Raw genomic sequence first — 72,089 nt, 5'->3', positions numbered from 1 at the left:
GAGCTTCAAAATAAATCTGTGCTTTTATGTTCAATTGATCTTCAACAAAGACTCCAAGAACACACAAGAGGAAAGGACAATCTCTTCAATAAATGGTGTTGGAGAAACTATACATCCACATACAGAACAGTGAAATTGGATCCTTATCTCACTCCATATATGAAACTCAACTCAAAATGGACTAAATACTTAAAACTTAAGACTTAAAAATGTAAAATTTCTAGAAGAAAACATCAGGAAAAACTTCTTGACATTGGTCTAGGCAATGATTTTTTAGATATGACCCCAAAAATACAGGCAACAAAATCAAAAATGAAGGACAAATGGGGTTGCATCAAACTAAAAATCTTCAGCACAGCAAAGGAAAAAAGTCAATAGAGTGAAGAGACAATCTACAGAATGGGAGAAAATATTTTCAATCCATACATTTGATAAAGGGTTAATATCCAAAAGGTATAAGGAAGTCAGCTCAATAGAAAGAAAACAAATAACCCGATTTTAAAATGGACAATGGCCCTGAATAGACATTTCTCAGAAGAAAATATACCAATACTCAACACATACATATAAAAAAATGCTCAATAACCCTAATAATCAAGGAAATGCAAATTAAAACTATAGTTAGATATCACCTCATGCCTATTAGAATGGCTATGCTCAAAAAGACAAAAGATTACAAGTGTTAGTGAGGATGTGGAGAAAAGGGAATCCTTGTGCTCCGTTGGTGAGAATTTGTACAGACATTGTGGAAAAGAGTGTGGAGTTGCTTAATTAAATTAAAAACAGAACTTCCATATGATTTAGAAATCCCATTTCTGGGTAATTGTTCAAAGGAAACAAAATCAGTAACATGAAGGTATGTCTGCTCTGCACGTCCATTGCAGCACTGTTCACAATAACTATGACATGGGATCAACCTTAATGTTCATCAGCAGTTACATGTTGAAGAAGATGTGAGATACACACACACAAATATTATTTGGCCTTAATAAAGAAGGCAACTCTAATTTGTATCAACTTAGATGAATCTGGAGGACATTATGCTAAGTGAAATAAGCCAGGCACAGAAAGAAAAATTCTGCATACTCTCATTTATATGTGGACTCTAAGAAAGTTGAACTCATAGAAGCAGAGAGTACAATTGTTGTTAAAGGACAGGGACGGGGGTAAGGATAGGGAGATGTTGGTCAAAAGGTACAAAGTTTCAGTGAGACAGAAGAATAAGTTGTGTGTGTGTACATGTTAACTTGCGTGAGTGTGTGTATAAACATCACATCATACACTGTAAATATATACACATTTTATTTGTTCATTAGACCTTAATAAAGCTGAAAAAATAGATGCATGTAAAAAAAGTATAAAACATTCTTGAAAATGTTTCTGACATTTAAATACTATGTAAAATGTAGAAGCTCATTTTATGCTACTCCACTAAATGCTAGCATTTAAATATGATCCCAAGGGCAAGTCAAAGCTTTTCTCATGTGTTTGGAAAAATTTGTTTGGTTTGGGAGTAAATGATTCAGTTCATTGCTATCTTGGTTTTTCTGTTGCAGCTAGCAAAGCATGTATCATGCTTCATAGCAATTATTTCCCTCTCTCCCTCTTCATCTAAACTGTCTCAGATTTATCTCTACAAGTACTGCATTCCTAGGAAATCTCTCAGCTTCCAGTTAACTGGAAAGGCTGGTCACCCTGTGTCAGGCTGGATCACAGACCCTTCTACTTCATCCTGTGCAGGTCCCGAGGCAGGTAGTAGAAAGAAAAACTGAACAGCCTAGGCAAAGTGGACATGCTTTATTTTTAGATGCGAGCTGTGCCCACCAGTGGTTCAGAGCTGCTGCCTTCCATACTCGAGTACACAAAAGCAGTAACAAGACAAAGGGTGAACTGGTGCACATGTTCACTACCTCTACTCCCACCCAATTTGTTTACAAAGGATGTACCAAATCATACCTAGCCAGACCTGAGGCAAGGGGGCCTGACTAAACTACTCCATTTTGTTCACACCCCTGGCTTATTTTAAGAGCTTCTTTCATGGCTATATGCCTATTCCTTACCCAGGCATATAGTATTTGTTTGTTAAGCAAATAAATGAATTTTTCTTTAAAGATAAGGATATTTTGATGCCTTTTTCATTGAGGAAAAGTTTAATACTCCTTATTTGCTTTTGTTTGAGGCCTAGTAACTTTCTAGCACCTATTCCAATAAGTTTTAACTGTAGAAACGTCCTGCTTTCCACACATTAGGCTATGTTTTAATTATATTCTCCAAGGGTTTCTTCCTTCCCAAAGGTAACAATTTCCTAGAAATCCCCCACACATACAAAGAACTACCAGCAAAATATATACTCTTTATTTACAAATAGTCAAATAATAAAGATTATATGTTTAAACATTTTGTGATGAATTACAATAAACAAAAGTTAGGCAAAATCTAGCTAGTTTCTGAGATTTTCTTCTCTATTTGTAAAATTTATATCCTAAAATTTGCTACAATTTTTGATAAAATGCTATTTTTGAAAGGATTGAGTTGGATAATGCTTTACCAAAACAGAACCCAAAAGTTACCAATTATGAAATTTGGAAATTGAGTGGTCTAGTGATAATTTCCATATGATTTATTTATTATCATAGAAAATAGCATTCTAATTAAGAATAAATGTTTTGTGCTCTTCAATAAGAAGAAATCTAATAATGATTAAAGTAGTCTAATATTTTCACTGTGTTAGAACTATAAATCTAAAGCACTGAATGATTTTACCATTTAGGATTTTGCGGTAGTCTGATAACTTGCTTCTCTTTGCCTCAACTTTTCTCAAAGGTGTTGCATCTTAACTTCCTCTGTTTCTAATTCACTCTCTCTTTTTTAAAAATCAGCTTTATTGAGTTATATTTTACCACTATTAAAATTTATAAATTTTATGTGCACAGTTAAATGAGTTTGGACAAATACATACAGTCCTATAATCAACGTCACAAATAATATTATCTCCTCTCTGTCGTAGCTCCTGGTAAACACTGAACGATTCTCTGTCATTATAGTCTTGCATCTTCAAGAATTTTACATAAGTAAAAACTTGTGGTATATATTCTTTTGTGTCCAGCATTTTTCACCTAGCAAAATGCTTTTGAGATTTATCCAGGATGTTGCATGGATCAGTGCTTTGTTTCTTTTTATTGTTATAGTGCTATTGTATAAATACAAACAATTGGCTTATACATTTATCAGGTTTGTAACTATTATGCACAAAGCTTTTGTGAACATTTTCCTACAAACTCTTTGTGAAGACATATTTTCTCATTTTGAAGTTATTAATACTATTATACCGCTATTCAGTAGTATCATTTGCTTAAATAAATAAATAAATAAATTTTAAAAATGTTCCTCTCCCACCAAATTACCTTGGCAAGTTTGTCAAAAATCAATTGACCTTATATGTGTGCCATCTATTTCTGGACTCTTTTTAGTCTATTGGTCCATATAGATGCCCTTATGCCAACGCTACAGTGTCCTTATTAATGTAACTTTATGGTAAATAGTTAATCAGTGAGAATTAGTTCTCTGACTTACCTCATTAAAATTCCTTATGCCATTCTGTAGAGCTAGGGCTAGGATCTGGAGCTCACAGACCCCTCGAGCCCATTCACAAACCATTCACATGCAGGTCTACGAACTAGGTAACTGGCAAAAGGTCCTTGGAGCCTTGGTTGAAGAAGGAATAGTCTTTATTCAGCACACACATGTTTAAGAGTTAGGCAGTACAAAGAGAAACTCAGAAACTCAACTGCTACCAGCAAAGTCCAAAGAAAAACTGAGCAGCTACCAGCAGAGGAAACATGCTCTATTTTTAGACTAGAGCTCTGCCAGCCAGCCTGCTTCACAAACTGAAGAACACACAATGGCAACAAAACTAAAAAGATACATTGGTGCCCATACACACTAACTCCACCCACACACAACTTGTTTACAAGAAATGTGCTGCTTGACCCCCAACCAGACCTGAGGCAAGGGTGCCTGACTAAATTATCCTATTTTCCCCACAATCCACCCCTTCAGGGTGACTCGCCATACAATCTATGCATTAAAAATCTTCTGCAATGTTCCCTTAGTGAGGATAAATGACCCTTTTATTCATACAACCTATTGTCTGTTTGGTATGGCTTAAGGCTTGTCCTGTAGTTCTGTCCTTCAGTTGCACATGGCTGGTTAGTAGTCATCATTGGAGTGATTTTCCATAGGAATCTTGTAGTTATACTGGTATGAAGTTCAGTGCATATTCAGTAGATGATCATGCCAATGTATGGATGTACCCAGTCGACTCTGGTGCAGTGTCTGCAGCCAGAACACTATGGGCAAAAAGACATAAGGGTTATTGGTACCAATAGGGGAAGTTCTCACCCCTCTGGTAAGATAGATGCCAGTTTGCCATCCTGAGAAAGGATGTTGCAGGAATAGGTATCTTACTCGGTTTGGGGACCCACAAGGCCATACAAACATAAGGCCAGTAACTCTCCGACTTTGGCAGTGGTCTCACAAGATACACCTGCCACTATGTCAGGGGCACTCTCACATGAGTTATCTGCCCATTGGGTGCACCCATCTGCTCATCGGAAGCAGATCTGCCCATCAGGGGCATTTTTTCTCAGGTTTATGGAGCACCTGTTAAGCCATCAACCTCCTGGCCTTGCAGCCATCATGCTGCATTCTCCAGTATAGCCACCTAGCTACTTCAGCTGCTGGAGCTCTCTCTAGCCACCTTACCTTAGCCTGCACATCAGCTTCATCGTTGCCAATTCAACATGAAGCCTCTGGTCCTCACCTGCCCCCAAAAGATGAGCACCTTGGCCTGCTCCCTAACCGAAATGGAACATTTCATCCACCTCTTTGGGAGCAACCAAAAAAATCCTTTAAATCCACTAAGCATACCTTGCTACCTGTTTCTGGACATTTAGTGAAACGCTGTTCAGGGCACAGTTGCTGCCACAAGGCAAACAGAACTGCATTTGGCTGCTGGTCAATTTTCTTCCTATCAACCCTTGCCACAAGCAAGTCAAGCCACATCTGCTTATGGCTAGTCTTGCTTGGTCCCTTTGGGATAAAATCCCGAGCATTTCTTGGGGGTTTGGTCTTAGCCACTTTTTGGACCCCTTTTACATGTCTCCTATCCTCTACTTCACCCAAGCTGGCCATCATAGTCATTACCTCATGTATAGGATGACCAATGTATGGGGCCAGTATGGCCATCAGTGACCCAAATGATGTTGACGGGGCATTTTGCAGCACTATGTCTCTCATGCTGCCTGTAAACTTTTCATTGTCTGGGCCATGAGTGTTCACATTAAACATGGACTGCCGCATCCCCTGCTCCCAAATTATTTGAACAAACTCAGCATACGTTTGCCATTTGCTAATAATCTTGGGCAGTTCTCTGGCATTTGCCCACATGGTTTGGGCAGCTGCACTCACCCATTCCATTAAGGAGTGATTACCTCGCCCTTATGCACATCTGCACCTATTCTGCAGCCGCTGCCTCAGGGATGGGTGCATGGTGATGGAAGCTAAATTTTCCATCTCCTCACCAGAGCACATCACACTATCCATCCCTAGGTCCCATAACCACAACAGCCAAGCAGCCAGGGGCTCCCCATTTCTGCTGAAAATGTCTCCCCAAGTCAACTAATTCAACCTGGGTATACAGGACATAGGTGGTAAATTGGGTCACCTGTGGATTGTCCACTGGTTGTCCACCCAGTCCCATAGGCTGCTCATACTTCATTTTCTGATGCACAACAGGTCATACCTGGGGATGCACTGTCTCCCCCAATTCACCACTGTGTTCATTGTCTTGCCTGGTGTGAGAAGCTGGAGTGGCCAGTTGCTGCGTGTCATCCTCCAGGATAATTGTCTGTGCTTCCAACTCTGCTTTCTTCTTCAGCTCTCGATCAATCTACAGCAGAGTAAGCATCAGCCAGGGTCCGGTCAGCAGAAAAGTGGCCGCTGGGCACCACAAGCTCAAGGACAGTCACATTTCCTCCCCCTCCCAAGGGGTTTTCTGCTGTAGTGCCTGGTCTATGCTGACTTGCAGTGCAATGAGCAGCAACCAGATCCCGGTCAACAGGAAAGTGGCCAGGGGGCACAACAAGTTCAAAAGTAGCCACATTTCCTCCTTCCAATGGCTTTTGGCTCCTGTACCTGCTCAGAATCCTGCTGACTACACCTGTTGTAGAGCTCACAGACCCCTCAAGCCCATTCACAAACCCTTAACATGCAGGTCTATGAGCTAGGTAACAGGCAAAAGGTCCTTGGAGCCTTGGTTGAAGAAGGAATAGTCTTTATTCAGCACACACATGTTTAAGAGTTAGGCAGTACAAAGAGAAACTCAGAAACTCAACTGCTACCAGCAAAGTCCAAAGAAAAACTGAGCAGCTGCCAGCAGAGGAAATATGCTCTATTTTTAGACTTGAGCTCCACCAGCCAGCTTCTGCTTCACAAACTGAAGAACACACAATAGCAACAAAACAAAAAAGATACATTGGTGCACATATGCACTAACTCCATCCCCACACAACTTGTTTACAAGAAATGTGCAGCTCGACCCCAAACCAGACCTGAGCGAAGGTAGCCTGACTAAATTATCCTATTTTCTCTACACATTCTATATTCTTTTCAATTCTATATTAGTTTAGAATCAGCTTTTTGATTTTTTTTTAAAAAGTCTGCTGGCATTTTGATTGGGATTGCATTGAATCTCTAATATAATTTAGAGAGAATTGATGTCATAATATCAAGTTTTCTGATTTGGCATATCAATTTATTTGAATCTTTAATACTCTCAGAAATGTTTTGAAGTTTTTAATGTGCAATTCATGGACACATTTGTTAAACTTTTCCTTAAATATTTTATGTGGAATTTTTTAAATGCTAGATTCAGGAGATGCTGATGCTTCCAGTCTTTTAAAATAATATTTAATTGAAAAAAATTATATCTATTCAAGGTGCATACTTTGATGATTTGATATATGTACAAGTATATATTGTGAACTTCTTACCACTGTCCAATTAACATATCCATCGCCACCCATAGTTACCATTTATGGGGGGGGTGAGGCCTCTTAAAATCTACTCTATCAAATTTTAAGTAAACAATACAGAATTATTAACTATAGTCACCATGCTGTACATTAGTTCCCCAGAACTTATTCATCTTACAACTAAAAGTTTGTGCCCTCTGAGCAACGTCTCTCCATCCCCCATCACCCCTTACCCCAGCCCCTAGCAACCATTGCTCTATTCCCTGCTTCTATGAGTTTGACATTTTTTACATTCCACATACAAGACCAAATAGTATTTTTCTTTCTCTGTCTAGTTTATTTAGCTCAGCATAATGTTCTCCAAGTTAATCCATGTTGTTACAAATGGTAGGATTTCCTTATTATTTTAATGGCTAAGTCATATTTCATTGGTGTGTGTGCTACATTTTCTTATATATTTTTTTTAGGCTCTTCCTGGTATATAGAAAAACAATTTATATTTGTATATAGCCTGGAATCTTGTTCATTTTCAATAGTACCTTTGGACTTCTTTTAAATAAATGACCATGTCTTATTTGAAAAAGACAATTTACCTTTTTCTTCCTAATTTCAAAGGCTTTTACATTTTTCTCATCTTCTTGTATTGACTATGATCCTTAGTCTAATGTTTAATGGAAGTGATGAAGGTAGACAACTCTGTTGTTTTCCCAATCTTAGGGGAAAACATTCAATTTTTCCATATTATACAAGTTAGTTCAATATTTTTATAGACTTTTTAAATAAAATTTTAAAAAGTCTGGGAATGTTTTAATATGAATTTTTGAAGTTGGTCAAAGTTTTCTGCATTAGAGGAGATGATACATGGTTTCCTACTTCAGTCTTTTAATATAAATGTACTGAGTAAAATTTTTCAATTTAAAACAAATCTTGCATTCCTATGTCAAATGCCATTTGATCGAGATGCATTACCAGTTTTCTATATTATTGATTTAATCAGATAAAATTTTGTTTTAAATACTTTTGTGTCCATATTCATAAAAATATTAATATGTTGTTTTCTTTCTTCCAATGCCTTTGGCTTGGCTTTATTGGTACTGTAAAAGGGGTCATGAATATATGTAGGATAGAGTTATTTTATAGCTTAACTGTGACAGGTGTGTGTTTGTCTCAGAAGATTCTGGGAATTCTGGCACTGACTTATCTTGACCAAGATAAAGAAAGAGGACTAATTATATAATGAACTAATGCTTTATGATGTGCTGTTCAAAGTCTGAAACTGCCCTGGCCAACCAGGTACTTTGTTCTGAAACTTCTAGCTGCTTTGGTCTCTTCACAATCTTTCAAATCAGGGAGACCACTAGCATCAGCCTGGGTTTCCCTTACACCAAGTCAAGAAGCTTTTCCAATGGAATAAGCTGGAACAAGTACAGAGCTCACGTCCTCTGTTTACTGTTGCTCTTGATTTTATGATGTCCACTATCTTGAAAACCATTATTTCATATATTGGATCAAGTTTTTTGCTTATTTCAGGTACTTATATAAATTTAGTCCCTCTTGCTACCATCTCAATAATTTATAAAATTTATGTTATAGCCAAAAGTATATCCTATACTGGTAAATTACCTACATATGCCAGAAAGGATTGTGTATTTTGGTGCTTTTGGCTGAAATCTTTTCTAAGAGCCAGTTAGGTCAAAGTGGTTGATACTGTTCTTCAAGTCTTATGTATCATTTTTTCTGTTTAATTGCTGAATTACTTAGAAAAATGCATGGAATTCTCCAACTATAATTTTGAATTTGTCTATTTCGGCTCTTAGTTTTATTGGGTTTGAATTCTTCAATCTGAAGCTCTGCGGTTAAGTAAACAAATATTTATTATTTTTATGTCCTTCTAAGAAATTAACCCTTTTATTATGTCTTTTTGTGTTGCTAGTAACTTTTTAAAAAGTGAAATCTACATTGCCCGATATTGATACAATCTAGTTCTCTTTTAATAAGTATTTGGTTAGAGTTTCTACACTTTTACTTACATAACTATTTGTGTCTTTATATTTAAAGTATTCCTCCTGTAAGCAGTCTATAATTGTCTTGTTTTTCTTTTTAAATCCAATTTGATAACATCTGCTTTTTAATTGGAACATTTACACCACTTACATTTAATATAATTAGTGATATGTTTGAGTTTAAATCTATCATCTTGCTATTGTCATCTTTTTTTTTTTTGATTACCTAAGTTTTTTTTTTCTTCAATGATTCTATTTTATCTCTATTATTGGCTTATTAGCCATATTACCTTTTTTTTTTAATTTAGTGGGTGCTCTAGGGTTTACAATAAGCATTTTATTTTTATCACAATCTTCCTTCAAATAATATTATACTACCTCAAATACTTTGTAAGAACCATATCACAGTTTCCATTTTTCCCATCATACTTTATGTTAAAATTGCTATATATCTTATTTATACATCATCTATTAGCCTCATTTTGCTTTACACAGTCAATTTCTTTTCATAAGCTTATTAATGAAAAAGTTTTTTATTCATATTTATCCACATATTTCTCACTTCCAGGAGTCATTACTCCTTCATATGGATTCAAATTCTATCTGCTATTATTTCTTCTACCTTAAGAACTGACTTTAATCATTTTTGTAGTGCAGATTTTTTGAAAACATATTCTCTCAACTTTTTATTTGGAAAATGTCTTTATTTTGCTATTGTTCCCTTCACTTTTAAAGTAATTGTTTTCCTATGCAAAAAAAACCTCTATTAACAATTTTTAAATATTCCATTCAGTCCTTTCCTAATGTCATTGCATCATTCTTTCCCTGAATATTTGCAGATGATTGTCCGCTATCACTCTTATCATCATTCTCTATGTGCCTTTTCTCTGTGTGTTTTCAAGACTTACTGTTTATCATTGGCTTTCTGAAATTGATTTTGACATAGCTTGGAGTGATTTTCTTTATATTACCTCAACTTTGGGTTCTGCAAGCTTCTTGGATCTGTTAGGGGGCAAATGGCTGTTGTTACTTCTTTGAATATTTTTCTGACCTCTCTCTTCTCTTCTATTTATGAGAATCCAATTGCTCATATATTAAGCAGTTTGATGTTATTCTTGAAATTGCTAATACTTTATTCATTTTTCTAAAATTTTATTTCTTTGCTTCATTTTGGATATTTCCTGTGTTCATACTTTCAAGGTTATGGATCTTTTCTTCTGTTGTATCTAATCTGTTGTTAATACCATCCATGCATTCTTAATTTTAGATATTGTATTTTCCAACTTGAAAACTTCCACTTGGGCTTTTAAATAAACACACACACACACACACACACATATACACACATATAGATAGATATTTGTGTATGTGTGCATATATGCACACATAGATATTTTTTCCATTTCTCTTTCATCATACTCATATTTTCCTTTAACTTCTTGAACAGCGAAAGTGTATTTATAGTAGATGTTTTAAATGTTTTTCTGCTAATCATACCATCTGTGTTATTGGGCCTATTGACTAATTTTTCTTCTGGTTTATATTTACTTTTCTGCTTCTTTAGATGCCTTTTACTTTTTTATTAGGTGACAGACATTGTAAATGTTATACTGTTGGTTGTAAAAAATGGTTTATTCCATTAAAGTGTTGGAATCTTTTGACACACATTAAGTTACTTGGAATCAACTAGATATTTTCAAGGTTTTCTTTTGAGCTCTGTTGGGTGAGGTCTAGCATAGTCTTTAAAGCTAATTTAGCTCATTTATTTATGTGATCCCCTACTGAGGACTCTACCTAATGCCCCATGTATTATAAGATCTCTTCACTGTGTCTAGTGGGAACACAAACTATTCCCAGCCCTGTATGTGCTCAGGAATTGTTTTCTCTTTTACTTTCCAGTGGTTCTTTCTTCCCTGTAATTTCCTTCAGGCATACCTCAGTAAGCAAAGATTCAAGACCCTCTCTTGAATCTTTGATATTCAGGAGATCTCTAGAGCTCCTCTCTAGTATTCCAAAATGCAAATTATAACCATTTTGGTCTCTCTGAACTCTGATATCTGTTTCCTCAATTCAGGGTGCTAAAGAGTTTTCCTTAGGATTTCTCTTTCCCATAGTGAAGGCTGAGAACTGCTTCTAGTTAGTAAGTTGAGATGATTTGAAGTCTTGCTGCTTCTGGTTTCCCTTCTCTTTTGCACCAGAGTTCTGTGCTTCCCCATGTAATTTTTTCTTGGCTGAAGACTGATGATCTCTCTGTCTTTCTGGTGAAGCTTGTAGTATTGCTGTTACATTGTATTGTGCTAAAATTATTTTCTGTACACAAAACTGAAAGCTGTTAACATGTTCTTGTAATGATCAAATAATTCATATACCTCATAACTGGGTGCTAAGAAGGAAAGAAAGAAAAAAAGACAGAGAGAGAGAGAGTAGGAAGGAAGGAAGAAAGGAAGGAAGAAAAGAAAGGATGGAAGAAAAGAAAGATAGAAAGAAAAGACCACAACACTACATTGAACTTTCAAAAAGAGAGAACAAACCTAAGGATACTAGAGATGGGTGGAGGGAGGGAGGGGGGTTTGGGGAGTGATATGTTGGGCAAAGGGCGTACAGAAAAATCATAATTTGTCATAATGAATAATAAAAAGTAAAAATTTAATTTTTTTTAAATTCTAGAAAAACAAACCCAAATTATTCATATACTTCATTATGTTTGTTCTATTTATTCAGATTTTCATTCTATAAATATAGCTTCTGATAGATTTTCTGCATACTTAATTACGTGAGATCTAGAAATCACTTGGCAAGAAAATAAACATTATTATAAAATAATCCTTCATTAATCTATATTGCTGTCAAATTTTAAAATTTTAAAAGTTGTTCACACATTTTTGCATATCTAAATATCTGATATACAATATTTTTTAAAGTGTACATTTGATAATATCACTCAGGATGAAAATCCATGATCTAGTTATACATCTCAAGAAATTACAAACAGCAAATAAAGCTTAAAGTGTGTTGAAAGAAATAATAAAGGTAAAAGCAGTAACGTGTGAAATAAAAATAAACACAAAATAAAGAGAATCAACAAAAGACCTAACACCTTTCAAAAGACTAGTAAATTGATAAATTTTTGAGTAATTCAACAGGAAAAATAACAAATATGAAAGAAGGCATCACTACAGATTCTACTGACATTAAAAACATAAAATATTGGGCCGAGCCCATGGCGTACTCAGGAGAGTGCGGCGCTGGGAGCGCAGCGACGCTCCCACCACGGGTTTGGATCCTATATAGGAATGGCCGGTGCACTCACTGGCTGAGTGCCGGTCACAAAAAAGACAAAAAAAAAAAAAAAACCATAAAATATTATAAACAACACCATGTCGATAAATTTGAAATTTTGGGTAAAATGGATAAATTCCTTGAAAAAATAGCTTAATAAAGCCGTCCAAGAATATGTTTTAAACAATCAGGGTGTTAATATAACTATTAAAGATATTTTATTCTATTATTTTTAAAACTTCCTGCAATGAAAACTACAGGCAGAGTGGATTCACTGTTAAATTCTTGAAAACCTTGAAAGAAAAAAGAATACCAATCTTATACAAACTTTCCAGAGAAAGAGAAAAAACTATATGCAGTACTTCACAAATCATTTTATGAGACCAGCAGAACATAGAAACCAAAATCTGAAAAGGCCGGTAAAAGAAAATAAATTAACAAATGAAAATCTCTCATGAAAATGAACACTGTAATTCTAAACACAAGGTTAATCCCATGCATATTCTTCCCCACACCTGCACCTATGTATAGCATTTCTATGTTATCAAAGAGCTCTGCTATGCTGTCCCATATTTATAAAAATGTCTCTCTGACATTACACATGACACGGAAGTTATCACAGCTCTTAAGATAATCTGGTGGACATCTGTGATGGGCATTGTTTGCATCAGGGCACAGTAATAGACTAGCAATGATTGTTCAAAAAAGTGTTACTTTTCTGTTGCATAAAGAAGATTTTGCATCTCAAATTCTAAAAGACACCATTGGTGACAATACTTGACTTCTACCAGACACCATCTGCAAGTGTCTGAATAATGGATACATCCAAAGTCATCATCTGTGCATGCCTGTTTTTGTTTAGAACCAGGTCAAATTCAGAATTATTTCTAGTAACTCAAGTAGAGGAGCTTGCAAGGTGCCTATGTTGGTATATACATCTACCAATATCCAAATAGCTGCAGACATTGTGCTTCTTTCTTAGCATTCATCCAGCAGAGATAGTGTCTTGTTCCATCCATCTGTGGAATGTATACAGAGGTCTTGGATCAAGTTATTGTTGGAAATTTTATTGATGAGTTTGATTCCTATATTTTAGATGGTTTAAGTAATCATCCTCAGCTAGTCATGCGCATCAACTTAGTCTTTGGTTTTCTCCTTAGAGAGAAACTATCCTGTTATTAGTATAATGAATTACTTTCCTCTTAATACTAATAAGGTCAACATTTTCCCTTACATAGTAGTGACAGTATGCTAGAGGTCTTAGATATCCCTGGGGAAGGACCATAACCATATACTGGAGTCCAGCCCAAGTGCAGATTGTGCCTACATTTCTTCTGAAGTTGGGATAAAAAAGAAATCGTTGGCTAAATTTATAAAAACATGAGTCATCATTAGCTTGCTGCTCTCTGATCATGTGTGACAGAGCAGAAGCTATTGGTAGGACTACTTTACTTATTCCTCCATAGCACACATTTAACCTTCACTTTTCGTACAGCCCAATTAAGGAATTGGTGGTACTACCACTCCTGCTTTTATCACTTCTTTTTATCTCCTCTTGTCCTATTCGTATGTGGAATGAATTCATGGTTATTATAGAGGAGAGTTTGAACAATTCTAGATTTTCTCAGTCTAAGTAATTCTCCTGAGTTCTGTTTGTTATGAATAAGTGCTGGAAATTCCATCTGAATGGACCACAGCTACTCCAGACACCACACAACATGAGCAAACAGCCTGTTTACCTCCCATCCCTTTAAAAAAGTCTTTTCCTCCTATATACTTCCACTTGATGGCTTAGTGTCCATTAGACCACACATCAATCAATTGCCAAACCCTGTTGGCTCACTTTGGGCTGCTATAACAAGAATACTATAGACCTGGTGACTTAAACAACAAGCATTTATTTCTCACAGTTCTAGAGGCTGGGATACCCCAGATCAGGGTGCCAGTATCATCAGGTTCCAATGATGATTCTCTTCCTGATTTTCTGACATGGAAGAGAAAGAAAGAGAAAGAGAGAGAGTGAGAGAGAAAGAAAGCTCTCTCCTGTCTCTTCTTATAAGGGCACTAATCCCAGTCATGAGGGCTTTACCCTCATGGTCCAATTCCCTCCCAAAGACTTCACCTCCTAATAACATCACATTGGAAGATTAGGATTTCAAAAGAGGAATTTGGTGGAGGGTCAGGGGGGGACACAAACTTTCAGTCCATAACACCTGTCCATACTATTTCATAAGTTTCTCTTTCTGCTAGCCACACTAACAAAATTTAGCCCTTCACTAGCTCTTACCTGTATTTATTTCTCTTGTCCTTGACTTTGGTTTCCCTCCCCTCATACCCATTCTGAACATTGCCACTGGATCATTTTTCTAAAACAAATTCAATCATGATTTCTCTGAGTCATAATTCGTCCATAACTTTTCATCACCTGAGGAATTAAATCCAAATGCCTACACTTAGTATGCAAACACTTAATTTTCTGTCTAGTCTTATCATCTTCTATGCTTTTGAATTTTCTGTTCCAGTTTTACTAGACTACCTGACATTCTCTGAATGCTCCATGTGCTCACATGCCACTCTTACGTGGAATATGCTGTTGCCTCTTTCTGAAATGACCATCACTATTTTGACTTCCTGCAAATTCCTAAAGTGTCACTTCCTATTTCTCAGGCTTGCCCACTCTGGCAGACTTCGGCAGTACCATCTTCCTGGTGCCTCTATACATACATGCCATATAACAATCATGGTTTCTCTGTGTGGCAGGGGCAAGATGGATTGGTATGCATGTCTCCAGATTCAAGGGTCTGATAGCATTGGCCATATCCTTTCTCTCTTTTCAGGGTATAAATCCTTCCCTGTGGTTCTTTCCCCATAATCATGGGGAAGGAGGTGTGAGGAGAGGCAATAAAAGAAGAAGAGGGGTGCTATCATGGAACTTAAAGAAATACAAAACATGCAGTGCCATGCAGTGCATAGAAATCAAGGGAAGAATGGTTTTTAAGAAGGTGTTTGTCACACATTTAATTGCTACAAAAAGTGAGAGTAATTTCATACACTTGTATAATTCTGAATACATTACAATACAATTTCACATCCAACACTTTAATTCATTTGCTATTTACTTATTCCTGTGATAGAGGCATTATTATCTCCATTTTACTTGTTGAAGGAAGAGATGCATGCATAAATTCACACAACCAGTGAATAGCAAAATCAGTAGAGTAGAATAAGTTTAACAAAATATCATCAAATGACAGAATGTATCACATCTAAAAATATTTTCATCTAATTCGTTAGAGAAGATGAGAAAAATGTATATTCCATACTTGGATGAAATGTTCTGTAGATGTCTGCCCAGTCCAATTTGTCCAAAGTGTTGTTTAGAGCTTGTGTTTCTCTGTTGATTTTTTGCCTAGATGATCTGCCCAATGTTGAGAGAGGGGTGTTCAGGTCCCCTACTGTTATGGTATTTGAGTGTATCTCTCTCTTTAGGTCTAACAGTGCTTGCTTTATATATCTGGGTGGTCCAATATTGGGTGCATATATACTTATGATTGCTATGTCTTCTTGCTGAATAGATCCTTTATCATTATATAGTGGCCTTCTTTGTCTCTTTTTATGTTTTTTTGGCTTAAAGTCTGATATAACATAGCTACTCCTGCTCATTTAGGGTTTGTATTTGCATGGTTTATCTTTTTCCATCCTTTCACTCTTAGTCTGTGTGTGTCTTTAAAGGTGAGGTAAGTCTCTTGAAGACAGCATATTGTTGGGTCTATCTTTTTAATCCAATCAGTCAGTCTGTGTCTTTTGAGTGTGGAATTAAGTTAACAAAGGATGTGAAAGATTTCTACAATGAGGACTACAAATCACTGTTGAGGGAAACTAAAGAGGACATGAGAAAATGGAAAGATATTCCATGTTCTTGGATTGAAATAATTAACATTGTGAAAATGTCCATACTAACCAAAGTCATCTTTAGATTTAACACAACCCCCATAAAAATATCAGTGACATTCTTCACAGAAATGGACAAAAAAATCCTGGCATTCATATCAAACAATGAAAGACCCTGAATAGCCAAAGCAATCCTGAGCAAAATAAATAAATAAATAAAGCCAGAGGCATACCACTACCTGACTTTAAATTATGCTACAAAGCTATAGTAATCAAAACAGCATGTCACTGGCATAAAACAGGCACATGGACCAATGGTACAGAATAGAGATCCCAGAAATCAGCTCAGATACCTACAACCACCTGATCTTTGACAAAGACACTGAGAACATACACTGGAGAAAAGAGTGCTTCTTTGATAAATCGTGCTGAGAAAATTGGACATACATATACAGAAAAATGAAACTAGACCAGTACCTCTCACCATATACCAAAATCAACTCAAAACGAACTAAAGAATTAAATATACATGCTGAAACTATAAAACTCCTTAAAGAAAACATAGGGGAAACACTTCAGGAAGTAGGACTGGGCATAGACTTTATGAATACAACCTCAAAAGCACAGGTAACAAAGGCAAAAATAAACAAATGGGATTATGTCAAACTACAAAGCTTCCACACAGCAAAAGAAACAATTAGCAGAGTGAAAAGACAACCAACAGAGTGGGAGGAAATATTTGCAAAATATGCATCCAACAAAGGATTAATATCCATAATGTACAAGGAACTCAAACAACAGTAAAAAAAAAAGTAACCCAGTTAGAAAATGGGCAAAGGAGCTGAAGAGGCATTTCTCAATGGAAGATATAAGAATGGCCAATAGCTACATGAAAAAATGCTCAGCATTGTTCAGAATCCTGGAAATGCAAATCAAAACCACATTGAGATATCATCTCACTTCAGGTAAGCTGGCTATTATCAAAAAGACAGAGAATAACAAATGCTGGCAAAGATATCGAGAAAGGGGAACCCTCCTAAACTGTGGGTGGTACCATAAAATGGTGCAGCCATTATGGAAAATGGTAGGGTGTTTCCTCAAACAATTACAGATAGAACTGCCATATGACCCAGTTATCCCACTGCTAGGTATATCACCAGAGGAAAGGAAATAATCAAGTTGAAGGGATACCTGAACTTCCAAGTTTATTTCAGCACTATTTACAATAGCCAAGAGTTGGAACCAGCCAAAATGCCCATCATTGGATGAGTAGATAAGGAAAATTTGGTATATTTACACAATGGAATACTATTGTGCCATAAAAAAGACTGAAATACTGCCACTCAGAGCAACATGGATGAACTTAGAGAAAATGATGTTAAGTGAAATAAGACAGGCACAGAAGAGAAATAGAGAAATGCTCTCACTTATATGTGGGAGCTAATAAAAATAAATAAATAGGCAAAAAACAAAAAAAGAGAACAATCACAATAATTCGTTGAATTTTTTAAGAGAAGAGAACAGAACTGAGGTTACTGGTGGTGTAAAGGAGGAGAGGGAGAGAGAAAAGGGCCACAGAAGTCTATTACATTGTAAAATGACAAAAACAATTTAAGTAAATAAATAAGTAAATAAATTAGCTGGAGCAGAAGCAAGAGGGTTCAGAAGTGACTATAACATTAATTGCTATCATTTGTTGGTTATATTTGCCAATTACCCAGTGGAGTGCTATCATATAAGCAATGTCTACTTCACATAGAAAGATGATACAAGCAAAGCACAATTTGAACAAATATGCTTTAAACACATTAACTTTGAAATAATAAAGGGAAATCCTTTACAGTATTAATAAATCGGTGAAAATTATACTAATATTAAAATTATTGAAAGCAATAAAGTAATTAGGCAATACATTACTTCTGAAACTATGTAAATTGTGCTGCATTTGTGTCATCTTTTAAAAAATAACTGGAAGTATTATAGACACAAAGACAATCTGACCAAAATTTAACTTTAACAAAGAAGTAAGCTTTTCTGAAGGAAAAGCCATTGGTATTGGCCTCTAACATACCTGCATGTCAGTTCTGGCTGTCAGTTTCTAAATCAGACACATGATATTGCTTAACATCTTTAAGGCTCACTTTTCTTAACTGTGAAATAATAATGAATAATAATATTGCCTCATAGGATTATTGTAATATTGTCTATTAAATGCTTGAACCCAAAACATGTACTCATCAAGTGCTTGATGAACTTGGCAGAGAAAGGACTAAGACTCGGAGGAACTGACTCCTTCTCCAGTGGATAGTCTTCCTGCCATTCTTTGCTGCCCCTATTTTGTGGGGGTGGATCTCTTTCTATCATGCTAGTAGTGTTTTGGCAGAATGGAAGGCATAGTCACCAGCCTTGTGAAAGCATAAAAAGAAATTATGTGAGGAAATTCTCTGAAGTAAGGGGAGAAAAGAGAGAGTCTAAGAATCCATGAGAAGGAAGAAACTCTATGGGTCATAAGATTAATTGGTAACTGTGTGACTACATCCCATGAGGAAGCAAATTATTGTAAGAAATGGTTCTGTGTTTGTGAAGGTTAATTCTAGGTGTCAACTTGGTTAGATGAAGGAATGCTGAGAAACCTGGTAAAGCTATCTTTTTAGGTGTGTCCATGAGGGTGTTTCCAGCAGAGATTAGTATGAGAGTCTGAGTGGCCTGGGTGTGAAAAACCCACCCTCAGTGTGGGTGGGAACCTCCAATCTGCTGGGGGTCCAGAGAGAACAAAAGACAGAGGAAAGAAGTGAAGCGCTCTCTCGATCTGCTGGAGCTGGGATACACTCTTCTCTCCCATCCGTGGACATCAGAGCTCAAGATTCTTCAGATATTGGGTTCCAGAACTTACACCAAGGACACCATCAGCTTCCCTGGTAATGAGGTCTTTGGACTTGGACTGAGACACGCTACCTGCATCCAGTTTATAGAAAGCCTATCATGGGACTTTTTTTCATAGTCACATGAGCCAATTCCTTTAATAAATCTCTCTCATATAATCATAATATATCTTATTGATTCTGTCTCTCTGGAGAACCCTGACTAATACAGTGTTGAAGTAAGGAGTTTGGATTCTCAGCTTCCAATTTCTCATCTTTCCAAGATTTTCTTGACTGTAGCATGGCACAAAAGGAGCATAGCCACTGACTTGAAAAAAAATCATAAAAATTAATTATGATTGGTATTCTGTGAGAACCAGCATTCACTGACAACCAATGATGACAGAGTCCTAATCCCTTATTAGGATGAGAGATAATAGTCAAATAAATATTTTTTAACTTTTTACTCTGAAGTGATTTTTAGACTTACAAAAGTTTTCAAAAATAGTAAGAGTTCCCATACACACTTCTCCAAGCTTCCCCAAATGTTACCATCTGACATAACCACAGTACAAAGAGTAAAAATCGGAAATTATTCATACAACACTATAAACACTAAAATATAACACTATCCCCTTTTTAATTAATAGTATCTTGTGGAGGGATACTCTGAGATTATGCAAATTCAAATAAAAACTAAAGATTAAAATACATGCTAGATAAAACATGAGTTAAGATAGGAATCATGATGAAAATATAAAGATTGTTAAAATTAAACAATAATGATTTATTTATATTATTATCCAAATATTGGGTTATTGTAAAAGTGGTACTTGGAGGAACATTTATAGCTTAAATACTTTTATTTAAACTATAGAAGAATGGATAAAAATTATAAATCAAACATTTAACTTATTTTGTTAGGAAAACAATAATAAAATAAGCCCAAGCAAATAGTAGAAGAAAATAATAAAGATAAAAGCAGAAGCTAATTATATGGAAAAGAAAGATAGAGAAGATTAACAAAATGACAACTCATTACTTTGATAAACTTTGTAAATTTGATTAACTTCTAACGAGAATGACCAAGGTTGCAATAAAGGGTGAGAGTTACCAATAAACAAAAGGAATAAGATAAGCTAAAACACCAGAGAGATAAGCTTAAAAAATTAAGATCATAAGAGAGTACCATGATCAAACTTGTGCAAATAAATATAAAAACTGAGAGAAGATGGACACATTCATAGAAAAATATAGCTAATCAAAACTGCCTCAAGAAAAAGCTCAAAACTTGAATAGTTCAAGAAATATTAAAGAAATTGAAACAATAGTTAAAAAAACAAAATTAACATCATTAACTGGTGACTGTGCAGATGAGTTTAACAAAATTCTCGGGGAATAGATGGTTACTATCTTACATACACTTTTCCAGAAAACTGTAAAATAGAGGATACCTGCTAACTTACCTTTTGTTGCAGTATTATCTTAATAATGAGGACAATCCAGCCTTTGTGCATAATGAACCAGAGGGAAGCAATGGAACATTTGAAAGAATAAGAATTAACTAACTTGTATTCACCTGACATCATAGTTACAAATTTGAGAAAGCAGTTGAAACTGGATGAGATTTGCACATCCTAATGGGTGAGTACAAACCATCTGCAGTTAGATCTGAAGAGCCGGAACAGTCTAGCCTGACTACCCCTCAATACTAACCAATCAAAGTTTCTTCAAGGGCAGAGCTCCCCAATGAGAAGAAACTACTGAGAAGAGAATCTAAATTGAGCAGGATAGGGAGAAAGAAGAGGATTAAATTGTGGGAACAAAATGGAATATTTCACAAGAAAAAGAGAAGAGGGAGCTCAAGGGCCATAGAGTTAGAAAATATCCAAAATCAACCTCTTATTTGGGACCAGTTTATTCATGTGTGTTTGGTTTTCTTTTTTCTTTTTTTAGTTTCTTTTTTTATTATTGAAATGTAATTGATTATACTTATTTGTGAGGTACAGAATTGACTATCAGTATTTGTGTACAATATGTGGTGATCAAATCAGGATAGTTGGCATAATTGTCATTACAAAATGTACTCATTCTCTGTGTCCATTAGCCAATCACTCCTTGTATTGCTAGGGCAATTGTCTGAATCCTGACAGCTATGCCAATTGTATGGCTAGGCAATTCATAACAAAAGCCAAAATGTTTCATTATTTCAGTTACACTAAGTTTTCCATTTGTATTGTCAGGGCTAGGGTTCAGACCCTTCAAACCCATTGTACAGACTGGGTCACAAACCCCTCAGATTCCAGGCTGGGTCACCAGAACCCTCATATGCCTGACTGGGTCACCAGACGCCTCACATGTCTGGCTGGGTCACCAGACCCCTCAAACACAGGTCCACAAGCTAGGCAATTGGGAAAGATCCTGGGAGCCATTAGCAGATGACATGAGCTCAGTCCTCAGCTTACTCAGCAATGGCAGCAGCAGCAGCAGTGGCACTGGCAATGGTGGCAGCTTACAGCAGATCCAGCAGCAGCAGCAGCAGTGGTGGCAGCTTCCCTATGGCTCCCCAGGGGCATCCCAGGGGTGGGGGGGACCCATGGATCAGAGCCACTTGTCCTTTATAATTAAGTCCGATAATCCAGGGCACCTGGATGCAAGTCAGATAGCCCAGGAACACCTGAGTGACCAAGCACATCCACAGACAATACCCAAGGAACACCTGGGCACACAGGCACAGTTACATATATACATCAAGTGCTCAGCAAGACTGTGAACATCTGAGAGAGCCCTGACCATTCTCCTATATTTTCTCTACACTCTTTAATCCCCGCCCCCCGCCCTTCTTTTTCCCCCTATCTAAAAACCACAGTTATGTTCTCTCCTTCTGGAAGTTCAACGTATTATTATGGTGGTTGTTTCTTTTCTTTTTCCTCTTTCTGTCTTTTCTTTGTTTCTTTGCTTCTTTTTTTCTATGTTTCTTTCTTTGTTTATATATTTTTTAGCTCCCACTTATGAGTGAGGATAGGCAGTATTTCTCTTTCTGTGCCTGGTTTATTTCATTTAACATAATTTTCTCCAAGCTCATTCATGTTGCTGCAAATGGCAGAATTTCTTTTTTTTAATGGCAGAGTGCTATTCCATTGTGTATATATATCACATTTTCTTTGTCCAGTCATCCCTTGATGGATATTTAGGTTGGTTCCAAATCTTGGCAATTGTAAATAGAGCTATGACAAACATGGGAGTGCAGGTATCCCTTCAACATAACTATTTCCATTCCTTTGGAAATACTCAGCAGTGGGATTGCTGAACCCTATGGTAATTCAATCTACAGTTGTTTGAGGAACCTCCATACTGTTTTCCACAATGGCTGCACTAATTTACAGACCCACCAACAGGGTAGGAGGCTTCCCCTTTCTTCACATCTTCGCCAACATTTGTTATTCTCTGTCTTTTTGATAATAGCCAGTCTAGATGGGGGGAGATGAAATCTCAGTGTGGTTTTGGTTGGCATTTCACTGATGACTAGTGGTGTTCAGCACTTTTTTCATGCACCTATTGGCCATTTGTATGTCTTCCTTTAAGAAATGTCTATTCAGCTGTTTTGTCCATTTTTAATTAGATTTTTTTTTTTTTTTTTTTTACTGCTAAATTGTTGAGTTCCTTGTTTATTCTGGCTGTTGCAGCATATTGCAGCCAACTTGCAAGGAGAGGTTGGACACTAAGGCTCAAAGCAGGAAGCAGTTTATTGATGCCAGCAGTGGCTCAGCAGACTTATGTCTCAAAGGCTGAGCTCCAGATGCAATGGGGTGATTTCTTTTATAGCACATTTCTTCTGGGTTTTGCAATAAGGTAAAGGGTAACCTTACATGGTAATGACTCTCTCCCAGGATGGAAAATTCCATTACAGCAGTGTCTGGCAGGGTGTGGGTGCAGCTGGGTAAGTATGACAACAGGGCTGGGCATGGCCGGGCACGCATGGATGTCTCATTCCCCCCTTTGATACATTGACTGTGGCCAGACAGGGCCTAGTCATATAGCATCATTATATATGGGATTATTATAGTTTTGGGGGTCCTATCAGGCTACTGGTTGGTATTGCCATAATGAGAACATTTTGGCTGATTTTTTTTTTTTTTTTCCTACTATGGCCTCCAGGGAGGATGTGATTATGTGTATTACCCGAAGCAGCAAGCAAAGGAGGATGAGACAGGTGCCCATTAGGAAAAGAACCATAATAACAATGGTTTTGAACCCTCCAAATATGTTAAACCAGCCTCTGAAGGGCCTTCCAGGGTTCCAGCCTGACCGTTTTTGTACAGGGACATGAGCTAATTTCCTTATTTTTGTGGCTATGTTGGTGACTGCCCTTCTGTTGTCATTTATTTGTAAACAGCATTCTGAGGAGTTCAATTTTTCACAGACTACTCCCTCCTCCTCTACTAGGAGGTAGTCTAATGCCAACTGATTTCGATAAATGGCCTTTCTCATTTGAGATTGTTTGTTGGCTAGGAGTTCCAGTGCTGTGGCAGTTTCATTGGTAATTATTTCTAAAATTGCCTGGAGTCTAATGATGCCTGGAGCTTAGCATATAGGCGGGGGTTTGGTAACCCTGCTGCCATCCTGAGCCCAGGTTGCTGGGCCATAATATTGAATTATGTGCTGAGGTGGCCATTCATCTTTTCCCCAGGTTTGTTTTCCCCCCAGTTCAAGGGACCGTTTGAACCTCAGGTCGTCACATAGGGGGATTCCCAGTTGTGGACTCTGTTCCTGGGGCAATAGGAAGAAACCTGGCTGAATAATTCCTAGGGCACAACATCCACTCCATTTGGGGGGTAGATGTGTATAAGCCCTGTTTCCACAGATCCAGAAGAGCCCTTCGGGTACTTCCCAAGTTTTGGGGTCAGTAGACTTTAAATGTTTCCAGTACTGGTTGATTTTTGGAATTCCCTGGAAGGCCCAAGGCCCTGTACAATTTTGTAACTGTGGGTAATTAGAACTTGGGGTGCAGGACCAGTTGTAAGACTTTCCTTTGGTTGGAAGGCAGGTCCAGTACTGAGTGGTGGTGTCAGGACACCAGGTGTAGGAGGCTTCATTTAATGCGTACACCTGTCAGCAGAAGGTTTTTCCAACCCATTGGGTAAAATTTTGACCCTTTCTACTTAAGCAATTTTGTCCAGTGACCTCTGAGGACAGGTCCCAGCTGCAGGGAGAGCCAGATGCCCATGGGACTATGGTCTTGTTCCAAAGGAGGATTTCGGAGACCTCTAAGCTAGATCCCTTCAATGGCCAGTTTTCACTCATTAGGGCCTGCCCCTACACATCCAACCGTTTGACATGTTTAGGGTTTGGGCTATGCTTTCTGCCAGGTGCATAAATGGGTTCTGGCTGACTGTGAGAGTGTCCTGGAGTGTGGCTTTGAGTTTTTTGTAGAGACCAAGGGATGGGTCTGTAGGGAGAGGAGCCCTGGGCGAAGGCTGGGTAGTGGGCTTCCAGATTAGGATTTCCTTGGGTAGGAGCTCTTGCTGCCTGGGTCGGGTCCCCTTGGGTTGTGAATGGGTACCAACAGCATGGGGAGAGGAGGATGTTACATTCTGGTCTTTCTTCTTTCATCTTAACCTACAAAAAATACCAGTTGTTTTTTTCACTGCTTTTTATGCTTGGGGCTAGTAGCATGAACCTGATGGTTTGCCATCTTATATGTTGGGTATCTGGACTATTCCTGTTTTGCCTGAGGGACTGACATTTGTAAGGCAACCACATTGAGGCAATTTTACCCCTGGTGTCTTTGGCATTTCATCAGGAAATACATCAGCCTGGGGTCCATGTCCAGGTGGGAAATTTAGTTGTGGAGAGGGAGATGTATAGCCTGTCTGGGGCCCCTGAGTATGCTAACAAGGATATGAGATAATGTGACACACACAACAGAAAAGTAAAACAAAGAAATGTATCACTAGTCTCAAAAAGCAAAGTCCAGAAATTTCTGCAGGGGCACAGTCTTTCATTGGACGTACACAGGCTTCCACCGTGTATAGACTAGTCAGCCCTTGGAGTGACTAGAGCAGGGTAGATGTCATCTGGAGTCTCCAAAGGAGGTCTGGGTCCTTGTTTCTGGAAAATCAGCTTGTAGGGTGAAGTGGGGTGAGGAATGCAGTCCCAAGCAGTTGTGGCTGGTTTGCGTCTGCTGGGGTGTATCCACAGAGTGACCTCGGCTACTTTGACTGAGGTAGTGGTAGACAATAAGACAGTAAAAGTTCACCTTCACAGGGGTTTGAGGGGCTGTACATTCCATTCTTTCACCCAAACAGAAGTACCTGTCTTGTAGGGGTGTACAGGGGTTAAGACTAACTGGGAGTCATTCTCCTACCCACCGGTGAATGGCCCACATGGTTTTTCCTAAGGCTAGTAGTTGTTGTTGTAAGATCACATGTCCGACTTCTGTCAGTTCACCTTGAATAGCCTTGATAAGAGGGGGAGGCCTTCTGTACAGGATTTCAAAGGGAGAGAAGCCCATGCACTGGGAGGGGATAGATCAGATCCAGAACAAAACTATGGGGAGGACTCTGTTCCAGTGCAGATTGCTTTCTTGGCAAAGCTTTCTGAGGTGAGTTTTTATAGTACTGTTCATGCATTTGACCATTCCTGAACTTTGGGGTCGATAGGTGGTATGCAGCTTCCAGGTAATTTTAAAATTCTGGGCTAGTAGTTGAAGAATTTTAGCTACAAATGCTCATCCATTGTCGGATCCAATGACCAAAGGCAGTCTAAATCTTGGGATGATTTCTTGCAAGAGTATTCGGGCTACCTCATGAGCCTTCTCAATTTGGGTAGGAAAGGCCTCAACTTATCAGACTGGGGCATTTCAGTGAAGTCCACTTCAAGGTTTTTGAAAGGTGTTGCACCCATGCCCTGGATTCCTGGATGGACACTCAATTATGATTTGGAGTTGTTGTGTGAACACAGAGTACATCACAAGCAGATGGTCTGGATCAGACTGTCAAGCTGTGGAATATGGAAGTAGTGGCCCAAAGTGGCTTTGGATGCTATCTGTCCAAAATGGGAATCTTCATGGAGTGGTTTAACTACCTTTGGGGCCAGGATATTAAGGATAACAACCCATCAATCAGGGAGTTTCCACCATCCTTCCAGGACAAGTGTTCCATTTTCTGTCTTGAGCCAGGTGACCTCCTGGGGAGTGTAAGTTGAGGTACAGTTAATTAGAGATGTTGGTAGCAGAGGAGCTATTAATCTTTGTTGGTTCTCTGATGTGGGAGGCAGGCCTATGGTGGCTAGCTTGGCTGCTTGGTTTGCCTTGTGGTTTTCTTTAGCTTAGGAATTATTTCCCTTTTGGCGGCCCCCACAGTGTATGACCACCACCTTTTTCAGAGCCCAAATTGCCTCCAGGAGTTCTAGGACTTCCTCTTGGTATTTTATATTTTTGCCTGTTGAAGTGATCAAGCCCCGTTCTGTATATAAAGCTCTGTGGGCGTGGAGGGTAGTAAAGGCAAACTTGGAGTCTTTGTAAATGTTGACTTTAGTTCCAGTGGCCAGTTGTAAGGCACAGGTCAAGACAATTAACTTGGCTTTTGGGGCTGAAGTCCCTGTAGTGATTTTGGCGACAACTACCTTGGCCAAATGAATAAGGTTAATATCATCAGTTATGAGTCATGTTTGTAGCATTGTATTCCCTGATGTTATGTGATGGGAAGGGCATTTCTCCTCTGTGTTCTTTCTTTCTAAAGCCTATGATCCAAACTGATTATGAGAAAACATAACACAAATACAAATTGAGGGACATTCTACAAAATACCTGACCAGTACTGCTCAAAGTGGTCAGGGTCATGAAAAATAAGCAAAGACTGAGAAACCGTCATAGACCAGAAGAGACTAAACAGATGACATGACATCAAAACACAATATGGTATTCTGGATTAGATCTGGGAACTTAGAAAGACCATGACTAAAAAAATAGTGAAATCTGAGAAAAGCCTAGAGTTTAGTAAGTAGTAATTGCAATGCTGGTTTCTTATTTTTGACAAATGTTTCAAGGCTATGTAAGATGTTCACAATAGGGGCAAGTGGGTGGGAGGTAAACAAGAAATCTCTATACCATCTTTGCAACTTTTCTAAAAATCTAAAAATTATTTCAAAGTAAAATATTTCAAAGTAAAAAAATAACTATTTGAAATACAGACCAAATACATAGATGTAACAGACATAGTCAGAACACTCCATCTAACAGTAACAGAATACATTTTTTTTTTCAAGTGCACAGTTTTATTTGGTTTGGGGACTGTAGAAATTATAGCTTTTAATTGCCTTCTAAAAAAAATGGGGATTTGTCAATAATGTTTGGTCTCACCTGAATAAGTTAGATTGCTCTTGAGTCAACTGGCTTGTACATTTTCTCACACACACACACACACACACACACACACACACACACACATTTCTTGTTACATTTTCAACTTCTTAACTTGATTTGATTCGTTATGCTTAATACCCAAGACACATATAACTGTACTACAAATTTGTTTTCATAGCAGTAAATTTTCATTGTTTTGTTTATGATCCTACTCAACAAAAGGCCTGCAGAAATGATTTATTATTTGGGTAATGTGTGATGGTAACATGACGGTTTTTAAGAAAATCTTTTTCACTCAGATGTATTTCAATATTGAGTGCATATTTAGATTAGATTCTTGAATTATAATATGGAACTGCTGCCTTTTTAAAAAAATAAAATTTGATGGAGAATGTTTTTTTAAAATGGCCTCTGAAAAATTATCTACGTCTTAATCTCTGCAAATGTTACCTTTATATGGGAAAAAGAAAACAGGAGAGGGGAGGTGTTTGCAAATGTAATTAAATTAAGGATCTTGAGATAGGGAGATTATCCTGGATTGTTCAGGGGGATCCTCCTAAATGCAAATACATTATCTTTTCAAGAGGGAGGAAGAGGGAGGTTTGTCACAGGTGGAGGAAGAGGCCATGTGAAGACGGAGCAGAAAAGATTTGAAGATACTGGCCTGTAAAATCAAAGTCACCTGGCTATAATCAGGGAACACTGGCAGCCACCAGAAAGAAAGAGGCAAAGAGCTCCTTCTAGAGCCTCCAGAGGCACCATGGCTCTTGTCACCCTTTTAATTTTGGCCCAGTTATACTCATTTTGGACTTTGGGCTCCCAGACCTGTAAGAGCATACATTTCTGTTCTTTTCAGCCACCAGTGTGATAATTTGTTACAACAGCCACAATAAACTAATATAGGGCCCTCAGAGTTCATCTAGCCCAATAGTTTTCACACATTTTTAGTATTATTTTTTTTCCTTGTTTTTCCTCTTCCCACTGATTACTACAATTTCTGTGCCTGTATGAAAACCATCTTCCCTGACCTGCCAATATCGCTTTCATTTCTCAACTTTATTAAGCATTGGTCCCAATTAGGACCAACATAATTATAATACATTACAAGGGAAAAATAGGATTACATACATTTTACATATGCAGAGTATGCAAGTCAAGAAACTTAACTAGTACAAGGACACATGGTACCTGTTACAACTGATTCAAAACTAGATTAACACAACACAAATGACATTGTTTTTGCACAGTCACAAAATATCACAAATTACAACCTACTAAGTGAGGGTTACACATATACATTATATGTTTATAGATTCCTACCCAGAAAACTAATATACATATCTCTTATCCTAAGACCTACATGTAAATACAATGGTGATGCCATGAATGACAGAGCTGCATGGATTCCATCCTCAATATGGTCATGAGCAACTTGAACTCCAACATTTCGAAGTCTTGAAACATACATAAGTCCATCATCTCTTATGAGATCATGTTGACAGGTAAGAACATAGGTTAGTGGCAAACTCCGTAACTGGGAATCACTGGCCAACAAAGGTGATGCTCTGCTATCCATGAGTGCAGGCAATGAATAACCAGGACTTACGAGAACTGGTTCAGTATAAACGTGGTCCTTTCTATACTTCTCAGGAAGAAGAGTGCTCCAGTTAACAAATTTAAACAGATGTTTTGACTCCAGAGGCATGAATTGGTTTCTTCTCATTGCCTGAGTAAGTGCTTCATCCTTGGTGAAATATAAACTGACAAGTTTTATAGCTGTGTCCCTTGTCAGTATTATACCATGCTGATTTTCTCGGTGAGACGGCAAATAAGAATCAATTGCCTGCAAGGCAGGGTAAAGTAAAGCTTGCATCTTGATTTTATGTTTTATTTCAGGATCATTCTGAACCTGAAAAAATATGATAAAATTCTGTAAGGTAACAATTTTCAAAACACCAAGAATATGAAATTTAATTTTAGTCATTTAAGAAATCACAGGATACACATATCTACATAAATTGATGTGCTAAATCATATTTGTGCTAAATCATTATTTTCACAATATTTATAATATCCTTCAATGGTATAAAATAAATGTCAAACCCATTTTAACATCAGTGTTTTTAAAATACTGGTTGTGTGTGAGAAAGAGAGAGAGGAAGAGAGAAAAAGACATAGAGACAGACAGAAAGAAAGAAAATGAAAGAGGAGAGAGAGATATATATAATTATGTTCTTTGTCAAAAATCACAAATGGAAATAACCCAGCCCTAAATATGATATTCCTGTGGGAAATTGACAGTACATATGAGTTTGTAAAAATTCCTAACTGAAAGTAACCAGAGTGAATGGGAAAAATAAATGTCCTATTAAATGATATTATCTTACTTTAAAAACATATATTTAAAATTTTTTGAATATTTTAAAAGTTTAAAACAATTTAAAAATATTATTTTGGGGGCTCTAAGGCAAACATTCCCAACATCATACCATAAATTTTAAGAAACATTATTCAAATGCAGGAGTAGATCAATCACACACAGGTATCAATCGATATTCATCTCTGCACACCACGGATATATACGATCAACTGTTATGATAATAAATGAATAAAATTTAAAAAATAAAATAAAATAAATTTTTAAAGTAGATCAACCAAAAGCCAATTGATCTTCTTCTGAAAGAATGGTGCAGTGCTTGGAAACAAATGGAGAAAATTATTAAAAAACTTGTTAACGTTCACAATATTTGATGTGCAAGAGAAAAAGTATAATATTTGATAAGGAACACTTTTTCCTTTCCAGAGATAATGAGCATTTCAAGACCTCACCTGTGACCCTGCTGACTGCAGGAGAGAACCTTGACTTAACCTGCACCAACAGTATCTGGACAAATACAAATACCTGCTGCTGCTCCAAGTGAAAACTCAGAAGGATATACCTTACCTCTATGTCAACCTCTCACCACAGTGTCTGCTGAACTGAAAGGAAGGACTAAAGTGAAGTCTGAAAGTCACCTCAGAAAGGGTAATGATATTCTACCAGCTCCACAACACACTCCTAAGATGCTAGAGGTTTCACAGGTTTAGAATGAAAATGAGGCAAAGCAAAGTTTCCTGACAGAAACTCCCCTAGATCCCCAACATCTCCCCAGTGCCCTTAGGTAAATGATTTACTAATCAAAGATGACCATCAGTACCCCACCCTCAGTCTTCTCACCCTGAATCTCACTAATCTAGGGGGGGAAAAAACAGAGGCCACATCTATGGGAAGGGACAAAAAGAATCCACCAGCACTGCTATTTGACCTTAACCTTCCTTTCTGGAATGCCATATGAGATAAATCACTTTTCCCACAAATGTGTCACTATTTCCCACCTCTATGTCCCTTGTCATGTCGTTTGTTGATTTGTCGTTCAATGCTTTTTTTCTATCTCTCTGACATTCCTCAAAACTCAAGTCAAAGTCATCGCCCTTCAAGATATTGGAGGTGCACCTACTAGTCAGATTCTTCAAGGTGGGCAATTTTGTCTTAGCCTTAAAAACTGTTATCACAGTTGAATTTTTTCAGGTATTTTCTACACATTTTGTATACACTTATAACCATACATGTGCGATTATGCATGTAAATATCTGATCAAAAGAATCTCCTCTTTCTCTAAACCCCTCTGAACTCCCAAAGCTCTTTCCCTCTTTCAAGCCAATTTTCATTTTCCCTTTATCATATAAAAATGTACTTAATGGATCTTTCTACCTGATTTTCAATTCCATAAAGTCTGACATAATATCTAAGTTATCATTATATTCCTTACTGAGCCTAATATAGTAAAATGCTTACTATGGTACTAAAAACATAGAAAATAAATCAAAGAATATTGCTGCCCAGTGTATAATTCTTTTAACAGGACACTATCCCTGGAACAAGAAATAATAGGATGCAAGAAGTAGTAACAGGTATGTGATAAGTAGGTCCCAACAACAACACTAAATGATTGAACTACTTATAGCTAAGTTCTTTCCTCCTAGATCTGTGCAGATTCAAAGACAACCAGCTGATCAGAGTTCCAAGCTGCAAATAAACATTAATACTGAATCACAACAAGCCCTGAATGGACCATTCTCTAAAATCACATGAATACCACATGAATACCACATGAGGTATTCATTTTGCCAGCAACTAACATGTACTTGAAAGCAAAAGAAATTATGACATTCATCTCAAGATGTTATTACTTTGAAAAGAACAAGTATAAAAGTTCAAGATCAAAAAAAGTTGGAAAAACATATCTAGCTCATGGCAATATCCTTAAGGTTTAGACATTGGTAACTATACTTAAATTGTCCATTTAAAATTCTATTACTTTTTCAGTATATTAATAGACCTTTGGGTAACTCAGTAATTAAAAGTTTATCATAGATCTTTAACAAAGCCATCCTTATCCTTAATCCTTTTTAATAATTAACATTATTTCAATGAAACACAATAGATATTATGCATTTGAACTTTCCTTTTATACTTAAACATCATTAATCCTAAACTTATGGCATATACACTAAAATTGTCTCATATAAATTTTTCACACGGCCCCTCCTTTATAAAACCAGCCATTTTGAGTCTCTAACTGGTTGCTCAAGTTATAGGTCATGCCACTGATATTACTGTCATCATGACAGTAGTTTATTAATACCATGGTATAAACTGCTCTCCTAAGTCTGTATATTTGAAAGCAAAATTTGGGGTTAGTTTATGAAAAGCTTCTATGTCATGCTAAAAACCTTGGCATATCATGTGGCCAGCACCATTTTCACTACTACACCATTTTATTTTTGTTCACAAACAATCCCCATGGGTGGCATGAGTTGGGAGTTGTGGTTAAGGGGAGGTTGGTAGCAAAGTCAGAGAAAGGATGCTCCGTGACTTTTTGTCCTATATCAGTGCTTCAATTTTTGTCCTCAATTGCTTCAAGGCCCATTCAAAGCAGTAATCTGCCACAATCACCTGTTCTTGGTATAAAGCTCACTCCAGACCGTCGGAAGCATTACTGAAAACCCCCCCACTCCACAAGTGCCAACAAGGGTGTGGCACTTTCCTAGAGTTCCCCTGCCAAAGAGCTATACTGCAGCCTCTGCACTGAGTCCCTCATCATCCACTGGCCTTCTCAATCTGGTCACTTGTTCACAAGAGATCCTACCATCTAGCCCCTGGTTTGGGTTTGGGTTACTCAGAGCCCTGCACGTCCACACCAACTTATCCACCACGTGTCATCCATGGAAGGATGGAAGTATGAAAATGAGAACTTGTTACCTGAGGAGTTCCCACATTACTAGTGATAAGTCTTGTTTACCAAACTTAGCATATCTGTTATTTTCAACCCAGAGCACCCAGCTTCACAACAAATGTGATTGCTATCCCCACTAATTTTCCTTTCCATCAGCTGCTCCCACCCCACCTTACACCCAATTCCACCAATACCCAGACAGTCAATGAGTGTGTGAATAAACTATGAACCACCAAGAAGAAATTCCAATATGAAGGACCTTTTCGCCTCATCCCAGGACATATGTCCCAACCAAGCTGGAAGCTAGAGAACTCCCACGTGGGTTAGATCCCTTCAAAGAACCCAAGATGATTATTAACCTGCTCTCTTCCTAGAGGATTCATCCTGTCCTTTCCTGCTCCTTATTCTTTCCTTAAATACCCCACCTTCCACTTTATGTACTAAAAGTAAGGCAGTAAAATAGAGTTATATCACTCAAAAACGCTGGTACTCATGGTGATACCATGTTCAGGTGCAATATTCAGTCAACTAGGAAGGAAGAGTCTGAAATCAGTGTTGCTTAGTGGTTAAGACATTCATATCTGGGTTTGAGTTCTGGATTTATAACATATTAACTCTACAATCTTGAGCAAGTTACTTAACTTCACAAAATATGAGTCTCCTGATCTCTAAAATTGACATAACATTAGTAAATACAGCATATAGTTTTTATGAGAGCTAGATAAGCATTTAAAGCAGATTCTGGGCATATAGTCAGCACTCAGTAAATGTTGACTATACTTATTATTGTCATTGACACAAGTGTAAAAGGAACCCAAAAGCCTTTCCTTGTAATGCTTCAGAAAATGTTTGTTGATCATCCAGTAAGCAACCACAGGAAATATTGGCTTGGCTCCACTTTTGTTTGAGGACACAGAGGTGGTATCTGAACAAGCATATTTATAAGCCATATAGACTTCATAAGCCTTCTGAAAGACACACGCCTCCCAAACCCCAAGTAAGTACAGATGTTCCTGGGCTTACAGTGGTTCGACTTACAGTTTTTTGACTTTATGATGATGTGAAAGTGATATGCATCAGTAGAGATCATCTTTGAGTTCCCGTGCAAGCATTCTGTTTCTTACTTCAGCATTCAATAAATTACATGAGATATTTGATATTTTATCATAAAATAGGCTTTGTGTTAGATTATTTTGCCCAACTGTAGGCTAGTGTAAGTGTTTTGAGCATGTTTAATGTATGCTAGGCTAAGGTGTGATGTTTGGTAGGTTAAATGTATTAAATACATTTTTGACTTAAAATATTTTCAACTCACAATGGGTTTATTGGGAAGTAACCCCCTCATAAGTTGAGAAGCATCTATCTGACTCTACAACAGGGGAACATTGCCATAACCTGCTTCTTTTCACCATTTTAATCACTTGCTCAATCTGGTCTGTCACCTAATTCTCTCCTATTTTTATTTCACTTATTTGAAATGTATTAAATTAGTAAATTTTCGACCAGACTCATCTCCACTCTCAAAAACAGGCCTACCTCCCAGAAGCTCACTTTGGATCAGAACCCATTCACTTTTCAAAAAAATTGTGATTGTTAATATTCAGTGAGCATTTGCTCCAAACAAGACATTCTGATTAGTGTTTTATATTTAATTTCCTCTTGTATATGTTACAAATCCCTCAGACTCATCTTCCCATCAACCCTATCTGTCTCCTCTTTACTCATAATCTCCCAAACCTGCTAGCTCCCAGGCTTGTCACCTCCACCTCTTTTAATTTCCACATTTTTGCCATTCTCACTGCCACCACCCTAATCCACAACATTATATTTGTTGCTCACATTACTGCAATTTTTTCTCTAGTGCCCTCTTTTCCACCCTTTTCCATCTTCCAATCTATGCTCCACTTGCAGTAGCAGTATCTTTATTAGTACACATGTGACTAAAACTCTTCAGGAATTTCACAATCCACTTAGAGTCAAGTAAAAAATCTCACTATCCCCTTCCATAATTCACCCCTGCCAACCTCTCTAATTTTATCTCTCAGTCTCTCACCATGCTATTTTCCTGCGCTCTGAGGTGGCACCTGTAGACTTCTTTCATTTCTTTGGACCAAAGGAAAGCAACCAACAGTGACTATATAAACAGGGAGGGGACAAAATGAATTCACCACACCCTTCTCAGGCAAATAACAAAGCTAGATACACCTGATTCCAAAGATGAGTAATCAGTTGCTGCTGTTTCCAAAGGTGTACAGTGCCAGTGTCTGTATTCAATCTCTAAATTTTCTCCACAGAGACACATTGAAGAGAATCTGTGAGACTGTCTTGTTACTGAATGGGCCAGGTCAGAGAAAGGTGCAAATCAAATACAGCCAATTGAAGAGAGGCAGGGCAGTCGAGCGCTGAGATATTCTGAGGGGCGAAGGAAGAAGGCAGGAAGAGTACAAGCACAGTGCCAGGGTTTGGAAATATAGAGATTTTAAAAAATATATATTGCCAGATTCCAAAACACTTCAAGTCTGGTCAGGGATATGTACATGTAACAAACAGTGAGATAGCTAGTACATTTAGCTGTGCATGAACTGTCCCAGGGCCCTCGTAGAGATAGAATAGAATAGGTTTGCCTGCAGGAGTTTCTGGAGCTTAGGAAGCATCCAGGTGGAGAAATGTACTTGGATATGTGGATTTTTAGTTCAGGACAGTTGTCTCAGTGGAAGGTACAGATTTGAGAGCCTTCAGCAGATAAATCAGAGATGAAGCCATAAGACCAGGCAGAGAGTGGGATAAAAAACAGAATGATCAAGGGTTTACCCTGGCAAATACAAGATGTAAAGGAGTGTACAGAGAAGGAGTTTGCTTCATGTGAAACTGAAAGGAAGAGAGGTAAGAAGAGAACAAAGACAGGTGTTATCATAGACTTCATGGGTAGAAAGAGTTTTCTAAGATAAAAGTTGGCAAAAGTTCTAAATAATTTTTTTTCAATGTTGTTTCATATGAGAACAACAAAAAATGTTCTTAGATTTAAGAAAACAGATAAGAGGACACTGACAAACTTAGCTCCAGCAAGTTGATAGGGATGGTGAGGCAGAACAGAGTGACGAGTGGGGAGGCAGTACCTGGTCAGCATGCAGACAATGGAAGTGTGACTTCACTCAATTGAAGTTGGGTGTGAAAGGGAAGACTGGTATAGAGCAGAGGATTGGATAAAAGGTTCACAAAGGCTTATTGGCTTTGTCTTTCTTTTCTGCTTTCGTTTTCGGATGAGAAAGCCTGCATACGATTATACGCTAAAATGAAAGAGCAAATAGAGTTAGAGATTCTGAAGATACCGAAAAGAAAGGGAATAACTTTTAGAGACAGAACCCTGAGGAGGTGGGAGTTGAGAGGGAAATAATCCAGCAATGGCAGAGGGTTGATTTTGGAAAAGAAACAGAGTAGAAGATCGTAAACATGTAGACATATGCAGAGGAGTTTCGTTTGATGGATGGTTGGTTGGTTGATCTGCGGGTTTTAGAGAAAATACAAAATTGAAAGAGGTATCTACCTGGTGGCTGTTCGGCCATCATCTCTTTTAGAAAATATATTTCACATTATAGACAACAGACTTAAAAATTAATTTATGAATAAAAACTAGTATGTTGGAGGTCTCTTGGAGGAGAGAGAAGGATCAAGGAAAGAAAGACCAAGATACAGAGAGATTATTTATTCTTCATCTGTAATGTAAATGTCTCTTAATCTTAAACTCCCATGCAGAAAAAAAAAAAAAAAGTCTGGCTACTTAAGGAAAATAATGTTTAATTAAAATCATCCTCAACATAATCACGGGCCACTTGGAATCTAAAATTGTGTAGCCTTGAAACAGATATAGATCCTTCATCTCTTATGAGTTCATGTTAAAAGATGAGTGTAACTTAGTAGCAGATTAATTGCATGATTGTGAGCTGTTGTTACCAATGGTGATGAAAAGCAATTACCCCAAACCTGAAAAAGACAAAGTTATGGTTACTGAATTTCTCATGTCAGACTGGAGTGAAACAATTTTCCTAACTGCCAAATCGACCTCCATCTGTCACTCCCGAGTAAGGAGACTTTGCTGTCACAGTCTATCAGATGAACGGCCTTCAAATGTCACAGGGTAATCATTTTAAAGCTCTATGAATTTTGGGCTTGCTCTATTGATAAAGATGTTTTAGTTTTACAGGCCTAAGGAAGTTAGCCAGTTTTTTTATTTTATCTAGCAATGTTATTGAGATACTTCTTTCCCTGAGACAAGGATGTACATCGCAAGACAGGTTACTGTCCCTAGACATGTGTTCCACTTTACACACATAGGGCGAGATTAGCATTGACAATTTCTCTCAGTTTTAGGAAAGGGTTACTCAGTCCAAGATATAACAAATGACGACAGAGGCTTCTGCAATTCATCTCGATTCAGTTAGCAGAGATGAATAGAAGCTTCCAGAAAAATGGTGATGCAAGATTCAAAGTAACAGAAGAGAGATAATTCTGCTTCTGATGGATTTCAGGTGGTCTGTATAACATCGAGATGCTGTGATTACAGAGAGGTTAATAAACAAAAATGGCAGAACCTAGCATATGAACTAATGAAAATCATCCCATGTCCAGAAGTGCTGCATGTCAATCATGTTTTTTTAAATAAAACATATTAATTATAGTTTCTAATTAATATTTGTGATTGAGACTGCTTTGAAAAGAGAATTTTTTATATTTTTAAGACATGCCCATCATATAGGATCATGTATAGCTGTCAAAATATGGCATAGAGATGCTGTGGAAATATTACTGTAAATCAGATCATAAGGTGCTACTTTCACCTTGTGACAAATGATCCAAACCAGTAGGAGTGTTATATTTTGAAAGGACAAAAGTATAAATCTAAATAAGTAGAGTTATCTCCTATCACAGCTTCCTTTTAAACTTACCTATTTTGAAATACACATTTTTAAAAAATTTAGGAGAGTAGGACTTAATAATTACTTAAAAATATCAAATCTGTTCACATTATTTTCTGAAATTAGGAAGGTATCTGTGATCCTAAATAAATAAGAGCAATGTATAGATTAAAATAAAATTTGGCCATGAAATCAGATTTAAACGGCATGATTAAATTTTTAAAATATTTGATCCTCTTAATTAAAGATTAAGGAACTATTCTAGAAATTTTCCTTGACTATAGTGGTTACCAGATCATTGTGATCAGCAAGTAACATTAGTGATTTTAGGATCCACCATGTGATGTTGCCAGAAAATTTCATCATAGGTAAAAATATTCATTCCCTTTCAACAATGTGAATATAATTTAAAAATTCACAAGGTTCACAAAAAAATTACAGTAGAATCTACATGTCTTCCTAATCGATGAGAAATCTTTTTATAATGTGAATTTTATATGAAACAAAAGAGTCATTTTTTTACATCCATAAAGGAAAAACAAATCTAATATTTCCTCTTGAAGTCTTTTCAGAGTACGCAACAATATTGATCTCTCAGTGGTGAATTCTTATTGAGACTGAGTTTTTCAAGCCATAAATCTATAACATATTATCAGTCACAGGATCACGACACTTTGAAAAAAATAGGTTTATAATAATTACAAAGTAAAAGTTGATTCTGATGACCCAGAGTAAACTCAGTGTAGGGAATAAAACTTTTTGATAAATATATAATTCGTGTAAAAAGTTTACCAGTCCATGAAGAACAAATAATGTAAAATATAATCACAAAAACAAAAAAAGCATAAAGGAAATCACTTTTTAAATGCTATCTAAGCATATTGAGTTCTGATGCAGTATTTTTAGCTGTAACAATCTCTTTGTATAGATAAATCAGAAAGTTTAAATAGATACTATGTTCTTATATAACTAATTAATACAAGGAATCAAATGAGGTTAGATTTTAATATCCTCCAAGAGAATAATTTGTTTTGCCCGATAGATTTTACTGAGAATTACATCTCTTTTTGGTGCCCATGTTAATATTAAGAATTATCCTGCTAGAAAGCTGTATATAGGTTCTTCTCATCTTCATAAATCTCTTTGGCTATATCAAATCATAATGTCAGTTAAGCTTTCTTTACTTGCCAAACCGAGCAAATATTACAAATGTGAAAGCAGAAAACATAGATGTGGCAAGGTGTTGCTTCATCATTATTAGATAATTGTTGGACATTTTTCAGAACCTCGACATCCACAAAAGCAGTTTCAGATAAAACTCAATATCAGACATACTTGACATACAGTAAATTGCACAGCAATTACTATAATAAGTTCAAAGCAGGGCATTCTCCAATTTTCACTCCCCATCCCCCTCCCCACCTCACTCCAGCAACATCCTTCAAATAAATGTCATATTCTTTCAAATACACAGCAAATTAATTCAGGTTAGAAGAGAGCTCAGAACAACAAGTCTAATAGTCTGTAAACTTTCTTTTCGGCAGTGAAATCCTCTTATTTTTTTCCCCTAAGAAAATTTACATAGAACAGTAAACATGAAGGGGATTAAAACGGAACACAGATTAGGTTAAAGGGAAGCCCAAGGTGCAAAACTAAAGGTGAAGTTTTGCTATCACTGCCACTTTGGGTCCACAATAGGGCTTTGTGTGTGTGAGTGATGTTGCAAATTAATATGTACATATAGACATACATATATGCATATGTACATGTATATGTATATATGTGTGTTTACATTCATATGTATGTGCGTATGTACATATATTTACATATGTATATGCATATGTAAAAATATAAATGTGTGTGTGTATATGCAAGAGTACTTCAAAAAGTTTGTTAAAAAATGGAATTAAAAGATAATATGAATCTTTCCATGAATTTTTTTAAGACCGCTTGTACGTGTGTATATGTGTGTATACAAATGTATGCATATGTGTGTGTATAAACTTCTAACTGCCCCAACCATGATTGTTTTATTTTCATACTTAAGACAATAGAAATAAAAAAAAAATGGAGAGGTACGTGGTATAACATTTTGCTTCAAGTTTTCATAACTAAAGTCATATTTTGAAAAGCACAGTACAGCATTTCTCAAAAGGGATTCTAAAGACTAGTATTATCATGCTTCTCTTGTAAAAAAAAGGTGGATAAAGGACCTCATGAGTAAACATCAGGACAAAAATAGCACTCTTCCAAAGTGTGGAGGTCTTGAAAGACAAGAACTGCCACAGATTGGAGGAGATTAATGAGACATGATGAATAAATGTAACATAAGATTCTAGGTTGGGTCTAGGACCAGAAAATGACCTTAGTGAAAAAACTGCTGAAATCCCAATAAAGTCTAGCTTAGTTAATGATGTTTTACTAATGTTAATTTCTTAGTTTTATATTTGTATTATGGTTATGTAAGATGATAACATTAGGGGAAGGTTAGTAATGTTATTGAATGCCATAACCTTCCTAAATACAAATGGACCTAATAACATTCAAATCAATTTTTCAAAATGTATTGGGGAAAAATGACAAAAACTAAATGGTCATAGTTAACTTTTTAACTGAAAATTGTGAGTAATTAATATAACAAGTAGACAAAATCAATAATCAACCTGTCCTAATTGACAGTTACAGAACATTTTAATCAACTGTTATAGAATATACCTTCTTTACAAGTGACTTGGAAAATTTACAAACATTGCCGCTATGCTAGGCTATAAACAAGTCTCAATTAATTTACAGAGATTGAACTTGTAGAGTATTTTCTTTAATCACAGAAAATTAAATTGGAAGTCACTCAAAATAGCAGCTCTTACAAATCCCCAATTTTTAAAATTAATTAACATATTTTAAATGACTTATGGATAACAAAGCAAATTAGAAATATTTCAAACTAAATGACAGTGAAAAGCAAGCTAACAAAATCTTTGCAACACAAACAAAGCGGTGCATAGAGAATCATTTGTAGCTTTAAATAAATATACTAGAAAAGGTTTATATTCATTATCCTAATTTCCACCTTAAGAAGCTAGATATAAGAGATAAAATTAAACCCAAAGCAAGTGAAAGGAAAGAAATAATAAAGATAAGAGCAGAAGCAATTAAATAGAAAACACACATCAGAAAGAATGACATTGTCAAAAATTTATATTTTGAAAAGAATAAACTAATAAATCTAAATTAATCAAAATTTTAAAAACACACAAGTTAAAGAGAGAAAATACAAATTTCCAATATCAGAATGAAGGAAAGAATATTCCTACTGATTTTTATACATTTTAAAATTATAATGAGAAATATTGTGAAAAATTCTATCCCAGCTCTTTTTTTGTTATTGACCCCATGAACCATTTTTAGACAATTTTCATCATTGTTCCCTGACCACGAAATTTTAATATCACAATTACACTCTACAAGGGCATTTTGAAAAGTTCATGAAAAAAATAAAATGGAAAAACTATGTGAATCTTTCCATGGACTTTGTGAAGTACTCTCATATATTTGTTTACATACTGTTTGCCCCCTTGAGGGTGATAATGGCATACGGAGAATGCATGCTCTATGCAAATGAATATGTAAGTTTAGATAAAATGAATGTATTTTTAAAAACTATAATATAAAATATAATATTGACTCAAGAAAAAAATAGTAAACCTATATAGCTCTCTATATTTTTAATGGATTTGTATTTTTTAAATGTTGCCATAAATGAAATGCCAGAGATAGATGATTTTACCAGTGAATTTTATCAGACATTTAAGAGTGACTATAAATCTCACAGAAATTCTTTCAGAAAATAGAGGAGTTAGTCAGGGTGGGCCCTGTGGTCCCAGGCTCCAGATTGTGGACCCAGGCTTCTAGGCAGCATATAAACATCCAGATTTTTGAATGCAAAGAACCCCAAATAGATTAGACATAAAGAGATCTTTATCAATACACATTATGATCAAATTCTTAAAAGTCAAAGACAGAGAGAGTATTTTGAAAACAGCCAGAGAAAAGCAACTAATTACATATAAGTAAACCCTATAAAAACTGTAAGTGATTTTTCAGCAAAAACTTTAGAGATCAGAGGAGAGTAGGGTAATATATTCAAAGTGCTGGAAAAAAACATGCTTTTAACCAAGAGTACTATACTCAGCAAAGATGAACTTTAAAAATGGAGGAGAGATAGAGACTTTCCTAGTCAAACAAACTCTGAGAGTGTTTATAACCACTAGACCTTACAAAAAATGCTAAAGGGAGTTCTTCAAGTTGAAAGAAAAGGATATTAACTTACAACACGAAAACAGAAGAAAACATAAAACTCACTGCAAATACAAGAATATAATCATATTCAGAATACCCTTGTATTGTAACAGTGGTGCATAAATCATGTTTAACTCTAGTATAAAAATTAAAAGACAAAAGTATTAAAAGTAACTATAGCCAGAATAGTTTGTTAATAAAAACATAGTATAAAAAGATGTAAACTGTGTCATCAAAAACATAAAATGTGGGGTAGAACAAGTAGAAGTATGGAGTTCTTGTATGTGGTTGAAGTTAAATTGAAGTCAGTTTAAATTATCCTGTTATAACTATAAGATGTTTTATTAAACCTCCAGGCAACCGCAAAGAAAAAAACCTGTAGTAGATACACAAAAAATAAAGAGAAATGTGACAAGGCATACCACTGCAAAAAAACATTAAATCACAAAGGTCTACAACAAGAGAGGAAGAAAGTTAAAACAAAACAAAACAAACAAAAAATAACTAGAAAAAAACTAGAAAACAATGAACAAAATGTCAACAGTAAGTCATTACCTACCAATAATTACTTTAAATGTAAGTGGGTTAAATTCTTTAATCAAAATATAAAGTGGCTAAATGGATTTAAAAAACAAAATCCAACAATTTGCTTCCTACAAGATTCACTTTCACTTTAAGGTCACTCATGAGCTGAAAAGGAAGAAATGAAAAAAGATATTTCATCCAAATGGAAACAAAAATGAGCAGGGGTGGCTACACATATATCAAATAAAATAGACATTCAGTGAAAACCTGTCATAAGAGACAGAGAAGGTCATTATACATAGGCACCTCAAAAAGTTAGTGGAAAAATGGAATTAAAAGATAATACAAATCTTTCCATGAACTTTTTGAAGATCCCCTCATATAATGAAAAAGGGGTCAATTCATCAGAGGACTTAACAATTTTTAATGTATACACACCCAATATGAGAGCACCTAAATATACAAAGCAAAAATTAACAGAACTGAAGGAAGAAATAGACAGCTATACAATAATAGGGGACTTTAGCACCTCACTTTTTCAATGATGAATAGATCATCTAGAAAAAAATGTATACGAAACAGTAGACTTGAATAACAATACAGACCAAATAGATGTAACAGACATATTCAGAACACTCCATCTAACAGTAGCAGAAGACATATTTTTTTTCAAGTGCACAGGGAACATTCTCCACAATAGATCACATGTTAGGCCACAAAGCAAGTCTTAACAAATTTAAAAATATTGAAGTTATAGCAAGTGTATTTTCCAACCACAATGGTATGAAACTAGAAATCAATAACAGGAGGAAAATTGGAAAATTTACAAGTATTTGAAAAAATGCGCAACATCACTAATCATCAGGGAAATATAAATTAAAACTGTTAAGAGATATTACCTCACACCTGTTAAAATGGGTACTATCAGAAAGAAAAAAGAAAGCAAATGTTGGTGAGGATGTAGAGAAAAGGAATCCCTTGTGCACTGTTGAAGGGAAAGTAAATTGGTATAGCCATTATGGAAAAGAGTATAAAGTTCTGTGAAAAAAATTTTAAAAATAGAGCTAACATATGAGCCACTAATCCCACCTCTGGATATATTTTCAAAGGTAACAAAAACATGAAGAAATGTTCACACTCACATGTACATTACAGCATTATTCACAATAGCAAAGGTATGGAATCAGTCTCATTGTTGATGGATGAATAGATAAAGAAAATTATATTTCATATACTCAAAAAATTACATTCTAGATGTGAACCTCGCTGGTCATGATGAATTAAAACTTTTATGGATTATTGGTTTCTATTTTCTATAATTTATTAAAGATTTTGTGCTTTTGAGGGATTTTATAATTTAAAAATTATGTACACAATGTTATATCATTCAACTTATATTATTCAGTCTTTAAAAGGAAGGAAATTCTGTCATCTGTGACAAAACAGATGAACCTGGAAGACATTAGATTAAGGGAAATAAGTCAGATACAGAAGGACAAATACTTCATGATCTCACTCATATATGGAATTTAGAAAAAGAGTGTAGAATGGCAGTTGCCAGGGGCTGGGGATATGGTTTTCAGGGGCTGGGGGTGGGGGGAAATGGGGAGATGTTGGTCAAAGAGTACAAAGATTTAGTTGCAAGGATGAATAAGATCTGGAGATCAAATAAACAGCATAATGACTATAGTTAATAATACTATATTGCATACTTGAAATTTGCTAAGAGAGAAGATCTTAAATGTTCTCGTCATACAGCAAATAATGGTAACTATGTGAGGTGTGGATATGTTAATCAGCTTGTTTGTGGTAATCATTTGACAATGTATATGTACATAAAAACATCATGTTGTACACCTTTAATATATAAATTTTTCATCTGTCAGTTATACCTCAATAAAGCTATAAAAAAATAAAGGAGCTGGAATGTTTCCCAAACTCTTCAATGGGGCTATCAAAACCTTACGAAGAGTTTTCAAAAGTAGAGATCTGTTCTTCGAAAACACAAAATCTTTAAGAAATTGTAGCAAATAGAAACTAGTGATATATAAAAATTTTAATTCATGATTACCAAGTGAGGCTCATGCCTAGAATGTAATCATAATTTAATATTCACAAGTCAATCAACATAATTTACCACATTCAAAGAATAAAGGAGAAAAAAAATCCCATGATCCTCTCAACAGATGTATCAGAAACATTTATCAAATTCAATACTCATTTATGCAGAAAATATCAGCAAACTAGAAATTAAAATGGCTTTGTCAGATTGAGAAAGCTAACTATTTAAAGCCTTCAGTTAATATGATATTTATTGATGAAATATTAAACAATTTCCTTCTGAGATCCAAAGAAAGACAATTTTATTTTGTATTGTACTGCAGGCCCTAACCAGTGAACATATAAAGAAAAAGAAAAAAGGCATAAGCATTAGCATGGAAGAATTAAAATTGTCTCTAGTTGTAGAAGATACAATTGTGTAGAAAATTGTAGAAGATACAATTGTGTAGAAAGTTGTTGAAGATACGATTGTGTAGAAAACTGAAAATACTATTAGAATCATAAGTGAATTTATCAAGAACATGAAAGTAAACAGCCAATATAAAAACCAATTGTATTACTACACATTATCAATAAACATGTGATAAATATTATTTTAAATGAAACTTTTCCAAAATAACTCAGAAATAAATTTGAGAGAATATTTACATGATTTCTGAACTGAAAGGAGTAAAATGTTGCTGAGAAATTGAAGAGGACCTAATAAAGTATTAGAGATAGAAAGTACATTCATTGGAAGTCTGAATATTATTAAGATGTCCATCCTCTTTAAATCTATAGATTCGATGTAATCATAATCAAAATCCAATCAGGCTTTCTTTTTAGAAATTGACAAGATCTCCTAATATTTTAATGGAAATGATATGGAGTACTAGAAACAATTTTTTTAAAAGAAGAACAAAGTTGAAGTCAGTGTAGTACTGGCATGATGGACATACAGATCAATGGAACAGGAGAATCCAGAAATAAATAGTCACATCATGGTCAATGGAGTGTATACTCAAGTACTGCTATAATGCAGTGGGAAAGGATGGTCTTTTCAACAAATGATTCCAGGAGAACTGGATATCTTCTGCATGGGGGGAAAGAAATAAGAGCCACTACTTCTATCTCTAATCACAAAGACAAATACAGTGTACCTGCTGAGTCACTGCTGCTGCTAAGGCACCTCCAGAACTGTCTCCTGCAATACAGATTCGGGTGGGATCCACTCCAAATTTTTTAAGGATTTTATCCTGGAGAAAAAACTTCACCACAGCCAAGACATCTTCAAACTGAGCAGGAAAGTGGTATTGGGGAGCTAGTCTATAGCTTTAAAACAGAACAATAAAGCATTTATGGTTGTATCTGTCCTACTAGCTCTCAAATACCAAAGAGACTCAATTTAACATCAGGCCCTATTTTTCAGTCTTCTAAAAGTCAAACCTAAGTCTCTACTAAATTTTGATTAAAATGAAAGTCAGTACAAAGGTTTTCAATCTTGTACCTAAAGGTCATGGATGGTGTTGTCTGTGAGGAGTCAGGGGAGTATATGAGCTTCCTCAGGATTATAAGCAAAATTTTTAGCCCGGGTGCATTTTACACTGGAGATGTTCTACAGTTCTCAATGTAATCAGTGCTCTAAACATTTCCAAAAACTCTTGTTGGAAAAGCACCATGAATGGGGAGCAATAATCAGCCACAATGTATATCGACAAAATAAAATTTTTTTAAAAATTAAAAAAATAAAAAATAAAATAAAATAAAATAAAATAAATAAAAAATATATGTATTTTTAAAAAAAAGAAAGAAAAAGCACCATGAATTTTTGAAGGCAGCAGATCTGAGAGCATATTCTAGGTAAGTGTCCTACTTTTTCAAGGTTATTTAGATCAAAATATGCAATTCAATGCATATACTTCATCACGAATAATGCCCATAGTTGATTCTAGATAAAAATTTTGAAATATAAATAACACTTAGACGTGTTAGGGAGCTTGCTTGTTTCCAGTAAATTCATCTGTAAAACAAATTATCACACCACTGTTTTAATGGGAGCAAATGGGTTTCCTCCCATAAACTTGGACCAGTAAAAAACAGGAGAATAGCTCTACTAGCCTGTTCTCAGAGATAACTTCTTTTTGTTCTCCAGAGTGCTAAAATTTCTTAAGATCTCTACTTAATATTAAATGTTAGGGATAGGGTTCTTGGAATTTTATTATAAACTGTATCTAGCAAATCCCAAACAAAGTTTAATTTAGATTTAGATACGTACCAAAAAGATGTTGGTATCTGTTATTTCAAAGGTAGTGGGTTTAGACTTTTTAGGGCAAAGAACAATGCAAATTCTAAGAACTGGATAGAATGTGTAAGTCAGGAAGAAAATTATGTTGCTATATTAAAACGATTCTAAAATGATGATGTTTACATTACTTCAAAAGCTATAGGGAAAAAAGGAGACTACCCTAACAGAATAAATTAGAAATACCCCTGAAAACATAAAGTTCTTCTCGGTAGTGTAAGTAAACATAATGACTATGACAGCAAACACCCTCTTTAGATGAACAAATCTTCACTTAATTTGACTCTCTAAACTCCTGTATCTTCCTAGCCAGAGAAAGCTATGTCACTAGGTCCTATAAGAATTATTGAATTAGAAGTATCTTGTTCTTTTAGTACTATGGACTAGGGAAAAGGTAGAAGAGAAAATTCACTCGTGAGGATGACGGGCTTCAGAAATCCAGAGCATACCCGTACGAGTAAGAAAACACTGAAACTTCCTAAGACATTCTGGTACATTCAGATAAAATCCAGAATGTAAGATCACGTTTCCTGAGAATGACTTAAAATTCTTAGATGGTCCTAATCTTTACCACCTACATCTCTCCAAACAAGAATTGTTCTGAAATTAAACATTTTCTACCAGCCCCAATACAACCCAATATCCCAAATGTGTAATAGTTAATTTATTTCCTTCTGTCTCAACTTGGGACACCCTAGGGCCTTATAGGACCTGGATTTTATGTGTAGAGCAACAGTGTATCCAAAAATATTCACCCTGGGGTGTAACTCAGGGATTTTCACAATCAAGGGAGAATAATGGGATACTGGACCCCTCTGACGAGCAGTCTATGTTGTGATGGTGGCAAGTAAAATAGATTAATTTTTAAAAAATTGTATTTGAGGCATAGCTGACCTGATTTGGACACCAAACCTCTAGATAGTGAAGGCCAAAATAATAGTAGACAAATAAAACAATTCTCTTACTCCACTCCCACAACCACAGCATCAAGTCTGTTTGCCGTCCATCTATTCAGGAGGTCAGAAGCTGTCTGCTCTGAAATGAAGAAATAAATGTCAAATTACTCTTTGTAATTAAAAAGCAACAAAAGGGGTCATAGCTATGAATGTAAAAAGGATTGTGGATTGTGAGTGTTACACAGGACATTATCTGCCACCCCTGTTTCCATGCAGAGGGACCTGAATCCACATGACACATTGTGCCCATCCCATCTGCTTCAGTCACTCTCTCCAGAGGGGAAAAGATTACTTTGCCCTTTGGTATTTGAGGGAGGAGAAACTAGGCTCAGCCCATTTAAATTTTCTCTTTCCATGTACTGTTTGTACACAGGATACTTCCAAGGTCCCTCTGTGGCCTGGTGCATTCTACCCTGCTGTGCTCCTCAGGCAGCAAGTTTCCTAGAGAGGAGATGAGTGACTAGTCATTAGGGCCAGGAACTACGGCTGGGTTAATCTCTCTAACTCAAGAGTAACAGACATTTCAACAACACGTAAGCAAGCATTGTCCAAAGCTGTTGTTAGAGATAATGGTAATGTTTTGACTTTCATTTACTTGAATTCTATGTATAATTTTTCAATTGGTTCAGAACTCAGGGAAGAAAAAAAGCAATAATATGTATTAACTAAAACTACACTCAAAACCTCCGATTTCTTTGAATATGCTCCATTATGATAATAATGCCATAATAATATTGGCATTAAGAACAGCAACTAGATTTTAAGAGAGCCTCTGACAATCAATATGCAGCAAACTTAGATGTGCACATGAGATTTGGCGTGCTCAGTGCACAAGCCATTGGCTCCCACCCAACACACACACACACACACACACACACACACCACACACATGCACACACGCATACGCACACACACACTTCTTTATCTGAACATAAAATGGTGAGTAGTATTCCTGAGGTTAGATAGGAAAGACAGTCTAGAAAATGAGTTATACAGAGAAATGAGAAGGTATGAAGTGTTAAGGGAACTAAAAACAGTTTCAACAATATGATTGAAACAAAATTTCAAAGAGAAGTATTGGAAGAAGACAAAAAAGTTAATGAATGTAGAAGGGGTCAGGAAATCTGATTACTATGCTAAGGAATTTAGATTTATTTCATTAAGTGGTGAGAGTCACTGAAGAATTTAAAACAAAGAAATCATATGACCATATTTGCATGTTAGAAAGATCCAGAGCACTAAAAGTAGAGGATGAAATAAAGCTGAACAGAAAAGAGGCGGGGACATGAGAAAGAAATACCTGCCAAAGGACGTGAAGTGTTAAATTATGTTAATGAGTTCAAGAATGTTCAGAAGTGAAATGAATGGGATGTGGTAATCAAATGTGCGAGCTAAGGAAAAGTAAAGAGCAGTAAATAAGTGATATCTACTGAGCATTCAAGAGGTTGAGACGGTAGTTTGGATGAGAGATGTTATTTTTATTTGTTTGTTTTCTGAGGCTGTTTGGACATAAGATGAATTGTGTTTGATCATATGGGCTTTAGTAGTCTGTGGTTTGTACAGATGTAAATGTCTAATTGGAAGTTGTATATATGAATTCAGAACCCAGGAACAGTATCAGAGAAGAAGAAACAGAACTGGATGCCACTAGAATATAATTGGAAAAGATAAAGGATTTGAAAAGAGAGAATATAGAGTCAAAGCCAGAAGACCAAGAAGGACAAGAATATTTATGATTTTTATGAAGAGTGAATACAAAGAATATGTCATTTTTGCTTTGTTTTGTCCTTAAATGAGAGCTAGGAGAGAGAGAGAGTGAGTGAGAAAACAATGAATGGCAGAAGGAGGTCTAGGAGATGCTTTGTTCTAGAAAACAAAGGCAGGAGCTGCAAGTGTCAAGGAGAAAATAGTGGTCTTTATCAGATGGAGCACATTACAAAGTCTGAGGAATTATTCAAGGTGAGAAAGCAAGGAAACAGGAGGACTAGAGCCTATGGAGTGTAGAAACAAGGAAAAGAAAATTAGATAAAGGACTAATTAGAAGAATTCAGGGACAAGTGGGGAAATTTTTTTCATGATGACCGTGAACATAAAATATTTAGGGGAAATGATTTCAAAGTTAAAACAAGCAAATGAACAAACTTTCAGAGGATTGATGGAGATATACTGATAAAGTCAAATAATAGGCTAACAGCCAGATGATACCAAGCAAAGGTAGAAAGACTGATTTTATCAAAAGAGAAAATGCCTCTTCCTCTGAGAGTATTAGAATGAAGTGAGCCAGGGACTGGTATGGTGGATTGAGGGATTGAGGCAGGGATGAAGGTTCAAAAATTTGAGAACTAAATCATTTCTCTATTTCTCTATTTCTGAAATAGTAATAAGCTTGGTCTCCAGCTCTCTAGGAAGCCGGGTGTGACACAAATTCAGAATAGTCACTGATAGGAACGAGAGACACAGCTGATCAGGTACATGTTCCAGAATTTCTGAGCCACATGAAGGACACTGATTACCAAAAGCAATCTAGAATAGTGTGGTGCCCTGACAGTAGCCTCAGCAACAACTGGGAACTAATTTGAAATGCAAATTCTCAGGCCCCAGCATTGACGTTCTAAATCAAAAATTCTGCAGGTGAGGCTCAGTGATCTGGTGAACAAGCCCTTTAGCTGATTCTGAGCCATTAAGATTTCAAAATCACTGTCTCAAGGCTTATTGGCAGTAGAAAACGACAGTATCCCCTTCCTTGTCAAAATGTCTGCTTTAGAATTCTCTTTCTCGGGTTCTTTCAGAATCTTTGATAAGGAAAGCAATCTTTATGAGGATTTCCTGAGGCCATATAGAACACATGCTTCTCTAGAGAATATGAAATTCACTTCTAAATCATATCCCCCAAAGAGAGTCTCTAACTTTCTGCATCATATTTCCTACTTCCACAACTGCTTTTATTATTATATGTCGTGATGTCGTTCTATTAGCCTATACTTCTAAGGATAATCAAAATCAGTAGCTGATTGTAAGAATGTTAATATGTTCACCACATAACAAAAAAATATTTTTCTAAGGACAAAGAGCTGACTGTCTTATTTCAGTGTTGGAAATTATTTAGTTTTGTATTTTGTTTGTTTTTTTTGCTTCATAGACTGTAAAAAGAATAAAGCAAATATAATAGAGGGACCCTATTTCCCCCTGGTTTTCTACCTGTGCCCAGTAATTTATCATGTATTGCTACCTTTCTATTCTGTGAAATTTGGGCAACTGATAAATCATATGGCTTGCAAAAGCTATATTGTTTTGATGGTTTTCAGGATTGTACCAACCAAACAAAGCGAAATACTAACACAGGACTGGGTCTCAACCATGAATTTTCATTAAAGTTAAATACTGCCACCTAAGCCAAAACTGCAAGGACATGTCCTCAATTTTTTTTCCATCCTTTAACAAAAATCTATAATCTTTCTTCAACTGAGGAGCCATGTCCTCTACAAATTCTTCAAATGCCCTCTGAGGCTAGTCAACTGAATAAAACCTTTAATCCCTATTTAAGTAAAAAAAATTATTTGTTTCAACAAGTCCCGGTGAAATTTGTAACTGTTTATATTTTTTTCCATGCTAGTCATCAGAAAGCTAGGGAGGAGAAAACTAGAAAGCCGAAATTGCATCCTACCAATTTTAGCATTTTGTATATTAATTTAGTCTATGTGCCTCATTAATTTCTCTTGTTTATTTTCTGTCTAATCCTCCTTACTAATATTTGGTTAAGTGTATATCTTTATAAGGTTCTCAAAGAATATGGAATCAAAAGAGGCTTAGAGAAAGACAAGGTAAAAAAAGAGATTCATTTATTATTTATTGAACTTATTTGCTCAATTTTATTATTTTACTTAAATAGTACAGTGGCTCCCCATATACCAACACCATTCTAGGATGGAGTTTTTCAAAGTTTTCATGAGGGTGAATTTATCCATGCATTCTAACCTCCAGCACTATTATTATCATCAGTAACTACAAACTTGATCTTGTAGCAACCAATAGCATAAGCTTCTGATTTGCCATTTAAAACATCTACATCACTTCAGTGTTTATGCTTTTGAATATATTCTGATCCCAAAGAAAAGTTTCAGTAATTGGTTTGTTTATTCCCTATTTACATTTGATATATGTTCATTCAATATGAAAGCTGAGGAGAATAAAATGCCTACCAAAACAAAACAAAAACTCAATTCAAAATTTTCATATTACTTGCCAAACATATGCCTATATCTATGTTTTTGTCTATTAGATATTTAATATTTATAGCTATACTTATACATATGCATATAAGTATGCATATATACATGGATACATTAGTATAAGTATGTGTATTTATATACAATAGGTCTTATATCGAAAACATACAGCCAGTTACACTTTTCCCTTTTAAGATGAACTTACTGTAACTTCCAAAACAAAAAGCACCACCATGAATATAGATTACAGCACGTCTTAGGGTTTCTGACTTTCTCTTTGGCAAGTACAAACGTACTGGAATGTCAACAAATGCTGTATCAGTCACTGTTATGTATTCATCTGAAAGTGGCTGAGTATAATCCAGCCTGAATAGCATGGAAATGAACTCTTCATATCTCATAATACCTATATTTTCAAAACATATAGCCTGTAAGAACAAAACAAAATTAAATTAAACATCGGATCTTTAAATACATCAAATGCATGTAAAGAAAAAGAAAAAAAGAAAGGAAGACAACATAAGCAAAATAAACAAAAAGAAATAGAATGTTTATAAACATTATTTCCAAATATTATTGTAATGATCTTATTGCATGACGTTGTTGCTTTTGAAAACCTCAAGTATGCAATATTTCAGATTAAGAGCTATCTCATTCAAAATCTATCAATTTACTGGCAGTTTTTTATGCCCATTATAATAATTTCTTAATAATAAATTATCTAAAAAACTTCCAGTTCTTATAATCCAGCTACTATTTTTGTAGGTATGTTATCACATTTTTCTTTTTTTTTTTTTCATTTTATTTAATCCAGAATTTTAAATATCACCATGACCACATTGTAAATGACCCAAATTTCCTGGTTTTCAGCTCCAAATAGATTAGTGCCCTTTGCTTTCCTCCTCTCCCCACCCTACCCCTCAGTCTTAAATCCTATATTTGATGTCACTGAAAAAAGCTCCCCTTGGTATTTCTGACCAGCTTCTCTAGGACTTTTGTGTCATGTCACTGGACAGTTTGCTCAAGACAAAACCTTAAAAATCATGTGGCCAGTAGTACATTGAACAACCTTTATTACTACAAATATTCCAAAGAATTTAAGGTATTTACAGGGTTTTAGAGAGCATCCATCCTCTATACTTTAATGATAAAGATGCTTGGAGAAACTCTAAGCTGCAGCCAGTAAATGTCAAAGCCAGCTCTGTATCCATTTTTTCAGACCAGCCTCTTATACCACGACTTACTAGCTGTGGAACATTGAGCAAATTACTCTCTGTGCTTCAACTTCCTCTTCTATTCAATGCAAACAATAATAATCAATCCCTCAATGGGCTGTAGCAGAGTTTAAACAAGTTAGTATTTTCAGTAAGTGTAGAGGAGTGCCTGGAATATGTAAGTATTCAATAAATCTTGTCTCATTATTTAAGTTTTCTTCACTAATAAGAATTCTTGAGTATTTTCATGCTAATTAAATACATAATAAAGTAGAATATCCCTTAAATCAAGTTTTTGGTAAATGGGTAAATTTAGTTGATTTTTTATATGGCAAATTGGCTTTTAAAAATAAGAGTTTTGGCTAATTGCCTTGTTTCTCATTTCTCAGACTTTCTGTTTTTGAGAAGATACTTAAGTATTTTCTGAACCATCACAAAAGCTACCACTCTAGAGATTATTTTGTGTTCTTCTAGCATACATGATTTTTAATTCTCAGGGAAATCCTACAAAGTATTTATTATTAGTATCTTCATTTTATAGGTAAAAAATAAATAAAGGTTAATGAAATTGTTCAAGGATGGATGTGCTTTCCTCTACCAAACTCTGCCTTTCAATCCAACACATTGCTGCACAGGAACACCTATACTTTTCAAGGCTATTTTATCAAGAACTTTGATTTTTGCTTCCCTTTCATATGTTAAAAAAATTAATTATTTTTACTGGTATCATAACTTTGATTACATAATTAAGTCTGACAAAGAGAAAATTGTTTTTCTTGAAGAGCCAAAAACTGTTACATTTACTAGAACAATCTTTAAAGTAATTACATGTATGTTTTTCTTATTTTTAAAAATAAAGGACAATCCATACACATCAAATACATAAAGTGCATAATTTTATTATAGATGAACAATGGTGAGAAAAAATTGAAGCTGAGAAAATAAAAGTAGAATTTTTGAGTTGGATATTCTGATAATATTGTAATTTTGATAATAATATCAGTATCAGTCTCTCTGAGTTTTAAGGACATGAAATAATCAAGGAAGATAATACAACAGTTCTCTGTGGAGTTGACACATGCTCAAGCACATATTCTTTCATTTTATATTAAGTCAAAGAGTAAGAGCATTGGAGACAAAGACAGTTGTGGAGCACATGAGCCTCTAGAAGCGATTAGAGGGAAGAATGTAAGGACTTAGACACCAGAAGGAGTTAGCTGTAGTTTCACAGAACTGTCGTCTGCTATATGGAGTACCATGAGACATCTTTTTCTCTTATACCATTGATTGCTCTCTCTTTTCTGATCATCTACTGCTGCTGTTGCCTTCTCCCTTGCAATATCTTTCTGGGAGCCAACTGGTTTGCAGAAAGAGTACAGGTTTTGAAATGAGGCAGCTCTGGGTTTAAATCCTGGAGTTGTTACTTGCTACCTGCATGTGCTCTTCTAAGTCTCTTTTTTCTCCTCTACAAACTGGTGAAAATAATTGCAGGATAGTAGAGAATGAATGAAGGTATATATGATAAAAAGCCAATACATTTTAAGACCTTAAAAATGTTAGTTTCTAATTTTATCTATCTTTATAAAGCAGCTATTTTTGCATGAACTCGTAATTGATTCTGCACATACCAAGTCAGGTAATCCCTGAAATCCAAAATTTAGAATTGAAGATGAACAATGGAAGCCATTGAATAGCAAAAGCCCTAAATTAACATCAAACAGGTACAAACATGAATAACATATATCTGTACAAATGTGAGATAATTATGAGACTAGATTGCCCCTGAAAATTCAAATGTAAGTCAAATTATCAAATAAACCTCACAGCTTCTTATTTCAACAGCACCATTTCTATTATGCATATCACAATACACAGTCTTTAAACTTAGATATAAACTTCTTGGAAGTGAGAATTCTGTCTTACACTGTTTTGCACAGATGCAGAAAGGTTTATTTACTTAATATTACTTGATTGGTTTACTCTCACAAGAAAATAAGCAATGGCTCTTTCAAAATGGTAATATTAATACTATTTTAAAAAGTTCATAAGCACTCATTTTTAGTCAATAAAGCATCCCAATCTCCAGGAGAAAAATAATATATATATTAATCTTACCACAAATGTACAAGTTTTAGCCATTGCATCCAAAGCCATTACTTTCCATCTTTCTTCAATGTTGTCTGGCATAGGTGTATAAATATGAGAGACAAAGAGAACACAAAACATTCCCAGACAGAGAGCTCTGAACCCCATAAAATTCATTTTTCCAACTTCACAGAACTAAGATGAAAATTTTCCATAGTACTGAATAATAAGTAGCAGAGCAAATGTAGACTGGTAACCCAGTCAAGTGATATGATCTTCTTAACAACATGAAGCTAATTTTCAATTCAAATATTACAGCATCAGTGGAACTTGTTTTGCAAATAAGCAGACTCTGAAACAGATGTTGTAATTCATCAGGTCTTGTGTGCAGTATTGGCATACAATTAAAAATTCCTACAGTGTTTCTTCACCCTGTGATACCATCATCATCCTAAGATAACCTCATTGTTGAAACCTAAATGAGAGCCTAAATGAAAGCATTGAATAAGCTATGAAGTAAATTTTTGTGATTGGTTAGTTGCAACATTTTGTAAGAGGTCTTTTAAAAAAAAAAGTTAGCTGATATTTAGTCAATATCTTATAACTATGTTAACAAACCCTGCTTGTGGTAGACCAAGCTTTGGACCAAAAGACAGGAGATGGCAGAACTTATCCGAGTTCCATCATTCATCAAGTTAGGACTTTTCCATCGGCTCAAGTGCCAGGAAGCTCAGTACCTATATCTCAGAAAACATTCTGTTTTTTAGAGTATTACATAATATGATGGTTACATGTCAACTTGACTGGGCTAAGAGACGCCCCAAAAGCTGGTAAAACATCATTTCTGGGTGTGTCTTTGAGAGTATTTCTGAAAGAGATTAACATTTGACTCAGTAGACTAAGTAAAGAAGATCCACCCTCACCAGTGTGCACAGTCATCCCCTAAACTGTTGAGGACCTGAACAGAACCAAAATGTGCAGGAAAGGCAAATTCACTGTCTCTTCTTGATCTGGTACATTGTCATAACTCTAATTCATATCAGTGCTGCCTCAGCTTCCATCTTCTTGTCCTGTCCCTGGCTTGTCACCACTGACCTACATGTTTTCAGACAGTCTGCACCCAGTTCCCATTTGTGTGCTCTAATATATAAGACCTCATACCCTGAACCACTTCTGCTTTAAATTTGGTGAACCCGATAATGGTACCCCAGAGTTCTCATGCTTAACCTCATGCTGTCTTTAAATTGACTAATCCAGCTGTCATAGGAAAATTACCCAAGTTGCCCTGTAACCCAGTAAAGGTTTCAAATTCTTCCCTCTCTCTTGCTCCCCACCCACTGGTTAGCAGCCCATGTCCCTGATATCCTTCCCCCTTCCTGTTGATCCATTGAGATATGTTGCCCTTCTCTTTCTGGGGTCTGAGAGTAGATAAACTTAATCTTTTCAGCATTCTGGTCTAAATGTCTCTCATTGTGTCACACCTGACTACACCAAGCCTCACTTAATACTTTAATCTAACAAATCACAACAGATATCCATCTTCTCTGGCCCTTGAACATTGAAACTTTTGGTTCCTAGGCCTTTGGACTCTAGGATTCATACCAGGGCCCTCCACATGCCCTCATCCTCTGGGTCCTCTAGCCTTCAGACTTGACTCAGTCTGAATTACACCATTGGCTTTCCTGGTTCTCCAGATTACAGACAGTGGATTGTGGAACTTCTCAGCCTCCATAATCATGTGAGCCAATTCACATTATGCATGTGTGTGTGTGTGTGTGTGTGTGTGTGTGTGTGTGTGTGTGTGTGTGTGTGTTGTGTGTGTGTGTGATGTATATCAATATTTATCTATCTATCTATCTTTTATTAGTTCTGTTTCTCTGGAGACCTCTAATACGTATACTAACTTTATTCATGGGGTTAGGAGGTAAATCTTTAAAAATAATCTATAACAAAAGTCTAGCCTAAAGTAGCAGGAAACATCAAGTACAAATGTTGGGCTTGTGGCTGCTGCAACCTGAGAGCCTGAGAGAGACCCTATCCACATCAGAGCAGATCACCTGAAGGTTCTTCAGATATATGAGGAACTGAAGATTTTCTCTTTGATGTGTCAGGGCCTGGTATGTAGTAAGCGCAAGATTGGGACTTAGGGGAAGTTAGTTTTAGTAATAGAATTCTATTACTAAATCAGGGTTCCAAATCAGGGTTCCAACATAAGTATTATTGGACCTCTTTAACACATAAATATCAATTCTAAAGCCTATCATAAATTTAATTAATAAAATGTTTATTTTTCAAATCTATATTGCAATCTTACCTGAATCTCCTATGTATAAGTTAATAAAATCTATTATTTAAGGTAGAAAAATATTAAAAGTGAAAGAGACACTATTAGTATTAATGCACATAGACTAGAACTGTCATAGACAAACTGGAGATTATGGTCTTACCCTAATTATAACACTTTCATTAAATTTGATTCATCTGTGTCCCTTTTCAAGTAGACTAACATCATTAAAGGAAGACATCAGAGATTTTTTTATGTCCTTGTAGCCCCTAAGTACTCAATATTTTGCATGTAGAGGTGCTTAATATATATTTAAAATAAATTAATGGATTGCTCACTTAATTAATTAATGCCTAAGGATACTAGGAATCGGGAACTTTCAAATCCACCAACAGCAAGGCATTTGGAAACTAAAATTAGGATTGGTCATTGATGACAAAGACCAAGAGAAGGATAGAGTTAAGGATAAAATAGAGATCTCTGCCTTCGTATCATATCACACATATATACATGCAAATGAACAGAAAGAGGCTTTGCAGAAAAAAAAAGGAATGTTTGGTTTGTCAATTTTTGGCTCTTGGTTTGCGATGTTCTAAAGCACCATGCCAAAAGGTCAGGATAAAATATGTTTATTTTAGTTTCCCCAGATTTTCATCATGCAGTGTCATAATCAGTATATTAATATTTGTGGAGTCTTGGATACCCCTTCCCACACCTAGTTCTAGCTAGGTCAGACAATCTTAAACACCTTTACGGTAAGTAATATTTACACCATTTCCTCCAAGGTAAAATCTAAACTCCTCAATAGGGCATTGTATGTTTCCAGTCATCTTCACAACGTGCCTCCCTTTAGCCTATAATCCAGGTTTACATCAACTGGCTCTGGACCTCTTGTCACATATTTCTTCCTAGAATGAGTGTATTAGTCCATTTCTGTTGCTTATGACAAGATACCTGAAACTGGGTAGTTTATAAAGAAACAACATTTATTGCTTACAGTTTCAGAGGCTGGCAAGTCCAAAGTCCAGGGAACATATCTAGTGAGGAACTTCTTTGGTGGTGGCTTTATAGCAATGCAGGAGTCTCACATGGCAAAAACAGTAGAGCAGAGAGAGAGCTCCTCATACATTCTCCTTTTAAAGCCCTCAGAACCATGCCCACAACCACCATTAAACCATCAACTTAATCACTCTTCAAGGTTCCACCTTTCAATTACCATAATAGGATTTCCCACCTTCTTAACACTGTCACATTGGGGATCAAGTCTCCTCCAACACATTAAACTTTGGGGGGACACAATCCAATCCACTGCAATGAGCCCACTCAGTTTCTCTCTGATCCCATCCCCTTGTTGTACACTTTGTCTGCTTTTAATTTTCAGTTCAATTCTTTTTATGTTGTTTTTTGTGATCCCTGACAGGTAAGATTGATCAGTTTCTTTCTTCACCCTCTCCTAAAGTATAGTCTTATATCACAATCCCTGTTATACCAGCCTGAACTTACATAGTGAGCATGAATCTTGTTCTCTTAAGGATATGGGCAGGACACATATATACCAATATTTCTTTTAAACCCTGCATGACTGAATATTTCTGCCCACTCCTTTCCCCCCTTCATATGTTGAAATTCTAACCTCCAGTGTGATAGTAGTACGTTGGGGAGGTAATTAGGTCATGAGAGTGGAGCCCTCATGAATGGGATTAGTGCCCTTATGAAAGAGACTAAGAGAGCTTCCCTGCCCCTTTTGCCATGTGAGGTAAAAGTGAGAAGATGGTCAGCTGTGAATCAGTACATGAGCCCTCACCAGACACAGTATCTGCTGGAACCTTGATCTTGGACTTCTCAGCCTCTAGAAGTGTAAGAAATAAATGGTTGTTGTTTAAGACACTTAGTCTATGGTATTTTGTTGTAGCAAACTGAACAGGCTAAGACAAACCCCAAACAACATTGATACTTACATTATGCCATATAAAGCAGTTTGGCATTACAAATAAAACATAAATATTGTTTATGTATGACATAAATATTGTATTTTGTAATATTAACAATATAAATAATTCATTATAATTTATTCACCTACTCTTCCTTCTTATTTGTATCTCTATGCTTTCAGCTGGGATTATTTTACTTCTACCCAAAGAACACCCTTTAATAGTTCCTTTTTCTGAGTCTGCTGGTGAAAAATCCTCTTCACTTTTATATGAATAAAACTATATTTTATCACCATTCTTGAAGAATATATTAGCAGGTGAGAAAAAAACATTAATCTCCTTGTGCATCTCCATCAGAGGTCTCGAGTGACACAGTGCATTGCCAATGAGCAGTAATATTTTGAATAGAATTTTTTTTCTGAGAATTAAGTCTCAGCAGCAAGATTAAAACATTCAGTAAACCATGCTGTAAACAGGTGTACTGTTATCCGGGCTTCATTGTTTCATTTATACAGCACAGGTAGAGTAGACTAAGTGTAATTCTTAAGGGCCCTAGGATTTCCAGAATGGTAAATGAGCACTGGCTTCCACTTCAAGTCACCAGCTGCAATAGCCCCTAACAAGAGAGTCAACTGGTCTTTTAAATCATTGAAGCCAGGCGTTAACTTCATTCTAGCTACGTAAGTCCCAGATGGCATCTTCTTCTGAGAAGGCTGTTTTGTCTGCATTGAAAATCTGTTGTTCAGTGAAGCCACCTTTATCAGTGATCTTAACTAGATCTTCTGGATAATGTGAGACAGCTTCTACATCAGCACTTGCTGCTTTACCTTGCACTTTTATATTAAGACAGCTTCTTTCCTTAAACCTCATGAACCAACCTCTGCTAGCTTCAAACTTTTCTTCTGAAATTTCCTCACCTCTCTCAGTCTACATAAAATTGAAGAGAGAGCCTTTCTCTGGATTAGGCCTTGGCTTAAGGGAATGTTTATGGCTGATTTGATCTTTTATCCAGAAAACTAAAACTTTCTTCATATCACCAAGAAGGCTGTTTCACTTTCTTATCATTCATGTATTCACTGGAGTAGCACTTTTAATTTCCTTCAAGAACTTTTCCTTTGCATTTACAACTTTGCTAACTGTCACAAGAGGCCTCGTTTTTGCCCTGTCTCAGCTTTCAACATGTCTTTCTCACTAAGCTTAATAATTTCTAGCTTTTCCACCCAATTTTACATATATTTATTTTTATGGGGTACAGTGTATTGTGTCCACACAGGCATGTACTTCACAATGATTCAGTTAGGATAGATAGGATAGTTTTCTACCCAGTAATCCACCCCTTCTTCTCTGCTCCCAATCCCTCCCCTCCCATCCTCTAGTAACAATTACTCTATTCTCTACTTCTATGAGAGACAATATGGTATTTGTCTTTCTGTGCCTGACTTATTCTGATTTCTCACTATTTATTTTTAGTATGTCTCATAAGTTTTTGTGTTATGGTTACCATGAGGCTTACAAAAAACATGTTATAGCTAATAACACATTATTTTAAATTAATAACAACTTAACTTTGATATCTAAGAAAAAAGAAAGAACCAAACCCAACTCTACACACTGGCATCATTAACCCCCCCCCCCTTTGTGACATTTTATTGTTTCAAGTTATATTTTTAATATTGCCTGTCTCTAATATGGTTGTTGTATTTGTTGTTGTCTTATTAAGTTTGTCCTCTAGTCTTTGTACTAAAGATGTATGTGGTTTATTCACCGTCCTTATTACATTGGAGTATTCTGAGGCTGTCTTTAACTTACTTTTACTAATGAGTTATGTACCTTCAAATGTTTTCTTGCTATTCCTTAGCATTGTCTTCTTCCAGATTAAAGAACTCCCTGTAGCATTTCTTGTGAGGTAGATCTAGTGTTGGTGAATTCCCTTAGCTTTTGTTCATCTGGGAAAGATTTTATTTCTCCTTCATATTTGAAGGTTGGTTTTGCTGGATAGAGAATTCTTGGCTGACAATCTTTTCCCTTCGACTTAAAGTGAGAGATGTTAGACTTTTCTTATCACTTGAGCTTTAGATGAAACTATTTTGGGACTGTTAGCTTGTCTAACTTCAATACTCTTGTGTCCCAGGAAAGAGGGAGGCATGAGGACAGGGAGAGAGATGGGGAACAGTTGGTCAGTGGAGCAGTCAGAATACACACAACATTTATCAATTAAGTTTGCCATTTTATGGAGGCAGAGTTCATGTTGCCCCAAAACAATTACATCAAAGATCACTGATCACAGATCACTATAAGATATATAATAACAATGAAAAGGTTTCAAATATTGCAAGAATTATCAAAATGTGACACAAACAGGAACTGAACACATGCTGTTGGAAAAATGGCACCAATAGACTTGCTCAATGCAGTGTTGCCACAAACCTTCAATTATAAAAAATACAATATCTGCAAAGCACAATAAAGTGAAGCACAATAAAAACTAGGTAAGGTGGCCGGGTAAGATGGCAGACTAGAGGTGCGCAGGGTGCATTCCTCCCACAGAGAAAAACCAGAACAACTAATAGACAACTAAATATTGACAGGAGCATCAGTGGGAGAGAGTGTGATTGAAGCAGGAGACTGGTGAGGTCTCTGTGAAGCATGAAAACATAGGATGGTAGCACAGAGAGGAGAGACAGTCACATGGCCTCAGCCACCACATCTCTGACATAGGGATAAATGAAGGAAGAAATTTACCTTGCAGCAAAAAGTTAGGCAGAGAACCCATACCAACCCCCCTCCTCATCAAAGAGGTCTGCAGATCCTTTGGAAGAACAAGCCCAGAACCAAGTGTGGGGAGTGCCCTAGAAAACCCACTGCATCACTCTAGAACACTAGCATAAACAGTATATGCCCTACTCCTCACCCTCAGGACCCAAGCCAACGCAGGATGGCACCATCTTGAAACTGGAGCTATTACAGGAGTGTGCCCTGCTCAGGGACAGTAGCCACAGCATTTTCCCAGCCTTAAGAGTCTACCCTCCACCCAGCACACTCACAGGAGAGGCTATAATGCCCTGGTCCCAGCAGCATGGATCCTGGGCTCACAGCACCATGACTCTGTTCTGCAGTCGGGAAGCCTGCCCTAGTCCTGCTGAACTGACACACCCACACATCCCCAACCAGAGATCAGACAGGCAGACCTTCCAAACATGAATCACACCCCATTCTGTCCCCTACCTTTACCCCCACCAGCTGAGTTGTGTGTGACTGAGCCCCTAAGCCAGAAAAACATCTGTTAACTAATGAACGTGTTCTCAGGCCAGTGGAAATAAAGTGTATCTGTTCCTCTCCGGGAAGCAGCCAGGCAGTTCCATCCTCAATGATTTCACCTAGCAGATTTGCCAACAGTCCCAGAAGCAGCTGTACTAGCCCCTTCATTGCAGGAGTGTCTAGTGGCTCTGCCCACTTCCCAGATGCAGCTGAACACTCCACTTCACACAAACTTGCCTAACAGCCCCGCCTAACACCCAGAAGTATATGGGTGGGTCATGTCACTGCAGGCCCACCTAGTGGCCCCAACCATCACACAAAAAGTAGCTAAACAGGCCTTCTCACTGTCCCCCCACCTAGTGGCCATGCCCACTTCCTGAGAAGTGACTCAGCAGTTTCACCCTGTAGTCTAGCCACCACCACCACCCCCGGCCCTGGAGCACTACCACCACTGCCATTCTTCTCCCCACACAGGAATTTGTCCCACTCCCTGCTGATGTGGACATCTGGGTGCCACCAGCTCTGATACACCCAGATCCAGGTGTTCCTGCATTTTACCAAGCAGGAAAAAAGAGGAAAGATGGAGAAGTAAGGATGCAGGAGAAGCCTCTACCTGCAGGAAAGTGAAAAGAGAAACCCCACCCAGGGTCATCCATTCAACACGAGGTGAACATATGTGAACATATGTGCACACCCCAGTGCACATATCAGGGTCACAAGGAGCTAGCCAGGGTCCAGCAAGACTGCCCAGGGTCACCAACCTCACCCAAGGAACAACAGGGCACTAAGGTGTTTCTCCCAAGAATTTGAGATCTCACCTATGTCCTCAATAACCAGACACAGTGTCACTCACATTAGCAGTAAACCACTAAACCCCAGTGCCTAGGCCATGGAGGCACTAACAGGCAACTTTGACACTGAATGTAATTGAACTAACCACATGAAGAATACACTACTGCATCTTCCCAGAACTAAAATTAAAACACCTGACCAGTCAGTATAAAACACATCTACAAAAGGAAGTCTCGCTCCTCAAAAGCCAGTGCAGGTAATAGAAGAAGCAACTACTCCACCAGATGACTAAACATATTTCTAGGGATACTAGAAATATGAAATAGCAAGAAAATAGGACACCACCAAAGGAATACAATAATCCTCAAGTACCAATCCCTAAACAGCAGAAACCTATGAAATGACCAAAAAGGTCTTCTGAGTAACAATCTAAGGAAACTCAATGAGATACAAGAAGACACAGACAACAAAACAAAATGAGAAAATGATCCAGGATATGAAGGAGGAAATTTACAAAGAGATTAAACCTTTAAAGGGAATGCAGAAGAACTCCTGGAACTGAAGGATGACTTTAACAAAATAAAAAATAGGAACAAGAGTGTAAGCAGCAGGCTAGGCCAAGCAGAAGATAGAATTTCTGATCTGGAAGGCAGTTTTTTGAAATATCCCATGTGAACAAAAAGAAAGAAAAGAAAATTTTAAAAAATGAAAAAAAATCTATGAGAACTATTGTCTGAATCATTGGTGTTCCAGAAGGGGAGGAGAGAGGAAAATGAATAGAAAACCTTTTCAATAAAATAACAGTTAAAAGCTTTCCCTATATTGGGAGAGAGATATGGGCTTTCAGATCCAAGAGGCTTAATGATGCCCAAATAGATTCAATCCAAAAAGTACTCTCTAAGACACATTTTAGTAAACCTGTCAAAAACTCAAAGACAAAGAGAGAATTCAAAAATAACAAGAGAAAAGCATCAAGTCATCTATAAGGAAGTCCCCATAAAACTAACATCAGATATCTCAGCAGAAAACTTACATGCCAAAAGATAATGGGATGACATAGTGAAAGTATTAAAACAAAACAAAACAAAGACTGCCACCCTAGAATAGTACACCCAGCAAAGCTATCTTTCAGACCTAAAGGAGAAATCATGTATTTCCCAGACAAACAAAAACCGTGGGAGTTTTTGACCAGCCCTACAAGAAATCCTTAAGTTAGTCCTTCATCTGGAATCCTAAAAATGATATTCACCACCATGAATGCATGAAAAAAAAGCAAAGTCTACTGGAAGAGCAGATGGAAATGCAAAAGAGACAGAAACAATGTCTTACCGTTCAAAAAACCAACAAACACCAAAGACAAACAATACAAGAGAAAGACGAGAAAAAACGTTGTTTAAAACAACCATACAAAAGTCAATAAAATTTCAGAAGTCATACAATATCTTTCAATAACAACCCTAAATGTAAGTGGATTAAATCCCCCATTCAAAAGACACAGACTGACAGAATGGACTTAAAAACTAGACCCAATGATATACTGCCAACAAGAAACTCACCTCACCTGTAAAGACTCACACCGACTAACAGCAAAAGGATGGAAAAAGATATACCACACAAATGGAAACCAAAACTGAGCAGGAGTAGCTATTCTTATATCAGATAAAATAGACTTAAAACCTAAACCATACAAAGAGACAAAGAAGGTCATTGTATAGTGATAAAGAGATTTATCCAGCAAGAGAATATACAATTGTAAATATATACATACTCAACATTGGAGCACCCAGATACATAAAGCAAACAATTTAAATCTAAAGAGAAAGATAGACCCAAATACAGTAATACAATACTATGCCTCAACACCCCTCTGTCAACATTAGGTAGATCATCTAGGCAACAAATCAACAAAAAAACCACAGGATTTAAACTACACTTTAGACCAATTGGACATGGCAGACATCTATAGAACATCTTATCCATCAATTACAAATATACACTATTCCCATCAGCACATAGAACATTCTTCAAGATAGACCACATGTTAGATTAAAAATCAAGTCTCAACAGATTTAAAACTATTGATATTATTTAAGTATCTTCTGACACAACAGCAGACTAAAACTAGAAATCAATAACAAGGGAAAGTCTGGAAACTACACAAGTACACTGAAATCAAACAAGATACTCCTGAATGTCATACAGGTCAAAAAAGATATTAAACTAGAAATCCAAAAATTTCTTCAAGCTAATGAAACCAAAGATACATCCTACCAAAACCTGTGGGATATCACAGAAGTAGTATGAAGAGGGAAGTTTATTACAATAAATGCTTACATCAAAAGAATGGAAAGATTCCAAATTAACAATGTTACACCTCAAAGGAATAGAAAAACAAGAACAATCCAATCCCAAAATAGTAGACAGAAAAAAAATAAATAAGGTCAGAGAAGAGCTAAATGAAATAGAGACTCCCAAATAATGATACACAAGATTAATGAAACAAAAAGTTGTTTTATTCAAAAAACAAAAAAATAGACAAACCATTATTCAGAGTAACTAAAAAAAAAAAAAAAAAAAAAGAGCGAGAGACAAGACCCAGATAACAAAAATCAGAAATATAAAGGATCATTCGAGACTACTAAGAACAATTATATGCCAACAAATTTGAAAAACTGAAGGAAATGGATAAATTTCAGGAAATATACAAACTACCAAGACGGAACCCAGAAGAAAAAGAAAACCAGAACAGACCAGTAATGAGCAACAAGATTGAAGCAGTAATCACCAATCTCCCAACAAAGAAAAGCCCAGGATTGGACGGCTTCACAGCTGAATTCTGCCAAACATTTAAAGGAAGATTAATACTAATCCTTTTCAAATTGTTCCAAAATACTGAAACAAAGGCCATTCTCCCAAATTCACTATCTGAGGCCTGCATTGCCTTGATACTGAAATTAGACAAAGATACAACAACAAAATAGAAAATTACAGGGCAATATACTTAATGAATTTAGACAAAAATCCTCAGCAAAATATTAGCAAACAGAATGCGACAGCACATCAAAAAGACTACACACGGTGATCAAGTGGGATTCACCCCAGGGATGCAAGGATATTTCAACATACACAAGTCAATAAATGTGATATATCATGTCAATAAAATCAAGGACAAAAGCCACATGATTATCTCAATAGATGCAGAAAAAGCATTTACAAAATTCAACATCACATTAAGAGTCTTCTCAGCAAATTAGGTATAGAAGAAAATTATCACTGCAGAATAAAAGCCATATATGAAAAACCCACCACAAATATCATCCTGAAAAAAAAAAGCTTTCAGCTCTTCTCCTAAGAACAAGGATAAGACAAGGATGCCCAATATTCCCATTCCTATTTGACCTAGTATAGGAAGTACTAGCCAGAGCAATCAGGCAAGAGAAAGAAAAAAAAGGCATCCAGTTTGGAAAAGATGGAGTCATATTGTCACTGTTTGCAGATGACATGATCCTATATATAGAAAAACCTAAGGACTCTATCAAAACACTCTTAGAGCTGATAAACAATTTTAGAAAAGTTGCAGAATACAAAATCAACACACAAAAAATCTGTAATGTATTTATACTCCAACAAACAGGCAGAAAAAGAAATCAAGAAAGCAAGCCCATTTACAAGCTACCAAACATGTAAAATACCTAAGAATCAATTTAATTGAGGGGTGATGGATATCTACAATAGAAGGTTATCTACAATGAGAACTACAAATCACTGCTGAAAGAAATTGAAGAAGACACAAAAAGATGGAAAGACATCTCATGTTTATGGATTGGAAGAATTAACATTGTGAAAACATCCATACTTACCAAAACGATCCACAGATTCCATGTAATCACCATAAAATACCTATGTATTCTTCACAGAAATAGAAAAAAACAGTCCCAATATTCATATGGAACACCAAAAGACCCCAAATAGCCAAAGCAATCTTGAGCAAAATAATAAAACTGGAGACATTACACTACCTGACTTCAAATTATACTACAAAGCTATAGTAACAAAAAATGCATGGTATTGGCATAAAAAAAAAAACACATGGGTCAATGGAACAGAATAAAGAACCTAGAAATCAATCCACTTACTTATGGCCAACTGATCTTTGACAAAGTTGTCAAGAATATACAAGGGTGAAAGGTCAGCCTCTTCAATAAATGGGTCTGGGAAAACTGGATATCCATGTGTGAAAGAATGATACTATACCCATACCTCATGCCATGTACCAAAACCAACTCAAAATGGATTAAAGACTTGATTAAAGGTAGTGAAAATTTAAAAATTCCTAGAAAGAAAAACATGGGGAAACAATTCAGGGTGAAAGACTGGGCAAAGACTCTATGAATAAGATCTCAAATGCACGGGCAATGAAAGGAAAAATAAACAAATGGGGTTGTAAATAACTAAAAATCTTCTGCACAGCAAAAGAAACAATCAACAGAGTGAAATAAAGCCTGCAGAATGGGAGAAAATATTTGCAATTTATACTACATCCAACAAGAGATTAATATCCAGAATATGCAAAGAAGTCAAGCAACTCAATCATAAAGAAAAGAGAGAAAGAAGGAGAAAGAAACAGAGGGAGGAGGGAAGGAGAGATGAAAGAGAGAGAGAGAGAGAGAGAGAGAAACTCTTGGTTTTGCCATCTACCACCATGTGAGACCCCTGCATTACTGCCAGGGAAGACCCTTACCAGATGTGTTCCCCGGACTTTGGACTTCCTAGCCTCTGAAACTCATTTATCATCACCTGACATATTTGTTTATTTAACTACTTTTCTTCACAAGAATGCAAACTCCATGAAAAAAAAGAAATTTATACAAAATTGCAGTGAAGTTGAAGGCAACAGAAAATATTTGCAAAGTGAAAAACCCAGGTGTCTGCTGTCATGGATATTGTCAAAGGAAAAAGTAGCCAGTGCTGGTCAGCATCTGGTAAATGAAGTTCTCCAGCCCAGACCCAATGCCATCATTTCCTTGGCAGGATCTGAATTCACACATCCACTGGAGTGTGAGCAAAACTATATGCCAGTTGAGTGTCTAATACTTAGAAGCTACAGAAATGCAGAATGCCCCTCTGGGGATATACAAAGCACAGAGGCAAGAGGACTGCCAAGATGCACACACAGTTCCAGTACTGTCTGCAGAAAAGAACAAAACTCAAGACCAAGCCCTTACAATCTTCTCTGGTAGAACCCATGAGGGCCCAGGTGCCATCCACACAAGCTCATGTCTTGCCCTGCCCTGAACTCACCAACCATGGCTATGATGTGTGCAGCTGGAGAGCTGTCCCAGGCACTGATTGGCTACACTGTTGGTTGCTGCAGTGACCCTGGCCAGGTTTCAGATTCTGCAATTGGGGGGCCCATGGAATGCACTTCCTTTGGTCCATGCCCCTGGATCACACCTGCTCCTCATTGCCAAGGTGGTGGAACAGATGGTCCCCAGGATCACTCCCACAAATCAACCAATTTACAACTATTATAAAGCAATGACAGCCAGGCTGGGGCCACTAGAATTCAGGGGAAGAGGAAGAGAGAACTATGGAGTGCATGAAGGCAGGAGAAGCCACGATGAGAAAAAAAAAAAGGATCACTTCCCCCATTTTGAGCTCCAGCCACTTTAAGGCTGGAGCTGCTGAGCACACAGAGCAAGAGCTGGCAAAAATCCACAGCTGTGCTCTTTGTATGAAGTTGCTTGGAGGCAGCAGGGGAGAAGAGGACCTAGATGGCCCTCGGGCCAGCAAGACTACTAACAGGATTCCTGTGGACCCATGTAGGAGTGAGGAGTCACAACAACTGAAAAAAGGAGCCACCCAGAGGCCGGTGAGTCATTGCAAGGGACCAGAGCATAGCCTGCCCCATGAGAAGTGTTGGGGCAGGAGACAGTCCACCAGAGGAACACTGGGGCACAGCAAGGACAGCTGATCTGCCCTCCAGTCAGTGCAGGCCCACTCTCTGTAGACTGGTCTGGAATATACAACTGCAGGGGTACAGTTTGCTGAAAAGTCTCAGGTCCAGATCAGAGTTTCTACACAACCCAAGTGTATTGGATCTCACAAGACCCAGAAGTACCAACAAAGTCAACCATTAAAACATGAGCTGTACAAAAAGCCTTTCCCAGGGAATCAGCAGCAAAGCAGAAATTTAGCTCAAGCACAGGGCTCAAGTGCTGGTTCCCACAGAAAGTTCCCCCACTGTAGAAGTAAGGAAAGGACGATAAATTAGTTCCACTACAGAGTTTAAGTGGTGGGAACAGCAAATAATCCAATACAGAACTGAAAAAAAAAAAACCCTACAGATCAGAGACAAAGTTTGATATTAACTATTATTAGTTAATATCTAGTAATTAACTAGTAAAGGTCTCACATCACCAAAGAAACCTATAAAACCTGAAAGGGCTGTAAGTCCCCTGGGATCCCAAGCCAGGAAGGGGGGAGGGCCAGGGCCTTAGCCATGGCCCCCAACATCCACAACCAGCCCAGCAAAGACTACCAAGCAGCCACAGGAGGCACCGTGGGCCCCCAAGCTGGGTGATGGGGGGGCCAAAGTCCTCCGCCGCACCCTCCTAACACCTGCAACTAGCCCAGCGATGACCACAAAGCCACTGCAGGAAGCACCCCTGTCACCTGTACCAGGACAATGGCGGGCCAAGTTCTTTGGCCACATACCCCCAACATCTGCAACAACCCCAGGGATGTCTAAGCCACCACAAGAAGCCCCCTGGTTTCCCCTACAGGAAGGAGGGTGGTGCCACAGGCCTCAACCTCACCTCCCTCCCTCCATCCTTCTCCCACCCTATTTCCTTCCCACTTCCACTCTCACTCTCCCACCCAACTGCTCTACAACAGCATCTTAGAATGTAAAAATAGATGGAGCCAATGACCAACCCTCATCTCACATCCAGGCATGCTGCCACTGCCATGGGGCCTGCCTGGGTTCCTGAGGTATGGAGCTGAAGACCAACCCCTCCTCCTGCAACCAGGCAAGGAACATGCCCAAAATACCATTTCTGTGTGGGTGAATCACCACAGGCACCACAATAGCCACGGCTGCACAAAAGTGGCTAGACACCACAACCACTGTGCAGATGGCTGCCAGCCACTTGAGTGCATTGACACAAGCAGAGTCACCAGTGAAGATGAAAGAAAAGGAGATTTCTCTCTCCACAAAGCCCATTTCAGAGTGATAGAAGAAGTATCTACTCTATGATAATAGTGGGGGACTTGAACACACCTCTCTCAGCACTGGAAAGATCATCAAAGCAACAAATCAACAGAGTAACTGTTACTCTTTTAGAAGGAGAGAAGTAATCTAGAGTTATCAGAGGTGGAGTCGGGGGAGAAAGGGTGATGGGGAGAGATTGGATAAGGAGCATAAAGAATAAGTGTGATTTATAATAATGTATATGCTAATAATATTAATTTGATCAACATATGTCAATGTTGAACCCCCAAAATATGTATAATCAATTATGATTCAGTTAAAAGAATATTTTTTAAATGTTGATAGTTCAAGGGAAAAAAAGAGAGAGAGAAAGAAAGAGAAAGAAAATGAAGGAAGGAAAGAAGGAAGGAAGCAATTGTAATAATACATTGAACTTTCAGAAAGAGAAAACAAAACTGTGGTTACTAGAGGTGGAATGGTGGGAGGGGTAAGCAAGAAATTGGTTAATGGACACACACAATGTTTCTTTTTGCTATTATGCTAATTATCCTTATATATAATTTTATCACCCAATTATAAATCCCAAGAAACTCTAGTTTATTCTTTATATATAAATCCAATGAAATTATTACTATAAAATTCAGAATAGTGGTTATATTTGGAAGGAGGGGCCAACTGTGATTTGATTGTGGCACAAGGATTTGCACATGGGTAGCTGGCAAAGTTCTATTTCTTAACAAGTGCTGGTGGTTTACAAGGTTCTCTACATTATTATAATTCACTAGCTATACATTTGTTTCATGTGGTTTACTATGTCTGTATATATTGTTGTACTGATTTTACAATAAAAAAGTTTTAAAAAATAGACATAGTCTGAAACCACAATAAAAAAAAACTCAAAAATTAATAAAAGACCTAAACATAAGACCTACAACTACAAAATGCCTAGAAGAAAACATAGTAGAAAATCTCTACAACACTGAATTTTGCAATAATTTCTTGGATATAACACCAAAACCACAGGGAACAAAAACAAAAATAGACAAATGACACTACCTCAAACTTAAAATCTTATGCACAACAAAGTAATCAATCATTAGCAAAAAGGTATCCAACCAAATGGGAGAAAATATTTGCAAATAATATATATATTATAAGATTAATATCCAGAATATATAAGAAATTTCTAGAAGTTATTAACAACAAAAACAGAAAACTATCTGATTTTTATATGGGCAAATAACTTTCGACAATTTTCCAAAGAAGATATATAAATGACCAACAAGCATATGAAAAGATGCTCAATATCACTAATTATAAGAGGAATGTTAACCAAAGCCAC

General features: G+C 36.6%; 1 protein-coding gene across 1 annotated transcript; it reads right to left on the bottom strand.

Moving 5' to 3' along the window:
* Positions 1-28,739: 28,739 nt before the first annotated feature.
* AADACL2 (arylacetamide deacetylase like 2) lies at positions 28,740-55,437 on the bottom strand. Its single transcript, XM_063078531.1, has 5 exons — positions 55,300-55,437; positions 52,176-52,398; positions 47,754-47,823; positions 45,647-45,818; positions 28,740-29,342 (listed from the first exon to the last, which is right to left on the bottom strand). Exons 1-5 carry the CDS (start codon positions 55,435-55,437, stop codon positions 28,740-28,742), a joined length of 1,206 nt encoding a protein of 401 aa, XP_062934601.1.
* Positions 55,438-72,089: the final 16,652 nt, after the last annotated feature.

The sequence above is a fragment of the Cynocephalus volans genome, chromosome 1, assembly GCF_027409185.1.
Source record: "Cynocephalus volans isolate mCynVol1 chromosome 1, mCynVol1.pri, whole genome shotgun sequence".
Lineage (NCBI taxonomy): Eukaryota > Metazoa > Chordata > Mammalia > Dermoptera > Cynocephalidae > Cynocephalus > Cynocephalus volans.
The sequence above is the reverse complement of the archived record's forward strand: the minus strand, read 5'-3'. Positions and strand labels throughout refer to the sequence as shown.

Bases quoted from the DNA above. Each gene is read 5' to 3' on its own strand.
- AADACL2 (XM_063078531.1), bottom strand. From the start codon at position 55,437: ATGGGGTTCAGAGCTCTCTGTCTGGGAATGTTTTGTGTTCTCTTTGTC. The intron at 47,824-52,175 runs GTAAGTTCATCT...TCTTCATTTCAG, and splicing joins TTTTTGTTTTGGAAGTTACA to AGCAGACAGCTTCTGACCTC. The intron at 29,343-45,646 runs GTACACTGTATT...ATATTTTTTCAG, and splicing joins CAGCAGCAGTGACTCAGCAG to GTTCAGAATGATCCTGAAAT.